General features: G+C 44.5%; 1 long non-coding RNA gene across 1 annotated transcript; it reads right to left on the reverse strand.

Annotated features, from left to right (window-relative positions):
* Nucleotides 1-18,670: 18,670 nt before the first annotated feature.
* Nucleotides 18,671-59,036, reverse strand: LOC311236902. Its single transcript, XR_014620259.1, has 2 exons — nucleotides 58,913-59,036; nucleotides 18,671-23,512 (listed from the first exon to the last, which is right to left on the reverse strand). It is a non-coding gene; the product is annotated as an uncharacterized lncRNA (long non-coding RNA).
* Nucleotides 59,037-72,089: the final 13,053 nt, after the last annotated feature.

Here is a 72,089-nt window from a genome sequence, read left to right on the forward strand (position 1 = left end):
CCCCTGGGCACCTTGGGGATTCAATGACAGGTCTAAATAGTCTATTCATTGATGTGGTTGTGTCCCGATGCACGTATAGTGCTAGCTCGGGGTGTTCTGTAATCAGGCGAATGACTCGCACGCCTTGGTTGCTTGAGGTTAAAACGGCGTTTTTATAAAGCAACTGGGATGGGGGTTTTTCCTCTTCCGACGACCTGTTTTGGTTGTCGACGGATTCTCGTTCATATCTGGGGGATGATGACGGAATGGATCTGAACATATGTAGAGGGGTCTCACGCCCTGGGGGTGGGCCACCGGGCGCGGTTCGCACCGAACGCCTGGGTGGCGCCTTCTTTTCATGTTTAAGATCAACACGCATATCTGCCCCTTCTCCTGGAGTAGGCATGTCGGCGTGATTAGGGCACGGGACTGGTTCTGGTCACGCTGGTCCGGATCAGTTAAACCCGTTGTCCGCCGGGGATGCAGATCTGCTGTTCTGGTACCCTGAGGGACTTGGGCTTTTTCAGGGGGAAAATGCCAGGTCGGTCCGGGTGTCACAGGGTTAAGCGCTATGGAGACCCTGGTTGGGTACATTTTGTACTCTGCACTGTCGTAATGGCTTACGGCCATGCCAACCTGTACACGCTCGATCTCGTCAGATCTCGGCCGCTACGCAGGTTGGTCCTGGTTAGTACTTGGTTGGGAGACCGCCTGGGAATACCAAGTACGGTGTGCTTGGGGCTGGTTCTCCATTATTTTCGCTCCTCTCTCACGCATGGCGAAGAGGGGCCTGTTGGGGTGGTCTTTGACCTCCTCTGGTGACCCTGTGCTTCCCATATTGCCGGGCCCGGTCCGAAGTAATGTTACGTCGACCCGTAGGCCTGGGTTAACCCTTTTTTGAAAACTGAAACACTTGTACTGCGGTATAGCCGGTGTATACTGCCCTGTCAAGGCAGACCGCAGTAACTCAAAAAAAGTCAAAATTGAGTTATGAGTGAAATTGAACTCGTCAATAAATGTTTTATCTTGTGACCAAGTTTCAGATGTTAATGTCGCTCAGTTTTGGAGATATGGGGTTTTAAAAACTGCAGTAACTACAAAATCACACTCAAAAACCAGGCAGACCGCAGTAACTTCCAAACAGTGAAAAATGGCTTTAAAGTGTTTTGACTTGCCATCCAAAATGTGTTATAGGTAGATAGATGATAGTACTAAGATTTAACATGTATTAATGAAGTAATCTTTAGGCATACAAAAATATGACATAATTATTTTAATTAACCCCCAAAAAGCAGATACTGCACTCTGCTGCACAGTTCCCTTAAATAATTATACAGGTAATGTACAGGCAAAGTGCAGTAACTTCAAATACAATGTTGTTTTCCCTCCAGCTTTCATAACTTAACCTAGCCATTTTGAAAATGAAATTTAACACCTGAATATTGGAATGATGATGATCCAAATAAAATGGCTAGGTTAAGTTATGAAAGCTGGAGGGAAAACAACATTGTATTTGAAGTTACTGCACTTTGCCTGTACATTACCTGTATAATTATTTAAAGGGAACTGTGCAGCAGAGTGCAGTATCTGCTTTTTGGGGGTTAATTAAAATAATTGTGTCATATTTTTGTATGCCTAAAGATTACTTCATTAATACATGTTAAATCTGGGTACTATCATCTATCTACCTATAACACATTTTGGATGGCAAGACAAAAAACTTTAAAGCCATTTTTCTCAGTTTAACTTTTTTGAAGTTACTGCGGTCTGCCTTGACAGGGCCGTATACCCGCAGGTGTGTTTTGGAGTTTTTTCTTGAGGGGTTATAGGAACAACCACCGCATTGGGTAACACCAAGGTGGTTGATTCCCTGGTGTGTTGGGGCAGTGTCAACTCCCGGGTTACCCGGTTGAGGGTGCCCCTGCACGTTCATGACGTCTGCCAATCGTGTCAGCCTTCTCTGCCTCAACCCCTCTGGGTGTTTTTTTTTTTTAAATGGAGGCTTGGTCATGCAACAACGCCAGCATACGCCCCTTCCGCCGGGGCGGCTGTTTTCAGCTGACTCCTTTGGCGCCTGTCTCGTCCGCAGTGCTCCAGGCTCAGGTTACAGCCTGTTGCCTGGTTTTTCCCCGGTGCGCTGCCTGCTTCCGTTGGTTAACCTTTTTTGTGTGCTTACGGCCATGCTGACTGCCTGTTCTGCAGGGTCAGTGTGCCAGGCGGTGTACTATTGGGGGGACAGGGCCCGCTCGGCTGAGGGGCCTTTGTCCGAATACGCTGGCGATGTGGGGGGCGGGGTCACTGAGTGCCCACCTGGTGGGGTCTTGATGCTGGCATCATGGACCTCTCCGGGCCCCCGTTCCAGGGGGTCCAGTCCCTTTGGTGGGTCTGGGCCTTCCTTCGCGCTCCGCTGCTACGGCCTTGCCACAGGGTTGGGTTTGCCCTTGACCCCGTGATTCTGGGGGCAGTAACAAGGTTGTTCCCTCCGTTCGTTCTCGGGTGGCATGCGGGTTGTGCGTGTGTGTAGTCGTGGGGTCAGGCCACGGTCTGCTCACCCTGTGCGTTGAGTTGCTTGAGTGCCTCTTCGCACGGTCGGGTCCGTCGCCCTCCTGGGAAACCTCCAATAGGGGGGGTGCCCTCCATTAGGGGGGGTCGGGGGGGCTCGGCCCTCCCTGTTCTGATGGTTGTGGGGGGCCTTCAGCGGGGTGTATTTGTCGGCCGGTGGCTCCCGCTCGGCCTCCCTTGTGCATGAGTGACGCTGAGCGGAGCCACTATGTCACAGAACAATAGGTTATAACTATAACCATGTTCTGTTAATAGTGGTGACGCTCGGCGTCCGACGCCGCTGCAGCCCTTGATCTCACCTTGTGGTGAAAGCTTGGGAAGGAGGAGAGCAGGTGACCACACACCTGCTTATGAAGGTAAGCTAACGAGGGGTGTGGTCAGACGAATACTGGGATAAAGGTACATTGTGGAATTTTATTCAGTGCGCGTGCACATATGCGAGGATAGTGCATGAGTGACGCCGAGCGTCACCACTATTAACAGAACATGGTTATAGTTATAACCTATTGTTTTGAATATAAGCAGGGTTTAACTATTTGGCAACACCCCTAGACTGTCGTCATCATGGCACCCACTTTGGGAAAGCCTGCCCTAGTAAGCTGCATCACATTTTATCTCATTAAGACACGCTATTTAATTTTCTTGCTATGTTTTCCCATGTGAAGGGCAGCCGATAGGGCACGTCCTCTCATTTTCGCCACTCAATAGGGCACTTTAGCATGACGTTTTTCAACTGTGGGGGCACATGGTCAAGTTTAGACCATTGGAAGGGCACCAGTAGAGCACGTCATATCGCTTTTTAACCCGTGGGGGCGCCAGTGTACCTTGGTGTTCAAGCCAGCAGACCCAGACAGTGCTTCACTGACACAGAGGAGATTTTTAAATCAGTCCCATCTCATTTATGGAGTAATCAGTAACCATGACACCCAGTAACCATCACACCCAGTCACCATGACAACCAGTACCCATCACAAGAGCAACCATGACAGCCAGTAACCATCACACCCAGTAACCATCACAGCCAGTAACCAAGTTACGGTGACATTGCAGACGTAAGCTTATTTTCCAGACATATGCAGACTCCCTTGTACTACAAGATATGTGAAGGCCACCCTACCCTAGGTATAAATATCTGTACTATTCTCATTCAGCAGCACTCCAGGAACAGACTGCCACTGTTGTACTCTGTAACTGTGTTTGCTCTTACTGGCCAGTAACTTCAAATAAACTTCTAGTCTACCTCTGACCTCTGACCAACCAGTAGTCTCAGCCGGACTCTTGGTTTCAACTTGGCTCCATCGGCCGGCGGTTTGCCCTGTGAGCTTCACATGTGATTATCACTTATTGATGAGGAGGATAATCTTCCTGTCAGTCACCACTGGTCTCTTCACATGTAGATCTGTAGATAAAGATGATGTCATAGAAGCAGACAGCAATCTGAGTCCATTGAGCCTCCGGAACAAGAATTACAGTTTACTTTATGATCTTTAGCAGGTGTGAAAAGTAATTCAGTACCTGGCTTTCAAGTCTACCTCTTTCAGTTTCTTTATGAGCTTTAGCAGGTGTGAAAAGTAATTCAGTACCTGGCTTTCAATTCTACCTCTTTCCACTTCTTTTGACCATTTAAGATAACTACTTAGAGTCACCAGCCCTGTTACATTTGGTGCCCTAGGTGAGTTTTTATTGCATTTATTTGAATAGGGACAGTGCACATTATTCAACAGTAATGAGACAAAGTACCACCACTGTAAATGAGACGCTGAACACAAAAAATACGGTGGGACTCTCATGTCGGGGTGGGAGCACCTCGCTACAGTGTCAGCACTCTGTTGGATGTTGGGGGGAGGGATCGATCGCGATCAGTTAGGACCGCCGGCGATGAAGACAGACAGACAGCGGCCCCCAGGTTCCTGTTAGTGTTGAGGAGGGGAGGCTTAACCTCCTGGAGCCAACCATCCAATAAAGATGTATCTTTGTACCCCGGTTGTGCATTTGATTATTTAAGGGCTTTGACAAACATCACTTTCTCCTGCTTGTGGTGTAACCCACTTTTTATTACAATATTATCCAAAATCAGCTTACTGTTTCCATTTGCTTCATTGATTATGCCAATAAAAACAGATGCCTTTGCCTGTGTCTCAGTTATTTGGTCACCTTATTTCTTAGGGTTGTAAACCTACATTTGTTGTGTTCCATGTTGGACTTAAGGGCTATGTTTAGGGCATGATCTCTTTCTCTAATTTACTTTCTTATATTTTCATTTATCTAAGCTCTTTTGGACACATTTGGATTTTATTTCTAAAATCTGTCCATTGTAGATTTGATAGTGGAGAGGAACAGGTGACTGTCAGTTTCTACATCCCTACCTGATAGTATGTCACTCCAGTCAATTCCCTGTATTGCTGCTTCAACGTGACCTTGGTCAGCCTTAGGGATTCTGAGGTAGGTCTGCTTCTTGGTGGTAGTCAGATTAAATCCATTCTTAGACAGTTTTCTAGATACAAGCGTTAAGGTCAGATAGGCCAGTGACTAAATGTAATTGTAGCAGTCTGAAAATATTGTATATTATTCAGGACTGCCGACTGGTGTTTTATATTCCCTTTGTACACAAAGACATCATTGATATTCACACGAACAATGACACAAGCGTCCCCTTCCGAAGAGCACTGGAATATGGATTATAAACGACAGTACTGGATCATATTCTACAATGCTGTTCCCTTGTGACTGGCAGGCGGGACCAGCAGGGGGCGGTAGCAGGCAGAGTGGCGGAGAGAGTTGTGAGGTGATATATGGAGGAGAGAAATGTTAGACGCTCTCTTCGGCAGTGAACTTGGACAACGAGCTGTCGCAGCTAACGGGGGCTCTGGAGAGCCCTGTTGCTGAAGTTATGTCAGAGGGCCCTGTGAGATAGCAACGGGTGATAACAAGTACTGGCTAGTGGACACGATATCCTAGCAGTACCAGCGATAGTATATGAACAATTGCCGGCATTACTGGTATTTTGTGGGCTCACTCTTTTGTTTTTGTTCCTTTTCTTTGAGTGATAAAATATGTGTTTCCTAATATTTCCCATTCGGTGAACAATTCTCTTTCCTCCCTTATGTTCCCCCTTCCTTCCCCATATTACCGACCTGGAGCAGTATATGTAATCCCTTAGGGAAGGTGGATACTGTGTCCGGCCCAGACGTGGGCAGCACTTAGTCCGGGTACCGTGAGAGCACTTGATGCCTAGGTGTAATTATATAATTGATTTATGCCAGTGTAATCATTGTGTGTTGATACCCATGGTGCAATAATCACCAGACGTAGCATTGTTGTAACTAGGCCACGTTACAATAACACTCATACGGAACGGGAGCACTGTGTGTGTGTCTTTTCTTGAGTCTGATTCTAATCCTTGATGTGGGTAATATATCTGTTATTAACCCCTTCCTGGTCAACCTTCCCTTTTCCCATTGTAAGGTTTCTGGTGTTACAGAGGGAGGGTACTGCTTGCGGGGGGAACCAAGTTATCTATTTACCATTCGGTCATTAGGTGTGGGGGGGTGCTAGGGGACAATCGGGGAGAGTGAGGGCGTGTTGCGGAGTACTGCTGACTGCCCAAGAGAGAGGGAGGAAGACCAGAGTACCAGACCAGGTTTGTAAATCCTGGGCCTCACACACCCCACTGCCAGCCTCCAGTTGACGCTCCTGACCCCAAAGCCGGAGGTGCAGCTAGCCAGAGTTCTACTGTGTCTCGCTACCTATTGACCGTGTACCACAGTTCCCACGAAGCAGGGATAATCCACCCTGCTACATTTGGCGCCACGAACAGGATCTACATCCTACTCCACTCCCTCGTAAGTGACGACCAAGAGACCTAAGATGTCAGACAGCGACACCCCGAAGCCGGAGGCCAAAGCCGGGCCGTCCCGGGTGAAGCAAGGAGATGACTCGCCGTCCCCGCTCAAAGAGGAAGGAAGGGAAGCCGAGACGGTGCAGACCTTGACCGCCAAGGTGGAGTTCCTAAAGGGTCAACTCCAAGACCAGGCGGGCGTCCTGGATCACCAGCACGAACAATTAGAGCAGGCCCGACGCCAAGAGTTGCTTGCCTTGGCACAGGCCGTGCTCCAACAGCTTCCTCCCGCGCCCCTCCCGGTGGTGTACGTCCAACGAGAGCGGAAGTGCAGCGAATTTGGAGGGGAAAAGGAGAGGGGGGAACCGCCAGTAGAAGACTGGATCCAGGTGATGAGGACCAACCTCCGTGCCAGTAGAATACCTGAGGAGGAACAAGCGGAGGTCGTACAGCTTCACCTCAAAGGCGAGGCGAAACAGACGGTACGCTTCCTGACAGAGGGAACCGTCCCCGACACTGAAGCCCTGTTCTCGCTCCTTGAAGAAACCTACGGGGACAAGGTCCCGGTCAGTATTCGCCTGGGGGAGTTCTTTGACCGAAGACAGGCCGCCGGCGAGACCGTGCGCCAGTTCGCATATGACCTGCAGGAGAGGATCCGTCGCCTACGACGTCGGGCGCCTACGCTGGTCGCCGACGCCCTGCTGCAGGAGCGGTTTGTGGTGGGCCTCAGGGACGAGGCCCTGAGGAGAGAAATGCGTAAGTACATGAGGGAGGACGGGACGCGGCCGTTTCCCTAGGTACTGCAGGCGGCGATCGATTGGACGGAGGACGAGCTGATCCTCCCCGCCGACAAGGGTTTCCCCCGGGGCTTGGTCTGCGCCGCGGCCGGGAAGGGACGAGAGACCCCGCGGAGCGTTGACACGCTGCAGGAGACTATTAGGCAGCTCCAGGCAGGAATGGAGCGGCTAGGTGCGCGCCAGGAGCAACTAGTCCAGACCTTCCAACAGGAACGTGACACGCCCCGGAGAGGCGCCACCAGACGGCGACGCCGAGACGACGCGACCGCCGCCACGCGAGAGCCCCGCCGAGACGAAGACGGCAGGCTGATCTGCTATGCCTGCAATCAGCCGGGCCACATCAGCAGGGACTGCCCCCGCTCGGCCGGCGAGCCACGCCCCGACTCTACTCCCCACCCCGAAACTCCGGGCCCGTCAGGGTACCGACCCGGACCACGAAGGGCAGTCGACGCCGTCATAACCAGAGTCGCCGTGGAGAGATGCGAGCCACCTACGGAACTAGCCGCACTTCAGGAGTCCATCCGGCAGCTCTTCGCCGGCCAGGAGCAGTTGGGCGCGCGCATGGAGCAGCTATTCCAGGCGGTTCAACAGGAGCAAGATACGCCCCAGAGAGGCTTCGTCGGAAGCCGACGGAGGGAAGACGTGCCCTCTACCCCGCGCAGACTACCCCGCCGGAGCGAGGATGGGAGGCTGATCTGCTACACCTGTCAACAACCCGGCCATATCGGCCGCGAGTGCCCCCGCGCGATGGGAGAACCGCGCCCGAAGGAAGCGCTGGGCGGTGAGGTTCCTCTCCCACCAGTACAGGGCGCCACCCACACAACAGCCGGCGGGTCGCCCGACCTGGCGACTGCCAGACGAGGGGCCGGAGAGAGAAGTGTGGTGACGTGCCGGATGATACGCCGCCAAGGCGGCCGGCCCGACAGACGCGCTGGTGCCCGGGCGCCCATTCCAAGGAGACCAGGACCGGAGGTAGTGGACACAGCAAGGGACGTTCTAGCGATCCCAGCGGAAGGCGTTCGTGCCCGCCGGCGGCCCGAAGCGCGGGCCGGGCCGTCACAGGGGGGGGAGTCGGACCGATCCGGGACCCGAGGAGCACCAGAGGTCGGCTACCCATTCGGTATCGCCAGGACTACGTGCTCAAGAGTGTGTTTGTTGAACAGTGTGTCCAGCTCATGAAGGAGTGTGTGAAACTGTTAGCATAAGGTACGAGTGTCGATCGATGTGTGAAACTGTTGGTCTCAGGACCGTTTTCATGCATGCGTTGGTTGTTGTTAACTTGCAAAGGACTTAGCAAGTTCAAAGTGGGGGGAAATGTAGCAGTCTGAAAATATTGTATATTATTCAGGACTGCTGACTGGTGTTTTATATTCCCTTTGTACACAAAGACATCATTAATATTCACACGAACAATGACACAAGCGTCCCCTTCCGAAGAGCACTGGAATATGGATTATAAACGACAGTACTGGATCATATTCTACAATGCTGTTCCCTTGTGACTGGCAGGCGGGACCAGCAGGGGGCGGTAGCAGGCAGAGAGTGGCGGAGAGAGTTGGGAGGTGATATATGGAGGAGAGAAACGGAAGACGCTCTCTTCGGCAGTGAACTTGGACAACGAGCTGTTGCTGAAGTTATGCCAGAGGGCCCCGTGAGATAGCAACGGGTGATAACAAGTACTGGCTAGTGGACACGATATCCTAGCAGTACCAGCGATAGTATATGAACAATTGGTGCAGAGTCAAGCACTAGCAATCGGGTTATAATAGTTACTGTGTGCGGTATAAGTAACGTGCGGGTAACCGAGTATCCAAGTCCTTAACCATCGAGTTATAGTAGTTACTGTGTGCGGTATAGAGTGCGCGCACCAGGACGAGCGTGGGCCAACAACCAGTCTGCTCCGGCTGACTTCGACCAGACCTGCACCCGGCTGCCTGCATTCAGCCTGCTCCGGCCGACTTCAATCAGACCTGCACCAGGCTGCCTGCAGCTTACGGGAGTTCCTCCCATCCAGCAGGGGTCGTCATCGCTCAGCACACGCTCTCAGCCGGCGCTGCCTCTCTGCCCAGCTCCGCCTGCTAACATCCTCGCCGAGAGCGTTCGACGCCATCTTGCCTCCCGGACAACAGTGGAGTGGCGAGGCGGCCATTTCGGATGAGTACAAATGAGCATTGATGCTCCCGATTTATTATACAGTACACAGTGTGGTGCAGCCTGCGGGCGAAAGTAACGTTGCTACTACCATTCCATAGGGGTACCCCGAACAATATATGCCGGCATTAAGATAGGACTTTACTGGTATTTTGTGGGCTCACTCTTTTGTTTTCGTTCCTTTTCTTTGAGCGTGATAAAATATGTGTTTCCTAATATTTCCCATTCGGTGAACAATTCTCTTTCCTCCCTTATGTTCCCCCTTCTTTCCCCATATTACCGACCTGGAGCAGTATATGTAATCCCTTAGGGAAGGTTGATACTGTGTCCGGCCCAGACGTGGGCAGCACTTAGTCCGGGTACCGTGAGAGCACTTGGTGCCTAGGTGTAATTATATAATTGATTTATGCCAGTGTAATCATTGTGTGTTGATACCCATGGTGCAATAATCACCAGACGTAGCATTGTTGTAACTAGGCCACGTTACAATAACACTCATATGGAACGGGAGCACTGTGTGTGTGTCTTTTCTTGAGTCTGATTCTAATCCTTGATGTGGGTAATATATCTGTTATTAACCCCTTCCTGGTCAACCTTCCCTTTTCCCATTGTAAGGTTTCTGGTGTTAATAATAATAATAATAATGGATTCGATTTGTACCGCGCTCCACATTCGCGAGAATCTCAGAGCGCTTACAGGAGACAAATACAAAAGTTAAATGAATAAAACAATTTAAAATTAATAAAAACAATTAAAAAGACTAACAACCAGTAAAATGGAAGAACCTAAGAGTAAAATAAAATAAAAATAATAGTAAAATGAATAGAAGTAAAAAAAATAAAAGTAAAAGAAAATTCAGGCAAAAGCCTTGTTAAAAAGAAATGTTTTTAGGCCCCTTTTAAAAACCTCTACGGATTGTGGTGCTCTCAGGTGGATGGGGAGAGCATTCCACAGTCTGGGTGCGGCGGAGCAGAAGGCGCGATCACCCATGGAGTGCAGCTTAGTCCTGGGGGCTTTGAGGAGGTAGGCTGTGCCGGAGCGGAGGGAACGTGAGGAGGACTGGGGGGTGAGGAGTTCCTTGAGATAGGCAGGGGCACCACCGTGTACGCACTGGTGAGTGAGGAGGGACACCTTGAACTCAATTCTGTGTTCCACGGGGAGCCAGTGAAGGGATCTGAGGGTGGGGGTGATGTGATCATATTTGCGCACCCTCATCAGGATCCTAGCAGCGACATTCTGAATGGTTTGCAGTTTTTTAATGCTTTTGCTAGGAATCCCGATGAGGAGTGCATTGCAATAGTCCAGCCTGGAGGAAACAAAAGCGTGGACGAGTTTCTCCGAGTCTGCCAGGGTGAGTGAGGGGCGGAGTTTGGTGATGTTACGGAGGTGAAAGAAAGAGGTCTTGCAGAGGTGTTTGATGTGTGTATCATATGTGAGGTGGGGGTCCATTTTCACGCCCAAGTTGGTGACAAGGGTGGAAAGGGGAATGTCCTGACCGGAGAAGGAGATGGTGGTGATGGTGGTTGACCGGACCTGGTGTGGGGTACCGATCAGCATGGCTTGTGTTTTGGAGCTGTTGACCTGGAGAAACCTGTGGTTCATCCACGCCTTAGTCTCCTCCAGGCAAGTGGTCAGTGTGGGGGGTGATGAAGGTGATGATGGTGTGATCCGGATATATAACTGGGTGTCGTCAGCGTAGCAGTGGAAAGACACACCGTGCCGGCCGATGATGCGGCCGAGGGGGAGCATGTACAGGGTGAACAGCAGGGGGCCGAGGACGGATCCCTGGGGGACACCGCAGGTGACAGGGTGGTTGGAGGATGTTGCGCCCCCGAGGGAGACACACTCAGTCCGACCAGCCAAGAGGGACTGGAATAAGCCAAGGGCTAGGTCGCGGAGTCCGACATTGGAGTGGAGACAGTCCAGTAGAATGGGATGATCCACCGTGTCGAAGGCTGCCGATAGGTCGAGAAGGACCAGAATGGATGGGGTTCCCGCATCCGCCGCCATCAGTAGATCGTTGGTTACCCTGACCAGGGCTGTCTCTGTACTGTGCGCGGAGCGGAAACCAGACTGGAACTTCTCGAAGATGTTGTTGTCTCCGAGGTGTGCTAGGAGCTGCTTCGCAACTACCTTCTCCAGCACCTTGTAAAGGAACGGGAGGTTGGAGATGGGCCGGTAGTTGACGAGGGCCTCTGGGTCCAGGGTGGGTTTCTTCAGGAGGGGGGTGATGATGGCAGTTTTGAGGGCAGGCGGAACGTGGCCAGCCTGCAAGCAGAGGTTGATGGTGCTGGTCATGAGGGGGCCAATAGTGCGGATGTTGGCTTTCACCAGGGCTGTGGGGAGGGGATCCAGAGCACACGTGGATGACTTCATCCTCCCGATGATGGCCTCGACCTCCCGCTGCGTGGTGTCGCTGAAACAGCGGAGGAGCTGGGAGACTTCAGGCTGTAAGACAGCAGGTGGAGCAGGTGAGGAAGAGGAGCCGGGGAGGAGAGAGCGGATGCCCTCAACCTTGGATGTGAAAAATGACAAAGTCATTACATCGCTTCTCAGTGGTCTCTCTGTGTGCCTGGGTTTGGGGTTTGAGGAGGTGGTGTATGGTGGAAAAAAGCTGTTTGGAATTGCCGGGGCTATTGTTGATGATGTTGGAGTAGAACCGTGACCGAGCGTCCTTCAGGGCTTTGGAGTAGGCCTTTTGGTGCTCTCTGTAGACCTCTCTGTGCACGGTGAGTCCCGACGCAGTGAGGCGTCGCTCAAGGACACGGCCAGCCACCTTCATCTCCCTCAGCTCGCTGGTGTACCAGGGTTACAGAGGGAGGGTACTGCTTGCGGGGGGAACCAAGTTATTTATTTACCATTCGGTCATTAGGTGTGGGGGGGTGCTAGGGGACAATCGGGGAGAGTGAGGGCGTGTTGGGGAGTACTGCTGACTGCCCAAGAGAGAGGGAGGAAGACCAGAGTACCAGACCAGGTTTGTAAATCCTGGGCCTCACACACCCCACTGCCAGCCTCCAGTTGACGCTCCTGACCCCAAAGCCGGAGGTGCAGCTAGCCAGAGTTCTACTGTGTCTCGCTACCTATTGACCGTGTACCACAGTTCCCACGAAGCAGGGATAATCCACCCTGCTACATAATGATTTAGTAATCCTCTCTGGCTTGTTACTAAACACTAGGTTGATTTGGGTCTTATCCTAGTTGGCCCTTTAATCATCTGAACAAAATCTAATTTCATTGTAAAATGTTTGAGGGCTTTTCTACCACGTTTATCCTCACAGTTTATGTTGAAATCTCCCATCAAAAGTACTTCTTTGTCAAAGTTGCACTCTCTAAGTATGGTGTTCAGCTGGTCAGAAACTATAGCTTTGGAGTCTGGTGGTCGGTACAGCCCTATGAGGGTAAAGGACATTTGAGGAGACACATTCCTTATCTGAAAAGTGGATCTGGGTACAGTGGATGTTATCTTTAACATAAAACATCACACCTCCCCATCTCCCTTCAGGTCGCTCTAAATATATTATAGCCAGGTAGTCAGAGCAGCAGCTGGGGAGTTCTGTATCGTATCGCTCTCGCTCGGCATCGCTCTCTGCACTATCTCGCATACGTGCACGCGCACTGAATAAAGACCACAATGTACCTTTAATCCCAATATTTGTCTGACCACACCCCTATCAGCTTACCCATATAAGCAGGGGTGGGGCCACCCACTCTCCTCCTTCTCGCTTTCACCACAAGGAAGAAGTGCCTCGGTAGATCCCCACACTTGACACCATGATGGAAGAAAGGTTTAGGAGCAGCTTTGGGAAACAAGGATACGTTGACATCATATCTTTATTTTCTCTCTCACTATTTTCGAGAAAATACGGCGATATTGTCTTCGTACTGGAGTGTCTGGAAGATGATGATCATTCTAAAAACCCTCCACCGGTTTTCGTATTGGGAGCACGCCGCTGCATGCTTCTCAACTGCAGTTCCTTGCTGTGTTTGTTGGGGTGAAACCTGTCAGGCCACAGCTGAACTGTCGGACATGCCGCTGTTGTGAGAAGCGGTGCGTTCCAGGTTGGGTGAGTAGTGTTTGCTGGCGGGCTCCACTTGTCTGTTAGTGCTATGGGGGCTACTTGACAAAGTTTATGGAAACCGGCCCCAGGCTAGGGTCCTTTGTTTAGCCACCTAGGCGACAGAAGGCCTTGGTCTGAAGACCATTATAGTTTTAACTAGTGGGCCGCGACCATTGACACTGGTGATCCCTGTGTGTTCTGGACGAGTGGATTCTCTCTGTCACCGTGTTAAGGCCCCATCTTTCATATCCAAATGAGAGTATTCCTTCACGAGGGGATATGTGCATGTAATGTGCGATAGCGGCAGATTCATGTTCAAAGTCAGCTACACAGGCCAGTTGGTACTGTGCTGATTCCGTCGGATGTGGTAAAGTCACCGTTGTGAAGCGGTGTTGACATCTTGTTTTCTCTTTTCTCTTAAAAAGTGAGGAGAGGTTCAGAACGGCGGCCTGTCTGGGTGAGTGTTATGTCATTGTTTACATGTTCATAGCTTACGGTTAGCCAGTCAGCTGTTAACTGCTGCGTTAGTAGGGCCTACTATTAGCCAGTCAGCTGTTAGCTGCGGGGCTAGCATGTCGTGGTCGCTAGGTAACGTTAGCTTGGCTCGCTTCTGATCGCGTGCGTCGTTAGCTCGGCGTGTCGCGAGCAGAAGCAGTAGCACCCGAACGGTTGGAGCGGCCGTTAGCTTGATGCTATTCTGTTGAACGTGCTTTGATTTTAACATGTTTTACACTCTTGACCACGACGTCATCCTTGACAGGGGATGTTTTCGTCGACCCTGCCCTGAGCCAGGTCCCACGGCCTGGTATATTGGGCGTGTGCACCGCAGGAATTCCCCCGCCATAGAGTACGTCACTGTGCGCGTCTCTGTTGGTAGGACTTCCGTGTGCTGTTCAGGTCCATGTGATGGATCTGTTTTCAGGGGGGGTGGTCAGGGCTCCTCCTCACCAAGCGCCTATTCAGGCCTTCTGTGAGTTCGGACTCCTTCTTCCATGTGAGGAAGCCTCCATCAGAGTACAGAGCCTTCCTCCTCAGATTGTCAAAGTGAGTGGACCCTCTAGAAGGGTCCTTTTCTATTGTATGTATATTCGATTCAATTCGTTTATTGAGTGTGTATGGGTTCAGTGCCTCTTCCCCGGAGGCCCTAAAACCAGTTTTTTACATGGCTCAAGGTGCAATATATTCTTTTCAATCTGTACAGCTCGCGTGGGAAGTCTCTCTGGGGATCCCCGTCTCTTTCCTATGGGAGGGTGGTGGGATGTAAAAATGTGAACATTTTTTACCCCGGCTGTGTAGACTGGGATACATACTGTTGATGCTTCCTTCTTTCTATTCCAGAAGTGTTGGAGTTAGGGAGTGTCACACCCCTCTTGTCGTTCCCCTGGGCGCCTTGGGGATTCAATGACAGGTCTAAATAGCCTGTTCATTGATGGGGGTGTGTCCCGACGCACGTATAGTGCTAGCTCGCTGTAAACAGGCGATTGACTGGCACGCCTTGGTTGCTTGTGGTTGAAACAGCGTTTTTATAAAGCAACTGAGATGTTTTTTTCCCTTTTCCGACGACCACATCCCATGACCTGGGTGGGTTGTGGACGGATTCTCGTTCATGTCTGGGGGATGATGACGGAATGGATCTGAACATATGTAGAGGGGTCTCACGCCCTTGGGGTGGGCCACCAGGCGCGGTTCGCCCGAACGTCTGGGTGGCGCCTTCTTTTCATGTTAAGATCAACACGCATATCTGCCCTTCTCCTGGAGTAGGCATGTCGGCGTGGTTAGGGCACGGGACTGGTTCTGGTCACGCTGGGCCAGATCAGTTGAACCCGTTGTCCGCCGGGGATGCAGATCTGCTGTTCTGGTACCCTGAGGGACTTGGGCTTTTTTCAGGGGGAAAAATGCCAGGTCGGTCTGGGTGTCACAGGGTTAAGCGCTATGGAGACCCTGGTTGGGTATGTTTTTACTCAGCACTGTCGTAATGGCTTACAGCCATGCCATTCTGTACACGCTCGATCTTGTCGGATCTCGGCCGCTACACAGGTTGGTCCTGGTTAGTACTTGGTTGGGAGACCGCCTGGGAATACCAAGTACGGTGTGCTTAGGGGCTGGTTCTCCATTATATTTTTTGCTCCTCTCTCACGCATGGCGAAGAGGGGCCTGTGGGGGTGGTTTTTTGACCTCCTCTGGTGACCCTGTGCTTCCCGTACCGCCAGGCCCGGTCCGGAGTGATGTTTGCGACCCGTAGGCCTGGGTTAACCCTTTTTTGAAAACTGAAACGCTTGTACTGCGGTATAGCCGGTGTATGCCCGCAGGTGTGTTTTGGAGTTTTTTCTTGAGGGGTTATAGGAACAACCACCGCATTGGGTAACACCGAGGTGGTTGATTCCCTGGTGTGTTGGAGCAGTGTCAACTCCCGGGTTCACCGGTTGAGGGTGCCCCTGCACGTTCATGACGTCTGCCAATCGTGTCAGCCTTCTCTGCCTCGACCCCTCTGGGTGGGGGTTTTTAAATGGAGGCTTGGTCATGCAACACCGCCAGCTTACGCTCCTTCCGCCGGGGCGGCTGTGTTCAGCTGTCCCCTCTGGCGCCTGTCTCGTCCGCAGTCTCCAGGCTAGGGTTAACAGCCTGTTGCCTGGTTTTTCCCCGGTGCGCTGCCTGCTTCCGTTGGTTAACCTTTTTTGTGTGCTTACGGCCATGCTGACTGCCTGTTCTGCAGGGTCAGTGTGCCAGGCGGTGTACTATTGGGGGGACGGGGCCCGCTCGGCTTACGGCCATACAACCTGAACACGCCCGATCTCGTCCGATCTCGGAAGCTAAGCAGGTTCTGGCCTGGTTAGTACTTGGATGGGATTCCGCCTGGGAATACCAGGTGCAGTAACTGAGGGGCCTTTGTCCGAATACGCTGGCGATGTGGGGGGCGGGGCACTACGTGCCCACCTGGTGGGGTCTTGATGCTGGCATCATGGACTTCTCCGGGCCCCCATTCTAGGGAGTCCAGTCCTTTTGGTGGGTCTGGGTCTTCCTTCGTGCTCCGCTGCTACGGCCTTGCCACGGGGTTGGGTTTGCCCTTGACCCTGTGATTCTGGGGGCAGTAACGAGGTTGTTCCTCCGTTCGTTCCCGGGTGGCATGCGGGTTGTGCGTGTGTGTAGTCGTGGGGTCAAGCCACGGTCTGCTCACCCTGTGCGTTGAGTTGCTTGAGTGCCTCTTCGCACGGTCGGGTCCGTCGCCCTCCCGTGAAGCCCCTAATAGGGGGGGTGCCCGCCATTAGGGTGGGTCGGGGGGGCTCGGCCCTCCCTGTTCTGATGGTTTGTGGGGGGCTGTCAGCGGGGTGTATTTGTCGGCCGTTGGCTCTCGCTCGGCCTCCCTTGTGCAGAGAGCGATGCCGAGCGAGAGCGATACGATACAGAACGTTAGGTTATGACTATAACCAAGTTCTGTTAGTATAGCGACGCTCGGCATCCGACGCCGCTGCAGCCTTTGACCTCGCCTTGTGGCGAAAGCTTGGGAAGGAGGAGAGTGGGTGGCCCCACCCCTGCTTATATGGGTAAGCTGATAGGGGTGTGGTCAGACAAATATTGGGATTAAAGGTACATTGTGGTCTTTATTCAGTGCGCGTGCACGTATGCGAGATAGTGCAGAGAGCGATGCCGAGCGTCGCTATACTAACAGAACTTGGTTATAGTCATAACCTAACGTTATCATGAAGCCAGGTTTGATTCTAAGAGTAGTTGTTTAATCTGTTCACTTTTAGGGGTGATACTGCGTATGTTTAAGTGTCCCCCTGGAAGGCCTTTAGGCTTGGCATCGGGGTCCCAGACCACTCTGGCATGATTATCAGACTACATTTTTAAAGTTTTTTTAATTGCTTCTTCAGATTGACAAAACAATATAATAAAAAACAATCTGGACATCCTGCAAAAATTGGTCCCAGCTTTTACTTGTGAAAATGTCTCAGAAACCGCTCTTTATCATCAATGTATATAGATACACCATAAACTCTCTTAATGCCCCATATCTCTAGTTTCAGAGTAAAGGTTCATGAAGTCATTTTATAAATATATATATATATATATATAGCTCATGTAACTCCATTACATGAAGGTGGAGGTAGATGTGACCTAAATAACTATGGACCAAACTGTCCTGTCTATTTAATGTAATTTCTAAGATGACACTTCTAACCAGAATTCAAGGTTGAACCGTTTTAACACTATTTTCCTAATTCCCCCCTGATTTTAGATTCTACTTTTCTACTGGATTGTACTTTTGCTTCATGTATTTTTGGTCTCAACTTTTTACCTGGAGCAATCTTTTCAACTGAATGTACATGTTTGACCTTGTAAGGGATTGTTTATAAAAAATAAAAAAGGAGAAAAAAGTAATTTGATTTCTTTCTCAGCGACTCATCAAGATAAATAAACAACGACAATGAAGTTTTGAATTCTCACATTTTGCAGTTCAGTCATTTAGCTGAGGCTGAGGCGACTTACAGATTGTGAACAGCATGTCACCAGGAGGTACATCTGTGGCAGCTAAGGGTCAGTGGCATTGTTCATCAAATAATATCAAGCTTGAGTGTTACACTCTGAGTGCATAGTAGTATAGACACATTAGCAAGATGGATAGTAGTACAATATTTTATTTCTTTATCATTTCAGATATTGTTTGAAGGCGTTTCTAAACGTTCTAGTCAACAGCAGAACATTTTCTAAAAATTTTGCATTGAGAAGATGAAGCCTTTCATACAAAGTAGGTTAAAATGTAATATTTCATTTTCATACTTCGGAGTTAGTTACTTCTAAGACATCAATTCACACCTTCCCACTTATCTCGATGCTTACAATTGATCCAATTAGATAATCATACATTCTAATGAGAATGTTTCAGAGTTGGGATCAATTAACTTTTTAATTCAAGATTTTATTTAGAATATTGTACAAGTTCTGTCATGAAAAGGTTTTACTATCCAACGAACCCAATGACTAGTAAATGTGAATGGATGTTCCATCATCAGAAAGTAAACTATTTGTTTTTAGATTTGAATTGATTGAATGGGTTACACCGGGGTGGATGTGCCCCAGCGTGACACACCAGTTGTAGTGAAGGACTGAGCAAGTTAGCTCTTAGTATGAACGTGAATAAAGACAGACGCTGGTACTAAAGTGTCCATTACTTCTTCTTACTACGACATAACATCAATATACACAATAACGACAATAGTTAGTAACAAGCAGTTAGATGGTAGAAACACCACTAAAGATGATAAATTCATATAAATAAACATCCATTCAGATTCAGACAACTTTATTGATCCCACGTGGGGAAATTCATATTTGTAGCTTCACGAGTAACAAAAACAACAAACAAAAACAAAACATCTCAATGACAGCACGGCAACAACAACATTCCATGCAATACACAATCCAGTAAAAGTTAAAACAGACAACTAAGGTCTAATAGGCTACTTAAAGTGACTGTCTTTAATAGAATACAAATGAAGACAATACATGGAACATTACTCTAAAATAAACACTTCTTGTGAAAGTAAAAACCATGTCCTACTAGGAATGTTGACAATATGTGTGACATTAGTTCAATACATCACTAGTGTCCACATACAAATATAGAAGTCAACACCAGAAGCAGTTTCCCCTCCAGTGTGTACACACCACATGTTTGTTAACTAGCTTGGCTTTTGGATGGTCACCCCATACTGAGGTCAGAAAGTTCCTATGATCCCAGTATTTAAAACACTAGAAAAATAGGTCTCATTCTCGAACGTAGTTACGACAAAATATTTCGTCTTAGCCAGATTTCGGCCTATTTAAGACATATTAGGGCTGGGAGTGGGAGTCCTCAAATTTTCCTGAGATCTTATTTGAGAGCAGATCCAAGAGTGCTGAGAAGCACACTTAAATATGCTCTCAGCCCACGATCAAATCTCATGATTGATTGACTAATTTAAAACTTACAATGTATACCAATAACTAAACACATCACTCAGTAATACTCAAAGGGTGTCAGGGATGTTTATTGTGGGTGCCCCTGTAACCGGAGTTGACGCTGCTGAAAAGAACCCCCTTATAATTCTCCACTCCCGATATCAGTACCTGAATTAATGAATGGAAACTTTATTAACAGATTGCAGAATTTACAATACAGTACAGCTCAATACACACAATTTTTAAGGGGATGCAGACCAGAGGAATACGTTTGTCTTGTTTACAAGGGATCCCCACCTCCATTTCAGCATTGGTGAAATTCGTACGTCGTTGCTTAGAGGCAGGTGCGCCTCTTCCTACCGTGTCAGAACGGCGCTTTGACATTTCAGCGAGGGTTTGCACACTGCCCATTGACTGCTTTATAAGGACTGTCGGGGGCGTGGTTTGTATGCAAACGAGCTGAACGGGAACGCGCTTTGGAGTTTACGACAGAATGCCATTCTCCAAGCAGATATCAGATCATATAATTTCTACGACCGTTTCAGCCACTTAAGACATATCTCCAGCACGTTCAGGACTCAGAGTGTACTTGTCATAGATTATGTCTCAGTGGTTCCAAGATAAGTCTTCCAGAATATATCTTTGAAAAATGTTCGGGAATGAGACCCAATGTGTGTTCACTCTTATACCAATGACATATTGTCCCAGGAACATCCACACCGTCTGTCTCACTCCTCAGAGCGACAGAAACACAACGGTTGTCGTCAATGAAAACCGTGTCTATGCTACTGCTTCTCTCTCAGAGGCTTCTAGGTCAAAAGCTCAAATATTATTCTTATGATTGCTGATGGACTGATAGCTGTAATGACGTACTGAAGCGTTTTTAACACTCGGCCACACATTCATTATGAGTAGGGCTGTCACGATTCGTCGACCCAGTCGCCAAGTAAATTTCGTCGATTTGCATATTCATGATCCACGCGTCGTATTGTTAATTGTATGTGCCTTTTGCGGTGGGAATGGCAGACGTTCAAAGTCATAACATGCGCAATGTGTAATCTAACTAATGCAGTGAATCACGTTCAAAATAGAATTAACTTCTCTTCGACCACTAATGGTGATTCTGCCGAGAGCCAGGACTCGACAGTCACATAACTTCCGTGTTTCGCTCCAGCTGGAAGGGAGGGGCTGCTGAGCCTTTACAGTTTAGAAGCAGCTTGGCAGCTTTGGACATTTACAGGGGCCAGTTTCTAATTGCAGCCTCCCGTAGGTGCTCTTTGAGAGCGGTTTTGAAGGTGGGTAGGGATTCACATTATTTTACGGCTGTGGGTAGGGCGTTCCACATTGATGTGGCATAATTGCGAAACGTGTTTAGACCCTTGTTTGAGCCGAATCTGTGTTGAACATGATTTGCGGAACTCCCTCTGGTGTTGTGGTCGTGGTATTCACTGACCTTTGGGAAGTATTTCGACATGTACATGGGTACCTTAGTGGTGTAGTGTATCTTGTAGACCAGGCCCATTGCTGTACTCTGTCGTCTACTCTAAACCATCCTAGGTTGTCAAAGTGGGCAGCGGTGAGGTGGGTTTTAGGAGTAAGGTCAAGTAGTAGTCTGACCAGTTTGTTTTGTGATGTTTGTAATCTTGTTTTTAGTGCCTTTGAGGTGCTTTGGTACCATGAGGTGCAAGCATAGTCATAGTACCCTTGAATGAGTGCTCCTGCCAGAGTCTTCAGGGTATTCTTGTTTACCAGAGAGGAGATCCGGTACAAGAATCTAGTTCGTTGGTTGACTTTTTGTCACAGGAAGGATTTGCCTCTAGGATGGAACCCAGGTATGTAATTTCATCTTTACTTGTGACAATACTGTCACCCTGATAGTTGATGATAATAGATATTTCACTTCATTAGCAAAAATATTGTAACATCATTAAGCCTGCTATAAGCTATTCTCCCTCTCATGTGTGTGCATACATTTACTATATGCTACTCTTTTTCACATGGATTAGGTTAATTAGCTTCAACAATCCTGATTCCTGAGCGCCTATTTTATTCAAAAGGAGGATATTGATTTAAATATGTATATAGCCTATTTATAAAAAATACATTTTAATCGTATCTCCTATGCTGGCACAAGCACTACCATAGCACACAATACATATAATAATTCATGGAAATATACTAAAAAGCTATTTATGGCCGGTAATAATCTCTCTGGCTGGCAGTTCTTTTAATTTTTAAAGCTAAAAAGGACGAGGATACTCATTAAACATTTTGAAATATTCAATTCAAATAGATTTCTGGTAAATTAATGGTTAATGATGAATCAACTAATCGATAAAATAATCAACTGATTAATCGATAACAAAAGTCGTTAGTGACAGCCCTAATTATGATTGGAACTCTTCTAACACTGGCTACAGCTGTAGGGGTTCTCTCCTCTAAGAACGTGCAGGTGATTTTGACAGGTTTGACATTTCCCTGAATCTTCTCTAGAGCCATATGAAATCCGTTTTATTTTTTTCCAAATTCCATTTTATTTTTTCCCAAATTCAGTTTTTTCCGTTTTAATATTTCAGAATTCTGTATTTTGCTTTGTACGCTCATTTTACCATCAGAAATAGTGTCTAATAAGTGGGAATGAATAAATGTCCACAATTTAATAAGATACAACAGTCCATTTAATAGGGCTGTCTTAAATACTACGAAGCTTCGTTCGATGGGCATGGGATTCGAACATGAAAATAAAATTTGATTATTAAAAAATATAAATGATATATATATTTTTTTGCAAAATCAACTCTGCCTCTCTTTGTTAACTACAACAAGCAATGCTGTTTGTTATTTAAGATGAGGTCGGACTCGGCACTGACAGATTTGTGTTCATTGTGCTGCTTTTATAAAGCCTCAAATGATGGCTTACAATATTTCATGAAAGCAAAGTGTTTTGTTTGTCTAAGATTTAAAAAGGTTTAAACTTTACAGCACTGACAAAGTTTAACAAAGTGCTGTACAAGTCCCACAACAACAAAAAAAATTATATATTTTTTTTTTTTTTTACAGTTGATTCCATTTTTATTGCTCAATTCCGCGATTCCGTCCGCGATTCCGTGATCGCGGATTTCATATGGCTCTAATCTTCTCTCCCAAGTGAATTCTCATGTTTTTTTTAAATATGCTGAATCTCTTATCACACAACCCACAATGATGTGGCTTCTCTCCTGTGTGAATTATCTGGTGTGTTTTCAGATGAGACAGTCGACTAAAGCTCTTCTCACACTGGTCACAAAAGTAGGGCTTCCATCCTGTGTGAATTATCTGGTGTGTTTTCAGACTAGACAGTCGACTAAAGCTCTTCTCACACTGGTCACAAAAGTAGGGCTTCCATCATGTGTGAATTCTCTGGTGTTTTTTCAGAGTACTCAGATGATTAAAGCTCTTCTCACACTGGTCACATGAGTAGGGCTTCTCTCCTGTGTGAATTATCTGGTGCGATTTCAGATTACCCAGTTGACTAAAGCTCTTCTCACACTGGTCACATGAGTAGGGCTTCTCTCCTGTGTGAATTATCTGGTGTGTTTTCAGATGAGACAGTCGACTAAAGCTCTTCTCACACTGGTCACAAAAGTAGGGCTTCCATCCTGTGTGAATTATCTGGTGTGTTTTCAGACTAGACAGTCGACTAAAGCTCTTCTCACACTGGTCACAAAAGTAGGGCTTCCATCCTGTGTGAATTCTCTGGTGTCTTTTCAGATTCTGTTGCAGAGTAAAGCTCTTCTCACACTGGTCACAGGAGTAGGGCTTCTCTCCTGTGTGAATTATCTGGTGTGATTTCAGATGCTGTTGAAGACTAAAGCTCTTCCCACACTGGTCACAGGAGTAGGGCTTTTCTCCTGTGTGAATTCTCTGGTGTGATCTCAGATGATGTTGAAGACTAAAGCTCTCTCCACACTGGTCACAGGAGTGGGGCTTTTCTCCTGTGTGAATTCTCTGGTGTGATTTCAGACTACCCGGTTGACTAAAGCTCTTCCCACATTGGTCACAGGAGTAGGGCTTTTCTCCTGTGTGAATGCGTTGGTGGTTATCGAGAGACATCTTTGAACTGAAGCTTTTTCCACACTGGTCACAGCAGAGACCTTTTCTTCCATCCAAGCCTCTTGGTTTCTTCCCAGGCCTGACAGGACAGCTCTCTGGATGGAGAAGAGTGTCAGAGGAAGGAGAGATTTGGTGATTTTATTCAGCTTTAATTTCCATGTAAGAGGTTTATAATGGTACGTAGCTGGGTTTTATAGTTTAACCTCTTAAGCCAGACGGGTCCGGTACCGGTCCCAAAATGACATAATGTCAAAAATCAATCTCTAGACTGTATGACACAATGTTGCCATTTTCCCCTTCAAATGTATTCAAGAGTAAAGACCATAATCATGTCAAAACAGCAGTCAGTATATATTTTCAACAATACGTTTGTTTACCAAAGTGTTATTAGTAGAGCTGGGCCGTTAACGGCGTTAACGTGCTGCGTTAACGCTATACTAGTATCGCGCGATAATATAATTAACGCATTAATCTATATTTAGAAGAAAAAAAAAATAGCCATGTCACATAGTTCAAGTTTGAAATGATTCTTTCTGTTTTGCTCCTGAGAGTGTGCTAGATACTGTACTGTACTGGTAATATTATTTATTTGTGTTAACTTCTGAATAAAACAACTTATTAAACACAAGTACATCTTATTGAACATTATTTTGATATTTCATTACCAATTATCATAGCAAAACAGCTTTTTCAAACAGTCTGTAATGCATTTTGGAAACGGGAGATGGGCTCATGGTGTAATGGGCCACCTGGCCTGAGAAACATAAGGAGGAAAGAAAAAGTAAGGACTTACTTCTGGTCATTATTTGGGTAGAACACACATATTTTGAATGCCGTCGGCAGGTTTTTTTTTTTTTTTAGCCATTTTAATCTAGATTAATCTAGATTAAATCCAGGATTGCAGATAGATTAATCTAGATTAAAAAAAATTATCTATGCCCACCTCTAGTTATTAGTGAGATTTTAGTTTATGGAATGAGTTTATAATTTAGCGAATATCCGCCATTTTGAATTAGCTAAAACTACCGTTCCCAGCCGATTCCAGCTTCCTGCAAGGAAATTACTTATGTATGATTTTTTTTTATTTCTCTTATTTCCCTGGATTCTCCATCACAGGACTGAACGTTATTGGCATAGATTGGAGCGCAGTTAGTGTGTCTACCTTCTGTGAACGTTTAGCAACAATCCCTGTTGCCATCCGATCCAAAATGGCGGAGCCATATATTATAAGAATGGAACTGTACATACAGTAGATTTCATTCTCGGTTCTTCCTGGACGCCTGGTGATACTAAATCCAAATTGAACTCTGGCATTGGAAAGAGTAGATTTGGCCCAATCCATAGATGTGCAAGTTGGCTATAATAAGGTAATTTATAGGCCTGATATTCTATAAAACTCTGTACTGAGCTCTGTTAAGGAAGGACAGGACACACTCACTGAGAAACATTGCTTTATACTGAAAACTAGGGTAAGCCATTTTAAGTTTATTAGTGAATCTTAAAAGTGAGGAACCAGCTGACTTGATTAAATGGGCGTGTTTAAAACGGCCATTTTGTTTAGTTAAGTGCCCCCATTAAGGGACTGTTTCCTGTTTACTAGTAGCAACTGATTTGCTGAGTGAGCCATTAAGAGCCTGCCCTGTTTAAAAGCAGAGGTCCAGACTGTGTTGAAATCACTCTGTACTGAGCTCTGTTAAGGAAGGACAGGACACACTCACTGAGAAACATTGCTTTATACTGAAAACTAGGGTAAGCCATTTTAAGTTTATTAGTGAATCTTAAAAGTGAGGAACCAGCTGACTTGATTAAAGGGGCGTGTTTAAAACGGCCATTTTGTTTAGTTAAGTGCCCCCATTAAGGGACTGTTTCCTGTTTACTAGTAGCAACTGATTTGCTGAGTGAGCCATTAAGAGTCTGCCCTGTTTAAAAGCAGAGGTCCAGACTGTGTTGAAATCACTCTGTACGGAGCTCTGTTAAGGAAGGACAGGACACACTCACTGAGAAACATTGCTTTATACTGAAAACTAGGGTAAGCCATTTTAAGTTTATTAGTGAATCTTAAAAGTGAGGAACCAGCCGACTTGATTAAAGGGGCGTGTTTAAAACGGCCATTTTGTTTAGTTAAGTGCCCCCATTAAGGGACTGTTTCCTGTTTACTAGTAGCAACTGATTTGCTGAGTGAGCCATTAAGAGTCTGCCCTGTTTAAAAGCAGAGGTCCAGACTGTGTTGAAATCACTCTGTACTGAGCTCTGTTAAGGAAGGACAGGACACACTCACTGAGAAACATTGCTTTATACTGAAAACTAGGGTAAGCCATTTTAAGTTTATTAGTGAATCTTAAAAGTGAGGAACCAGCTGACTTGATTAAAGGGGCGTGTTTAAAATGGCCATTTTGTTTTGTTAAGTGCCCCCATTAAGGGCCAGGTGTTAAGACAGCACTAATTAGTGATAGAGATTTAAAGGCTTGCTGGTGTAGCGTCAGCGAAGCGTCGAGAAACGAAGAGGGACAAAGAGGAGGAGTTTTCCTGGAGTTTTCGCAGAGGGATCCACCGATCCACCTAGTGCTAAGTACACCCTAGTCCTATCTTACACTCTCCCTTTCCCTCCCACTCTGCTATTTCTCTACTTCCTCCCTGCCACTCTTGACAAGACAATGTGTCTCATACCTATATCCACAATCTGCTCCTCTAGAACAGATTTAACCCACCCACGGCAGTTTGCTAGCAACCCGGCTAATCTCTCCTACCCTCCTACAGCCACTAATACACCCGTCACAGTACGGGGAGGCTTATGGAATTGTCAATCAGCAGTCAAGAAAGCTGACTTCATTACTGCCTACGCCCATAGTCTAAATCTGCAGCTCCTGGCTCTAACTGAGACCTGGATAACCCCCAATAACTCATCAACACCTGCAGCATTATCTACAAACTATAACTTCACTCACACACCTCGACCTTCCAGACGGGGTGGAGGCACTGGCCTCATGACATCTCCTTCATGGGCTACAAACGTAACACCACTCCCAGAACTGTCACTCTCCTCTCTCGAATATCATGCAGTATCTGTCTCTAATCCTTTCAATCTCACCATTGTTACACTCTACCGCCCTCCAGGTACACTCGATCACTTCACAGATGAGCTGGACATGCTTCTTAGCTCCTTACCGGAAGATGGTACCCCTCTCCTTCTATTGGGCGACTTCAACCTGCCCGACTCATCTCAATCAGTCATAGTAGTCTCCCTCCTACAATCGTTTGACCCGACTCCCACTGCCATGCCTCCCACCCACAAAGCAGGCAACTCCTTGGATCTCATATTTTCCCGTAACTCCAGCATCATTAACACCACGGTAACTCCCCTACATGTATCTGACCATTCCTTCATATCCTTCTCACTAACTCTCATGCTTAACCGAAAGGTCTTCACCCCAACTCAAACAGTCTCACTCAGACGCAACCTGCCCTCCCTATCCCCCTCCACCCTCTCCTCTGACATACTATCCGCTCTACCTTTGAGTGACACCTTCTCTGCTCTCTCCACAGAGATGGCAACCTCCACCCTCCTTTCAGCCCTTGCAACCTCCTTCAACAAGCTCTGTCCCCTCGTTGAGAAACCTGCCCGCCGTTCCCCACCCAGTCCATGGCTGACAGATCCAGTGAGAGAACAAAGACAGGTCCTGAGAGCAGCTGAAAGGAAGTATAGAAAGTCACGCCTCACTGCTGACATCGACACATATCACAACCTCTTGTTAACATTCTCCAAAACCATCACTAATGCCAAAGCTTCTTTCTTCCACCATAGGATCGAGGCCTCTGCCAAGAATCTTCGCAAACTGCATGCTACCATGTCCTCCCTCCTCACTCCCCCCCACCCCCCCCTCCCTCATCTTTCTCTGCCGAAGACTTTGCGATCTTCTTTGAGGAAAAAGTGGAGAACATCCGCAGCTCCTTCTCCCAACCCCCACCCATTCCAAATCGAGAACCTCATCCTTCACTCTGTCATCTTTCTCTCCCATTACAGAAGCCGAGACCCTGACACTGGTAACGTCGAATCGTCCGACTACTTGCCAGCTGGACCAGCTACCCTCCCCACTCCTCCAGACCATAGCACCAGACATCCTCCCATTCCTAACTGCAACCATCAACTCCTCACTCAACTCGGGGGTGGTCCCCACCTCCCTAAAACAAGCCAGAGTCACGCCGCTCATAAAAAAACCAACCCTGAACCCTACCGTCATAGGCAACTACCGTCCTGTCTCTCTTCTCTCCTTCCTTTCTAAAACACTTGAACGTGCTGTATCCAACCAACTTACTGCTTATCTCTTACAGAATGACCTCCTAGACCCTAATCAGTCAGGCTTCAGGACTGGTCACTCCACAGAGACAGCCCTCATTGCGGTCACAGAGGCACTTCACTTAGCAAAAGCGAAAGGCCTCTCCTCTGTCCTGATTCTCCTAGATCTATCTGCAGCCTTCGACACAGTCAACCACCAGATCCTCCTTGCGGCCCTCGCAGGAATGGGAGTGGCTGGCTCTGCGCTGACATGGCTGTCATCATACCTCAATGACCGCTCCTACCAAGTGTCATGGAGAGGGACCCTGTCGGCCCCCTTCTCTTCTCCCTCTACACTAAATCACTGGGTAACATTATCACGTCTCATGGCTTCTCCTACCATTGTTATGCCGACGATACTCAACTCTTCCTCTCCTTCCCTCCCTCAGATATCCACGTCTCTGAGCGGATCTCGGCCTGTCTGTCCGACATCTCAGCCTGGATGACGTCCAACCTCCTCAAACTGAACCTAAGCAAAACAGAATTGCTCCACCTGCCGGCCAAATCCTCCCCCCTAACCGACCTTTCAATCACAGTCGAGAATGCAGCTGTGACTGCGTCCCCGACCGCCAAGAACCTTGGTGTTGTCCTCGACGACCGGTTGAACTTCTCTGCTCACATCGCAGCGACGACCAGAACCTGCCGATTCCTCCTGAGCAACGTCAGAAGGATCCGCCCCTTCCTGACAAAAGAAGCCACCCAACTCCTCGTCCAATCAACAGTCATCTCCCGCCTCGACTACTGCAATGCACTGCTCGCTGGCCTCCCGGCCACTGCCACTAAGCCTCTTCAACTCATTCAGAACGCAGCGGCCCGCCTGATCTCAAACCTACCGAAGTCGGCCCATGTCACCCCACTTCTTAGTGACCTGCACTGGCTCCCCATTGCTGCACGAATCCGCTTCAAGGCCCTCGACCTAGCATACCGTGCGGCAAAGGGAACCGCTCCCGCCTACCTCCGGTCAATGGTCTCTAACTACACACCCTCAAGACCCCTACGCTCTGCATCTTCTGGCCGCCTCAGACCTACTCCTATCCAAGCTCCGGGAGGGTCATCAAAGAGAAGTCGCCTATTCTCAGTCCTTGCCCCACAATGGTGGAATGAACTACCCACCCCAGTTAGGACAGCCGAATCACGTCCAATCTTTCGCCGTCGACTAAAGACGCACTTCAACCATTATCTGAATTAAAAAAAAAAAAAAATCTAACCCTAACTAACCGTACTGTCATGCACTTGTCCTAATAAACTAACCTACACTGTAGCACTCAACACTTTGATGAACATTGTTGCTCAGCTGATAAGAGTTGTGCCCTTCCTGATGGCTTGTCGTACAGAACTTGAATTCAGTACTGTATCTACAAAACCTTCTGTTTAATCATATTCCCTTTATTAATTTCCTTATGATTTTTTGTACACGTGATCTCAAGAAGGTGCTGAACGAGCTCAGTGGCAGTTTTTCATGTCTGGTCATTTTTAGCATAGTGTTATTCACTGTCAAAGACGCAAAGAAAAATCATAATTTATATTCTCCTTCGTTTCATCACAATTTACTGAAGCCTAGTAACAGACACAATATTTCTGACACTGGGAATACATTCCCTGAGATCCATAGATGTCCCTAGAAGAACATGCGAATGGACCTTGTAGAAGTGGAGCAATCTTCCATTTACTTAGGTATGTATTTTCAGAAAATAGGGCTCAACAGGTTAAGAACACAGTGTAGTCCAGAGTCGTCTACAGTTCTAGACTTAAACCACTTTGTTTAAAGCACCAGTTAGTCAACAGTTTCTGGAGAAGGAGTGGTTACATCATGGCTATGGTTAAGGTCCGTTTAAATTTAGTCCGGGACTAAAGCCCCTTTAGTCTCAGGTTATGACAGATTTAAGTGTCACCTTATGGATCAAACCTTATATCACACTATGGGTGGGAATCACCAGTCTCATCACAATACGATTCTTTGGACAACGATACGATATTTGCAGATATCACAACGTCTGCCACGATACGATACGATTCGATTTAGGTGCCTGCGATCGATATGAGACGATATTATATGCCCATTTAACACAATCAGTAACATTTAGATCAACTCAAAAAAGGCAACGGAAATATAATTTTATTTTTATTTTTGAGCTGTTCGACATTTAAATGAAAAACAATCTATTGTTTTTAATACAAATACCTCCTGTTCACTGTAAAGTGCCACGTTTTGATATATTGAGCTTTAAACTTTAAGTAAACATTTTTGGAACTCGCAACACACAACCTAAAACCCCTCCTTCTCCCAAACCGTTCCTACAATTGTTTTATGTTGCATGATGATCATGAATACATTTATTATGTATTGTATGTTATATCACGCTATGGGAAATGTCATATATCTGTAACGATATATCTCACTATATAATATGTTTTCTGTAAATTAGATGAAACATATTTACAAAATGACCACATAATCCATGACTACTTTTTAATAATTCTGAGTGTAAACTAAATAAAAATTAAAGGCACTTAAGTCTCTTAATATGGCTAGGGCTCAACAGGTCAAGTGTCACCTTATGGATACAATCTTATATCAAGCTATAGGACTTTTCATATCTCAGTAACAATATCACGATATAGTACAATTTCTGTAAATTGGATGAAACATTTGTCTACAAGATAACCACATAATCCATGACTACTTTTTAATAATTCCGAGTGTAAACTAAATAAAAATTAAGGCACTTTGTCTTTTCTCCTTTTATTTGGAAGAAACGTATGTCAGAACCTATGCTGAATACCTCTTCACCTACGACTGAACTCCTGTACATGGCACCGACACTAGGGATGCAACTAAAGATTATTTTGTTATTGATTCATCTAAACTATTGTTTTACCAGAAAAACAACAATCGATTCTATTTGCAATTCAATATTTCAAAATGTTTTACTAGTATCCTTAGGTCACATGGGTAGTTGCCTCTTTGACACCACCTACTGAATACCCAGAGTAGGAGATGAGCCATGAGGCTTATGTCTGTAAATGCAGATGCAGCGGATAGTGTGGATTCCTACTAGGGATCGGTACTGAACCCGGTACTTTTAAGGGTTACAGACCGAATTACGTCGGTACTACCGAGTACCAATTCAAGACCAGATGAGGTCAGAGTAGGGCCCTATGGAATCCGCAATTGCGGATTCGCGGAAATAAGATAACCTCTTCCACCTGTGCGGTCCGGTACCGGACCGTAGACGACATCGTCATAAATCAATCTGTCTAGAGACTGTATGACATAATGTTAGTTTTTTTCCCCCCAAATGTACCCAACAGTAAACATCCTAACCATGTCAGAACAGCAGTCAGTGTATATCTTCAGCAATACGTTTGTTTACCAATAGGTTAAAGTGTTATTAAAGAAATGTGAGTTTAGGAATTGTATTCAATAGATCGCGAATTTCGACCGGAAGTGAATCCGAGCGGCCATTTTGCTGTAGTCATTATGATGAAGGAAAGACAGGGCTTTCAATGAGCGTTGTAATTTCGAAATACTACATCTCCTAGGGTTCTCCAGCTTTCAGGAATCAAATGACTTCCTGATTATTATTTCTCTTATTTCTCTGGATTATATACCACAAAACTGAACGTTATTGGCATAGTTTGGAGCGCAGTTGGTGTGTCTACCTTCTGTGAACATTTAGCAACAATGGGCATTGCAAACAGATTCAAAATGGCGGACCTGTCGCAAAAATAAAAAGCTGACTGTATTTACAGTAGATTTCATTCTCTGTTCTTCATGCACGCCTGGCGATACTAAATACAAATTGAACTCTGCCATTGGAAAGAGTAGATTTGGCCCGATCCATAGATGTGCAAGTTGGCTATAATAAGGTAATTTATAGGCCTCATATTCTATAATAATATTTCAAATTGCATGGGTCCGGATGGCATAATTCAGTACTGTATCTACAAAACCTTCCGTTTAATAGTCTTCCCTTTATTCATTTCCTTCAAGTTTTTGTACATGCGATCTCAAGAAGGTACTGAACGAGCTCAGTGGCAGTTTTTTATGTCTGGACATTTTTAGCATGGTAGCACTGTCAAAGATGCAAAGACAAATCATAATTCTCCTTTGTTACATCACAATTTAAGCAAGCCTAGTAATGTAGACACAATATTTCTGACACTGGGAATACATTCACTGAGGTCCATATATGTCCCTAGATACCAAGAATATGTAAATGGGCTTGTAGAAGTGGAGCAATGTTCCATTTACTTTAGGTATTTTAGGCGGATTTACAGAAAATAGGGCTCCGGGCTTAACCCTTTGGGTGCCGTTAACGTAGAACTATGTTTTTCTCACTGTATTTCTTTTATTCGCTATTGCCATTCATAATTCAGCAGGGCATCTTGTGCATGCTGTACTGAATGTGTCTGAGCTGGCAGATGGTCTTATACCGCCCTCTAACGCCTTCGGCCGCTATTGCACTCCATTAGAAACTATGTAGTTTCTTTTCTCTACCGAGCTGCGGCGTGGGGGCGGGTCCTAAACACTCCGGCAAAACATGCGCTTGTAGGGATGGCTTGGACAACTGGCCCCACCCGCCCATTCATGTGCAATGCCCAATAACGTCCGAGACAGGATCGCTGTGCATAACTGGAATGGCGATCAGATAATTGCATTAGAGCTGATCGTGGATTTTAGGAGAACACCGCAGGGGACACACACACCACTGAGGATAAACGGGGCTACCGTGGACAGGGTGAGCAGCTAATGCCCAATAACGTCTGAGACAGGATCGCTGTGGATAACTGGAATGGCGATCAGATAATTGCATTATTTTGTTTTCATTACATCAGAGACCAGGTAAGGACTCTATATATCCAATCTTGCGCTGATCTGATATTATTTTCTCCCGCGATTGAAGGGCCCATTTCATGTATGTATGAGGAGACATAATGATAATCTAGCGATTATTTCAGGAAAATTCGATAATCAACGTGATAAGTGGATTCCACTAAAACGCTATTTTCGCATATTTTTCCTGAAATTAGTCAGAAGCCTAACCCAAACTATATTCATATTCAAAACGGTATAAAGGGGAAATGTACGGATGAAAAAATAATCTGTTTTTTGCACGTTGACCAGAAGCAACTCAGACAATTATTAGTGTCATTAGATCCATAGCTATTAGGGGTGTAACGGTACACAAAATCCACGGTTCGGTACGTACCTCGGTTTTGAAGTCACGGTTCGGTATTTTTTCGGTACAGTGAGGGGGGATACAAAAAAATTGCTTTTCATTTATCTATTTATTTAACTGTATTAAACAATATAAAACAAATTGGCCATAATTGACTGAGCAAACTAATGCTTACTGCTGTAACCTACTGATAACACTTAAGTAAATCTGAAGATTATTATATAGCAGACAGATGCCTTGGAGGATAAGTCGTGGACAACTGAAGCGTGTGCTTGTTTATACATAACCCCTTTCATGACTGTGATGCTTGAATACAGGGGCAGGGCTTGCATCACAGCCATGAAAGGGGCTAGTTTATAGAGCTGGTGGTATGACTTGCTGGCTGAAATACGGACGAGGGAATGAATGAATGAATGAATGAATGAATGAATGAATGAATGAATGAATGAATGAATGAATGAATGAATGAAAACTTTAGTAACATATTGCAGAATGGGTACAGTACGGCTCAATACACACAATTGTTAAGGGGATGCAGACCAGAGAAAGAAGTTTGTCTTGTTTACATCAGGGTCCCCCATTTTCAATTCATAGTGCTAGGTAGCGGGGCTATATTACTTTTAACATGTGCTTAAACCCAGTGTTCTCGACAACGGAGTACGGTCGCAGATCTGCTGCTATAAAAACACATATGGCGTTTGTTATTGCGTTGGCCCGGTCTGAATTAATAGCGAGATGCTTGAATGCAGCGGGGAGCTGGGTTTGCACTAGGATCTGTTTCTTCCTTGTACTAGTGATATTCACATTCGGGTGATGCCGTTTCAAATGCGTGATAAAGTTTGCAATCAAGTTGAACAATGACATGGCTCTGGCTTGTCAGTTAGTATTGACTCGCCATACTAAGGCTAATATGCTATGCTGAATTACAGCTCTCGTTCAGTGTAGCTGTGAGCTGCGTGGAATGAACAAACATCCGGTTAGTTGTGCACGTTATATTAGGGCCGGGGGGATTTAAGTTCCGCAAAAAAAGTTTCCATACCATTGCAATCGCTCGGTGCACAGCGCGTACTGTACCGGAGGACCACATTGAGGCGGTACAGTACGTATCCGTGTACCGTTACACCCCTAATAGCTATAATATAAAATATAGGTTTAGCTCTACAAACAAGGTGAGCGTTTTTTTTTCTGATCTGCAACAGGTCAGTTTTAAAACCAGAGACAGTGGACAGACTTGTCTTTCTTGCCTGCAACTTAAGGTAATGGCTTTGCTTGTCCAAATGACAATACTGACCAAATTGAGATATATTTCTCTTTTATTTTGTTTGCTTTCTAATTTAAAATACAGTTTGAAACCGTCTGTACACAGTAGGCTATGTGTGCTAGCAGAGCTAGTCTCCAGTCATGAGTCACGGTGCACACGTGCAGTGGTTTGTCCGCCAAAAGATAGAAAAGAAACTAGCAGAGCCAGAACTGTTCAACTCCCCTGGAGCCACAGCCAGCAGAGAAGCCGGTTTACTTTAGCTTTCAAACCAGCTGCAGCCTGAGAACTGGAGTGTGAGGGGATGCAACACTAAAGATGGCGGCAACGACAAAGAATTGCTGCAAAATAAACATTAATCTGTTATATATATATATATAAAAAAATTAAATTAACATTCGCTTTTTTTTATCGTTTTTTTTATAGTTATCGATATCGTTATAGCGTTATCATTTTTGGCCATATGGCCCAGCCCCTACACCAAAGTCACTGGCCCACTGTGCGTACATGTGTGTGTATGCTAACTTGGCTAGCATTATAAACAGCAGAGGTGGGTGAAAGCGGTGTGACGTAATTGGCAGAATCGACTGTCAATCAATGGTCTACCTGACACGGAAACTCAAACAAAGTTTCTGTACTGGAGGTGTACAGTATTTCAATAGGCAACCCTGAAAGGATTATTTTTCTAGAAGAGCAACACTAGCCAAAACATAGGCATTGTATGCATAAAAGGGGCAAAAGCTAAAGTTAAGTGACTGTTACTTTTGTAGCAGTAGTTTGATTTGATAGTTTATTTGATAGGGACAGCACATCAAGTACAAAATACAAAATGTAAACATGCAGGGTTGTAAGAGCTAATTTACACCAGGAGACAGCAAAACTCTTTCAATAAATAAATAGCCTGATTAGGGTAAAAGCATTGTGACAATCAATGATAAAAACAATAAAAACAAGAAACAAGTTACATAAACTAAATCAGATTAAAAATGATCACAGTTCTGGTTTGCCTTAAGATGCAGTTTAAGATGGGTCTTGAACATGGAGTATGTGGGGCACTCTCTAATCACAACTGGTAGGCTATTCCAGTAGTTACCACCTTTAACAGAGAACAGTTTTAGCAAAGGTAGTATACCGAAAGGGCACCTTACAGTCCCCTCTACTGAGGGCCCTGGTGGTAATGCCAGTGTCTCATTTTTGTTTAATGTCACTGCCTTTTTTTATTAGGCCTAGTTGTTGGCTACAACTTTGCCACAGTAGGCATTAATCACTTAATAGTTCAAATGTCTGTGTCCCATTCCCGTTTGCACACGCAGATACACACACACGCACACAGTGGGCCAGTGACTTTGGTGGTATGTACTATTGCACAGATGTGTGTCCCGTTCCCGTTTGCACATGCACGCACAGTGCAAATAAATATAAATGTATTAAAAAAAAATTACAATAAATCTGTTACTTGAAATATTTTCACTGTGCTCCTAAATATTTTTGTGTGCTCCTAAATGTTTTCATTCAGCGCTCCTTGGGGGAAAAGGTTAGCGTAGAGCCCTGGGGGGGGGGGGGTCGTTTCTGATTATTGATTACCAATAATGGCATTCGTTATTGCAACATCATACGCCGACCAGAGGCTTGGCTATGAAAGCAAGGCCCGATCGGGCTGTAATTGACGTCAAATCGCTCTTACCTGTGGCCGGTTGGATTCCAAAAAAGATTACCCAGTTATTGATCGCCATCTGGTAGATCGATATGTCCATTGGCTGATGCTATATTCCTTTACTGCATACTGCAGGGAACAAAATAACTACACGCCATTCGCCAAATGCGTGTAGATTTACCGTCTGGCGACTAAAAATAATAGCTCTGCCCGCCAGCTGGCGTGTAGTTCATATCGATACTCTTATTTTGAAAATCCTGTGCGGGTCTCATTGCCGCCCCAAGCGCAGTTCCAGTCATAGTATCTGGGTTCCGGCAGCTAGCAACATTCAGGTTCATATGATACTCTTATTTTGAAAAACCCTTAGCAACTCCGCGAGTCATATGATATCCGCCCACTCCGTGTTGTTTCTTGAAAACAGAGCAGCAGCGTTAAACACAGCAGCGTTAACACAGCAGTGCGCCTACAGACTCAAAATAAGTCTGATGTTTTTTTTCTTCTCACGAGTCCAATGCAGCTACATGCTTTGCACCATCGCGATTCCTTTATGCCCACATTGCCCGAAATTAACGTTTATGTACCAATCACTACAACGTTAACGTAAGCTAACAAGCTAATCCTGATGATCAGACGAGGCAGAGCCATAGTGAACAGCACCACTGAGGAAAGGGAAATGGGGGGGGGGGGGCACTCTCCCCTTCCTTGTGTGTGTGTGTGTGCGTGCGTGCGTGCGTGCGTTTGGAAAGACGACGGAGGCACTAGTCAGGACTCAGGACAGGAGTATATTATAGTAAACTGAGGATTACTGAGGATGGACAGATAATGTTGATATTCAAATATAAAAAAGTTTCAAGAGGAGTGGAAGTTTGAAGACAGACTACAATATGATGCGGGGGTGGTGAGTTGAAACACAGTGTGTGTGTGTGTAATAATACTAAATGTTTGACTAAGATTTCTATGAAACTTTATTCAAAAAAAAAAGAAAAAAATCGAAACCAACCATTATTTTTGTTAGGCCTAGTGAAGTTTGCGGACGACACGTGGTGGTGGGGCTGATCTCTGACGACGACGAGAAGGCCTACCGGGAGGAGGTTGAGGTACTGGAACGCTGGTGCCAGGACAACAGCCTGCTCGTGAACATTGGTAAAACCAAGGAGCTGATCGTGGATTTTAGGAGAACACCGCAGGGGACACACACACCACTGAGGATAAACGGGGCTACCGTGGACAGGGTGAGCAGCTTCAAGTACCTGGGGGGTCCACATCTCAGAAGACCTGACATGGACAACACACAGACTCAGTCGTAAAGAAGGTGAAGCAGCGCCTCTACCATCTGAGTTAAGGAAGTATCGGGAAAGATACTCCAGTCCTTCTACTCTGGAGTTGTAGAGAGCATCTTGACTGGAAACATCACTGCCTGGTATGGAAACAGCAAGGCACAGGACAAGAAGGCCCTACAGAGAGTGGTGCACTCAGCTGAGTGTACTACGGGTATTGCACTACCACCCCTGCAGGTCTTCTATAACAAGAGGTGCAAATCCAGAGCCTGCAGAATAATGAAAGACCCTCACCACCCCAACAACAGCCTGTTCAAGCTGCTGCGGTCAGGCAAACGCCTGCAAACACCAGCAACTAGGACATAGAGACTTCGGCTCAGCTTCTTCCCCCAGGCCATCAGAGTCTTGAACACCGAACTCTCCACACACAAGCACACACACTGTATACGCTCAACTCACGGTCACTTTACACAATGGAAAGGTCACTTAAAAAAAGAAAAAAAACAGGAGTGCTCCTTGTATAGTAAATACATGGATATAACAAGTTAGCATAAGGACACATAGTATAACTGTAGATTGTATAGTATAGCATTGTACAGTAGTGTACATAAGACCCAGTGCCTCATCCGTAGCTAACATTGTATTGCACTATCGCAGGACCTTAGCATGTCTTACCATGCTGTTCGTAAAATGCATGTACATTATACCCGTTATGTCTATTCTTATTACTTGTATTATTGTTGTATTATTGCACACATTTCTTATTCTCATTCCTTTCTTATTACTTGTATTATTGCACAATCGTTGCGGGCATGACCACCCGCATTTCACTGTATGCTTGTATGCCGTGACAAATAAAAAACTATTGACTTGACTTGATAAGCTATCACTGAATCTGAAAAAAACGAAATTTATTATTTTTGGCAATCGAAAACTAGATGAAAATATAGTACTGTCCATAGATGCAGTTGATATGGTTACTGAATTTCGTTTTCTTGGTGTAATTATGGATGATAAACTAACATGGAAATCTCACATAGCACATGTTAAAAAAAAGATGTCCAAGAGTATTTTTGTTATGAATAAAGTAAAGGATGCGTTAGAGTATGAGGCAATGAGAACACTCTACTGTTCACTCATCTCACCTCAGTTATTGTGTTGAAGTATGGGGGAATACTTATGGAACCAATATAAAACCATTATACTACAGAAGAGGGCTGTAAGAATCACAGAGTGAATTATTGAGAACACAAACATATTATTTATTAAATCTAGAATAATTAAACTTGAAGACATGGTTAAGTTTCAAACAATGTCAATTATGTTTAGGGTAAGAAATAAGACACTGCCAGAAAAAGGACAAAATCTTTTTCATTTAGAAAGTGAGTTTAGTAGGAGGAAATACAATTTTAAACATCAGTTTGCACGTACCACACTTAAATAGATGTCCTTCAGTTATTGGTGTAAAGTTGTGGAATTCTCTCCATAGCGAGCTTAACACATGCCCATCTGTGTGCCCAGTCTGCCAGCGCTGTAAGCCTATGGAGATGTTTACCTTCTTTGGAGGGCTATAACTTTTTAAATATTATAGCTATATCGGCATTACTATGGCCCATTCAACATCGGGTATCTATCGTTCCGGATGTGGGAATGTTATGTTTTCATTCATACATTGTTGTGTTAATACCGTCGTTTTTAAGGTTTTCTGCAGTAATTCCTAAAATGAGTTATAGGCCCCGACGCATATGTAACAGAGCGGCTTTAACCTGCCTGGTAAAAGTGCGCCTGTCCCTTTATGTCTGTCAATTACGGATGCGCTCATCTGGGATCTGATAGCGGATAAGAGGTGAGACGTCAGACGGTGGGGGGTTGGCCTGGTGAGACGTGAGACAGGAGACGTGCGAAGTCATGACGCGGAAGTGAGAGCGGCGAGTTTGAATGTTGTTTACCTGAAAGAAGACGTGCAGCCGATGTGAGGAGCAGGAGAACGTGAACCGGAGTTAGAGAAGTTGAAAACGCGCCAGTAAACGTTACCTAACACGGGATGGATGAGAAACGGGGATAGTCCGGACGTCTACGACCTGGTCATCTTCACCCAACGCGGACTTCGGTGCGGTAAAGTACACGCTGCACTGTTGGTTGCGCTCCTGTTCCGAGGCTGTGACGCAAGCGTCTCCGACTCAAACATTCCCCTCTCCAAGCTTCCTAACGACGGCGACACATAGCCGAGGCCAAACGCGCCTCTATCTCTCTCTCTCTACCCCTTCAGCCCAAGCCAAACATCTCTCTCTACCCCTCCAGCCCCAACCAAACATCTCTCTCTCTACCCCGCCAGCCCAAGTCCAACGCCCCTCTTTTTCCCCTACACTCGCATCACACACCCACACACACACACACACGCACACACACACACACACACACACACGCACACACATATTCTCGTTAGAGACTTTCTATTTTTTCGTTCATTCACACAGTTGCGTGGCGGTCATCACGAACTCTTTGACATTTGGAACTATTGGCAAATGCCTATACCTGTTCACCCAATGCACTGAACTGCGTGAACGAACTGGTCTGTAAATGAATTGTTTTGTGTTCTAAGAGTTTTTCTTATGATTTTGACTAATATCCAATACATGGACATTTTGACTGAATTGGGCATGACTCCTGAGTGTTTCTTTGTTATCAAACTCACCTAGTAATTATCTTGGCCATTAGTCCAGACCTATAAATCAAATTATTATATTATTTGTCTAATGAAAATTATTATATTATTTGTCTAATGAAAATTATTATTATTATTTGTCTTATGTGGTACAGTCTTATGCCGGAGCTATAGGCCTAATTAACCAAATCAAAAAGGTATTTTTATCTTCATTGGCAGGGGTTATACCTGTCTGGCGCCCAACGGTAAAGGTTATAGGCACTATAAGTGGACACCGCTACATAAAATGGCGCCCAACGTGGGGCTGAGGGCCTAACTGAACCAAGGTTTAAAGGTACTGTGTTAAAGAAAAAATATACATATATGTTACTTGTTGTTTTCTTTAAAGGTGCATTCTGCTATTTTGGTTATAGGTGCATGGCACTATTTTCTTTGAAGGTACATTACCCTATTTTTGTTTAAAGGTGCATGGCATTATCTTCTTTAAAGGTGCATTATGCTATTTTGGTTATAGGTGCATGGCACTATTTTCTTTAAAGGTTCATTATGCTATTTTGTTTAAAGGTGCATGGCACTATCTTCTTTAAAGGTGCATTATGCTATTTTGGTTATAGGTGCATGGCACTATTTTCTTTAAAGGTACATTGCCCTATTTTCGTTTAAAGGTGCATGGCACTATCTCCCTTGAAGGTGCATTACGCTGTTTTGTTTAAAGGTGCATGGCACTATTTTCTTTAAAGGGGCATTATGTTTTTTTGTTTAAAGGTACAGTTGACAACTTTTGAAAGGTGAAACAAATTATATTGTGAAGGTTTGAAGCATTGCTCGACTATGTGGGTTCATTATTGTGCTGTGTGCTGCTCGAAATAATTGATTTTGGGTTTATAACCTTACATAAAGCACATTCCACCCACTGATTTCACAATGTCTAAGGGCGCAGAGGCTGCACCTGCACCAAGCAGCCCGCCTCCAAACCCACCAGACCTAGACACAAAAACAGAGGGTCTAGGGTGGGATCTAAAGGGACCAGACCCTCCTGATGTTGATACCCCCTTAAGGTCTGATACGGAGAGACCTGACCAAAGGGGTATTATACAAATGAGATTTGAGAATTTTCAGCGTCGAAAGGGGGAGGAGTCTCCAATGCATTTCCCGGCGACAAAGCCTAAAGAAGGTGTGCATTTTCAGGAACCACTAATCGACCTCCAAACGGACCCTGCTTTGCTAACAGAGGAAACCAATGTTCTTCTGCAACCTGGAAAAATCTCAATTGACTCTGGAGAACACAAGGCTGCCTCTTCAGACTCCATATCTTCCCCAACCTCCGACACCTTGTCCCCAATTGACTTACCAGGAGTCATGGCTACCCTGGCAAGGGATTTGAACCAACTGGCTTACCAAACTCAGGGAAATTGGTTACAGTTGTGTCAGACAATGGATCAGCAGAAATTGAGAATGCAACAATTGACCAAATATGTGCAGGACTTCAATACCCGCTCTGACCTAAGAATCCAAGCTATTGGAAATCAGTCGGTGGCCAACTACACTCATCTCAAGACATGCATCGTCACCCTCCAAGATAATGTGTTAAAAGAAATGGATAATCTGGCCAAAACCACCAAAATCATAATGGCTGATGAGAATCAGGCATCTGAACAAACTCTTACCCAGCAGATTAATTTCATGGTGGTACAGTCCCAAGTAGAAGTTCAGAAGGAAATCAAAGAGGTGAAACAAGTCACCCAGGAAGGAGTGGATATGATATCCAAAGGAGTGGAATACTGTATTACACAGGTGACTCGGGTAAACAGCCAACTGGAGGAGATGAAAGTAAAGATGAAGGAGCAATCGGATAACCACGAGAATAAAGTTCTCTCTATGGAAAAGAAACTGGATGCTCTCGATCTAAAACTCACTAACATTCCTCCCACCTCACTGTTTCATCCCGCAACTTTGCCTATAGGCTCTATTTTCACACAACCTTCAACATTCAGTACAGGTTCTCCGCTGGCAACGGCCAGCTCAAGAACTGTACCAACCACTGCTCCAACCACATTATCTACAAGATCAGTCATCACCAAGAGTATCAAGCTGACTTTTCCAACCTATGGAAAGCTGGATGATGACCCTGATCCACTGAATTATCTGACCAAATGCCATGATTTTCTGGCGCTACAGCCCTTATCCGACTGGGACCTCCTGGCAACGTTCAGAACCGTGCTTCATGGTACAGCTCGTGACTGGTGGGAGATTGCCAGATCCTCTGTAACTACATGGAGCCAATTTGAAACTGCTTTTATGTCTGCTTATCTAACTGATGATTATGAAGACGAGTTAGCAGACCGAATCAGAACAAAAATCCAAGGAGAGAAGGAAACTATAAGAGACTTCGCTTTCTCTTATAGGGCTCTTTGTAAAAAGTGGAAACCCTCTCTCACTGAAGAGCCCATAGTAAAAATGATTTTGAAAAACATCAAACCGTATCTTGCAAGTCAACTCCGAGGGCGAGTTCAGACCACCGAGGAGTTGGTGCGTCTGGGAATCCAACTTGAAAGGGATCACAAGCTCCAACTTGAGTATGACAAGAGGACCAACTTAAGAGCTCCTCAAACTCAGAATAGGACGCCCAGCGTTCCAAATAGAGTCCAGGATGGACCGCATGTGATGTGTTGGAGATGTAAGGGACAACATCCTCCTGGATCTTGTCCCCAATATACACCTCCTGACCACTCCAAATCTTTCAATCGACAACAGAAAACCTATTCTGCGCCGAAAGGTCAACACCCAAGTAACAGCTTGGTGTCCACAGCTGTCACCTCAAAACGACGTGACAAGTCAGCACAACCTTCCGTGGAGAACCTCTCTCCGAGTACTTCAAAACAAAGTTCTCCTTGTGGCCCACCTACCCTATTGGTGGTACCCATCACTCTGGGAGCCTGGCGGGGAAAGGCTGTCTTGGATACAGGTGCAAGTTACACCCTTCTCCATGAGTATCTATGGGCGGAGCTCAACAGAACCAAAGAAGAGCTTACTCCCTGGGAAGATGGACCTTTGTATCTTGCTAATGGACAGGCACAAGTTCCACTTGGTTGGGGGAAGCTGGAAATCGACCTTCACGGGAAACTCTTCACCTTACCAGTAGTCGTGCTGGATCAGAGAGGCCTGGCTTTTGGAGTTGTCCTGGGGTTGGACTTCATTTCTCTCAGTGGGCTACAAATCAACGTGGCAGACGGGGAATATAGTTTCAAATCTAACCCTGCCGAAATGTTTCCATTTCAACCAGGTAGTGCAAATGGTCCTAGGAAGGAGAAACGACACTATCCCAGGAAATTATGCCTGATAAGTGCTCTTCCTCCTCCTGTGTTGACACTGGAACCTGTACGCCTGGATGCGAAGGAGTATATCCACAATGCTGTCACACAAGCGCAACTGCAAGATGATGAAAAGGAGCAGTTAAGAGGAATTCTTGAGTCGTACCCCAAAGTGTGCACAAATGAGGCGGGGAGAACAGATGTGCTACTTCACAAGATATACCCCACCACCAATGTGCCGATCAAACAAAGGCCATACAGGATGGCTCCGGGAAAGCAAGCCATTGTGGAGGAGCAACTGAAAGATATGCTAAGTGCGGGGATCATCGAACCATCATATTCAGGATGGGCCTCCCCAGTGGTGCTGCCTCCAAAGAAGGATGGAGGTCACCGTTTTTGTGTGGACTTCAGACGGGTCAATGCGGTGACCGAAACTGATGCGTATCCGCTACCCAACATCAACGAGATCCTGGAATCACTCTCTGGATCAGTGATCTTCTCTACGATTGATCTCAACAGTGGCTATTGGCAAGTGCCCATGGATCCAGAGAGTAAGTCAAAAACTGCATTCATCACATCTCGTGGGTTGTACCACTTCAACGTAATGCCTTTTGGACTGAAAAATGCTCCTGCGACATTCCAAAGACTAATGGAGACTGTCTTGAGAGATCTCCGTGGTCATATCTGTCTCGTCTACCTCGATGATATCATTGTTTATTCTACGTCTGTGACCGAACATTTCCAGCATCTACAGCAAGTCATAGAGAGGCTTGCAAAAGCAAATCTGACCATCAACCTGAAGAAGTCCAAGTTCTGCCTCCAGGAAATAAAGTTTCTTGGACACATCGTCAGTGCCAAAGGAATTTGTGCAGACCCTGACAAGGTTGAGGCCATCCGAACCTATCCAGTTCCGAAGAATATCAAAGAGGTTCAGCGGTTCCTGGGGTTTGCCGGATGGTACCACAGATTCGTTCCAGGATTCTCCAAGATTGCTGAGCCGATCAATGACCTAAAAAAGAAAGGACGACCATTCATATGGAGTCCTGAGTGCCAGAATGCATTCAACAGACTGAGGGAATGTTTGTCATCTCCTCCTATCTTGGGTCATCCCAACCCAGATCATCCTTTTCTTGTGTACACTGACGCAAGTGATACTGGTCTTGGAGCCATACTGACACAGAAGAAGGAAGGTGGTACTGAAGAAGTGCTGGCGTACGCAAGTCGGACATTAAACCGAGCAGAAAGCAACTATTCTGCAACAGAGAAAGAGTGCCTTGCAATCATTTGGGCTCTGGAGAAATGGCAGCACTATCTGGAACCACGACTCTTCACTGTCATCACTGATCACTCTGCCTTACAGTGGGTCCTGAGATCCACGAAGACTACAAGTCGTCTGATCAGGTGGGCTCTGCGACTTCAGCGATTCGACTTCATCATTGAATATCGAAAAGGAAAACTGAATAGTGCTCCAGATGCACTTTCCAGGATTCCAACAGGTGCTGGATGCAACCTGTATTCCGGCAAGAAGGATTCTGGAACACTTCCGATATCCCTTGCACAGATATGGGAGGAACAACACAAGGATGCCAAAATTGAGACCATCTTTAAGGCTCTGGCAGAGGAAGGAAGTTCTGTGAAAAATGACTACTCAGTCCTGGAGGATAAGGTGTACCGAAAAACACAAGGACAAGATGGACAGTGTCATTATCGGGTCTATGTCCCAGCAACCCTGATTCCGCAAGTCCTCCAGGCTTATCATGAGAACCCGCTATGTGGACATGGGGGTATCTTCAAAACCTACAAGAGGCTTCAGGAAGTGGCATTCTGGCCAGGAATGTGGACCGATGTCAAGGCACATGTCAAATGCTGTGTGAAGTGTCAGAGCCTGAAGTCCGACAACAGGAAGCCTGCAGGAATGATTCAGCAACATTCAGTAAAGGGACCAAATGAGTTGCTAGGAGTAGATATAATGGGACCCCTTCCACGCAGTCCAGAACAAAATGAGTATCTTCTTGTCCTAGTGGACTATTTCACAAAATGGGTGGAATTCTTCCCCATGCAACAAGCAAACTCACAGACAATCGCCCGCATACTGAAGAAAGAAATCTTTACGAGATGGGGTGTGCCAGATTTTATATTGTCAGACAGAGGATCACAGTTTGTGTCGTCTTTATTCAAAGAGCTCTGCGAGAAATGGACAGTGACACCCAAGCTTACGACAGCCTATCACCCACAGACGAACATGACAGAACGGGTGAATCGCACTCTGAAGTGTATGATCTCCTCCTACGTGGAAGACAACCACCGGAAGTGGGATCAGTACTTACCAGAGTTCAGATTTGCCTTGAATTCGGCAGTTCAAGAAACCACAGGAGTTACCCCTGCAGAGTTACAGCTTGGAAGGAAACTGAACAGTCCAATGGACAAAGTCCTGAGAGGCAAGTCTCTTCCTCCTGATGCTCAGGCGTATGATGTGGTTCATCAGCTGAAGACTCTCCACGCCAAAGCCGAGGAAAGTAGTAAGAAGGCTCGTGTGAGACAGCTACGGAACTATAACAAGAACAGGAGGGATGTCAGTTTCAGGTTCCAAGAAAGGGTGTGGGTAAGGAATTTTCCACAGTCCAGTGCAGCCAAGAACTTTACTGCCAAACTGGCCAGCAAGTGGAAAGGACCCTATCGTGTCATAAGACAAACTGGTCCCGTCAACTACCAAGTTGTACGAGAGGACACTGGTGGAGATGTGAGAACAGTACATGTCTGTAACCTCAAACCTTTCTACCCTACAGCGGAGGATTTGGACGAACAGGAAAGGAAGGAGGTCCTGGAGATATTAAATGAAGATAGCTCAGAGGACGAGTTCCTGGGTTTCGAGTGACTGGTATTCACCACCAAAGGTGGTCTTTCACAATGGGGGGAGAGTGTAACAGAGCGGCTTTAACCTGCCTGGTAAAAGTGCGCCTGTCCCTTTATGTCTGTCAATTACGGATGCGCTCATCTGGGATCTGATAGCGGATAAGAGGTGAGACGTCAGACGGTGGGGGGTTGGCCTGGTGAGACGTGAGACAGGAGACGTGCGAAGTCATGACGCGGAAGTGAGAGCGGCGAGTTTGAATGTTGTTTACCTGAAAGAAGACGTGCAGCCGATGTGAGGAGCAGGAGAACGTGAACCGGAGTTAGAGAAGTTGAAAACGCGCCAGTAAACGTTACCTAACACGGGATGGATGAGAAACGGGGATAGTCCGGACGTCTACGACCTGGTCATCTTCACCCAACGCGGACTTCGGTGCGGTAAAGTACACGCTGCACTGTTGGTTGCGCTCCTGTTCCGAGGCTGTGACGCAAGCGTCTCCGACTCAAACATTCCCCTCTCCAAGCTTCCTAACGACGGCGACACATAGCCGAGGCCAAACGCGCCTCTATCTCTCTCTCTACCCCTTCAGCCCAAGCCAAACATCTCTCTCTACCCCTCCAGCCCCAACCAAACATCTCTCTCTCTACCCCGCCAGCCCAAGTCCAACGCCCCTCTTTTTCCCCTACACTCGCATCACACACCCACACACACACACACGCACACACACACACACACACACACACACGCACACACATATTCTCGTTAGAGACTTTCTATTTTTTCGTTCATTCACACAGTTGCGTGGCGGTCATCACGAACTCTTTGACATTTGGAACTATTGGCAAATGCCTATACCTGTTCACCCAATGCACTGAACTGCGTGAACGAACTGGTCTGTAAATGAATTGTTTTGTGTTCTAAGAGTTTTTCTTATGATTTTGACTAATATCCAATACATGGACATTTTGACTGAATTGGGCATGACTCCTGAGTGTTTCTTTGTTATCAAACTCACCTAGTAAGTATCTTGGCCATTAGTCCAGACCTATAAATCAAATTATTATATTATTTGTCTAATGAAAATTATTATATTATTTGTCTAATGAAAATTATTATTATTATTTGTCTTATGTGGTACAGTCTTATGCCGGAGCTATAGGCCTAATTAACCAAATCAAAAAGGTATTTTTATCTTCATTGGCAGGGGTTATACCTGTCTGGCGCCCAACGGTAAAGGTTATAGGCACTATAAGTGGACACCGCTACAGATTATATAGATTATCGATTGGCGTTTCTTTCCTATACACGCTATATTAAAAAATTCAAATGTATATGATCGGTATACATTATGCTTCATCATGCGTTAAGGAAAGGGGGGGGGGGGTCGTTTATAATTCCTTGATAGGCTTTATTTAGTATGGGTTAATACGTTGATCAGACTGATTGCAAACAAGGAAATGGACAATCAAGCTGAAAATAATGTTAGATTCCTCTTACCGTTCGCCGATGAGACGGAGGAAAAATATTCCAATTATTTGACGTTGATCTGCTAGATCCATTTCCCGTTTGTATGACGCAATAAACGCCCAATGCACTCGATTGTGTATCTAGACCCACGTTACAATATATCTCTGGCGGAGGAATTTCCCTGATGCACCGAGCGCCACTTCCGGTTTGGCGTGGAGTGCAACTCGCCCGAAATCCACCAGGCGGCGGTATTGAGGCGTTGCAATATCAGAACAGGGTCCAGCTGCGTCCCAGAGGGAGGCTGGATGAATTATGAATGCCATGGAGAAAAAATTTTATATTGATCCCAAAAACAGTTACCTCGTTGTTGGCGCACAACGCATGGCGGGCAATAACGAGTCAGTATGAGAGTCAAATGTGATCTGAATAGTGAGATCTTTTCTTTTCTTTATTATTATTTATATAAATTATTATTTTGTGTAAATTAGGTTGTACGCCGACCATCAAGTAAAACTACTAGTTTAGGAATAGGGGGCAGGTAACTATAAGAATTCTTCTTCCCGGTATGGTATTTATGATTTTGTATGAAAACTCTATGATTGTATTGCTTCCATGTGGCAAATAAAACTCTGAATCTGAAATTAATTTCAGATTATTCTGATTATTAACCTCTTAAGCCCGGAGCCCTATTTTCTGAAAATCCACCTAAAATACATACCTAAGTAAATGGAATATTGCTCCACTTCTACAAGGTCCATTTGCATGTACCTGGTATCTAGGGACATCTATGGACCTCAGGGAAATATTGTGTCTATTACTAGGCTTGCTTAAATTGTGATGAAACAAGAGAATATGAATTATGATTTTTCTTTGCATCTTTGACAGTGAATAACACCATGCTAAAAATGACCAGACATGAAGAACTGCCACTGAGCTTGTTCAGTACCTTCTTGAGATCATGTGTACAAAAGATTTAAGGAAATGAATAAAGGGAATATGATTAAACAGAAGGTTTTGTAGATACACTACTGAATTCTTAAAACAAAGCGGCACTCGCAACTCACTTTTGATGCTCCAAGGTGTTTTTAATTGTGACAAATAATAGCAGCAGATACAACATTTAGACCCTTCCGGTCTTTTTCAAGTATGCGTTGCGAGCCCCGCTTTGTTTTATGTACTACTGTTTTTACAGTTTGGCTCAGCACCAAGGAACGGAGGCTGTGCGTTTTCTGGACAGTACTGAATTCTCAAATCCGGACCAATGCAATTTGAAATATCATTATACAATATAGAATAGCAGGCTTATAAATTACCTTATTATAGCCAATTTGCACATTCATGGATTGTGCCAAATCTTATCTTTCAAATGCCCAAGTTCAATTTGGATTTAGTATCACCAGGCGTGCATAAGAGCAGATAATGAAATCTACTGTATGTACAGTAGCTTTCTTATTTTTGCCAGGGCCGCCATTTTGAAACTGATTATTGCTCAATGCTAAAAATAGGGAAGAGAAACTAACTGCACTCCAATATATGCCAATAACGTTAAGTTTTGTGGTATATTATGCCGAGTAATAAGAGATATTAAAGAAATTCATACAGAAGTAATTTGCTTGAAGCCCCATAGAGGCCTTTGGGAAGTGTCGTTCTGAAAAATTCTAACGCTCATTGAAAGCTCTCAATGTCCTATTCAAAATGGCGTCAAAACCACTAAAATTCCTGACGTAAAGTTTTTCAAAATGGCCGACTTTCACGATAAAAACGAATACTAAAATCGCACTAATAACACTTTAACCTATTGGTAAACTAACGTATTGATGATAATATACATTATAACTGCTGTTGTGACATGGTTATGATGTTTGTACTTGAATACGTTTGACAAAAACGATAATTTTATAAACTCAATGTACCTGGGGGCCGCTGGAGGTAGAGTCTGGGTGAGGGGCTGCATCAAATATTCCACAAAAAAAGGGTTTCAAGTATTCAAAAAAAAAGTACAACTGATCCAATCTTCTCAATCTTTAGCAATACCATTTCAGAACATAAACAGTTCTTCAGAACATGAACGGTTCATCAGAACATAGGCTCCTCAGTGGTGTCAGTGGACTCATCCACATACAGCTATGGAAATGCACTGTGCATATTTTTTTTTCTATCACAAAGCTGTTTTAATCAAATCACCAGCCAGTATTTCAGTTATTCTGGTTGCTGTGCGATCTGAGGGGGATTTGCTTTTGTTTGCCTTCAAACATGGTCTCCATCACTTCAGTCATACATTATTTTATTATGTATGCATCAGAGAGCAAGCTATAACACTGAAGAAGGAATACATATTTCCGAAACATGTTTGTTTCAGGCTGCCATTAAATTTTGAACCTGAGAGTGCTGGTCTGTCTTCACCGCTTCTTTTATATAATACTTAATGGGATTTCAGCACCCAGTGTCGTATCTTGAGAGCGCGGTCTAACTTGACATTTGCATCAGAGAGAGAGAATGGCTTCTTGTGTTTAGCCAACACCCATGCCACCGAGTGAGGACTTGGTTTCTTTTTCTCGTTGTGACATAGATTTAACAATAATTCTGCTTGCAGCTTGATATGATGATTTCATTCCATTTATTTGTGTGGTTCTTAGCACTGAATTTTGAGGAAAGGTTGCATAAAAATAACCGTTTTGTTTCGTAGTGGCGTTTCAAATTGCCACTCTTCACAAGAGCTACCGTTTCTTGGCATATTAGTCACATTGGTTTGGTGCTGGGACTCAGGATGAACACATATTTTTCAGTCCATTTACCTTTGAATTGCAGTCAACTTTTCTTTTACTGCCCATCTTTGAACATGCCATATTTTCTGCTGGCTGCCTGCTGGCGAAACTAGGCTACTAGCTACATTTATCTCACGGAGAACAAGGTTACTGTAGATGCGCTGTCAACTCTCTGCTCTGACTCGGACTGAAAGAGACGACACGCATTCCATGAAGACCCGCCCTACTCCGCATTTGATTCGCATACTGTGGGTGGGGGGGGGGGGGGGGGGGAGCGCTGACGGGACGCTGAATGTGATTGGACCAGAGCAGAGTACACAGACAGAGTGGCAGTGGAGCCGGACATGCAGAGCACTGCTTGCAGAGGAGATAGCGAGGATGCATTTGCCTTCCACTTTATCACTCCGGAATCACGTTTCAACCAAGTCACTAACGTAACGTTGCTGTCATGAGCCTGCGCTATGGTAGCCTACAAGTGATAAAATAAATAAAACGTCCAACTCGGCAAAAAGTTGTGAGCGGGCCGCACTAACTCTAAACTTTGATGTCAAGTAGGGGGCCGCAAAATATCATCCAGCGGGTACCAAAAGAGTGACTAATGTTATGATATGTGTTGTCCGCTAACGTATCTATGTCTTTCTCTAGAATGTGCATTTCGCTTAGCAGAGCCACGTCCACCTGTTCTTTTTTCATCAGTGTGAGCACGCTTTTGCGTTTGTGTTGGTTATTTATTCCCCCAGTGTTCCAGATCATTATATTCAAACTAGCCATAATCTATACATGTTGTGTAGTTGTTGGTAATGCTTCTGGAGTGCGAGGCTACAATAGATATACATCCAACTAGTGAGGTCCCGTTGAGAGCCGAGCTTAAAAACATACATATATACAAATAAAAATCCCCTTTCCCCCCCCTCCCACCGAGAGTCGTACAGGATCGTGTCCCATAGACACATCATACGCGTATGACTCCCTCCCTTAGGCCACCGGATTACCCAAATTGAGCTTTGTAATCCTACTCTTCCTATGCTAATTGCCATAGGATCTAAAACGTTCATTCTAATTAAATAGAATGTCGCTTTTGGTCTTGCGCCTTCCCATTAATGTACTAACAATAGTGTGAAAAATGAAAAATATACCTTCATTGATATATTCATTTGAACCTTCTACTAACTTATGTAGGAAACATCAGAAAAAAGGAAAAGAGTGGAGATAAATACTAACACCTTAAAATGAAAAAAAAATAACATTGAAAGATGAAAATAAAAAGAAGGAGTGAGAACTAAAATAAAACAGATAAAATAAAATTGAGTAAAGAGAAAGAGAAAAACAGACTTTTAGAGCTACATTGTGCAAATCTCTAAATCAGTGGAGTAATTATTTAAAATTAGAATAACCTTGTCGTGCTTATACATTTAGATGTGGCTAATGTCTTTTTTCTTCTTTTTTTTTTAAAGCCTTATTAAAGCCTAATTAAACTTCAGTCCTTAGATCATATGCTTATTCACACCGGATGTTAATGTTAAATTTACAGGCCTTCGTTGAAGGGGTGCATTATATTCTAGAAGGTTGTAGAATGCCCTGGTAAATATGTAAACACTGCTGTTATGTTCCAGAATGATCTTCCTACCCAGGGGTCATGACCTACTAGTATTTTCCGGGATATTCCTTTGTGTCCCTGAACAGTCGAGAGAGCCCAGAATGTTCCAGAATGTTCATAATGTCAATGTTGGATTATTGTCTCCACAGAGACCAGAAGACTGTAAATATAATGCCTTACGAGCCATATTAAACATCTTGTGCCTTATTGTTGTCAGCGTGCATATCACCCGTTACTTTTGTTGAGCCGTGGTAAAGTCATTCTAATAAAATTACTAAAATACAAAGAGAAAGAGATGAATAGGCTTATCTGTTCTGAGCCAGTGTTGCGTCCTGCCCGGGGGGACCAGATCCATGTTGCTTCATGTAATCTTTGGCTACGTTTAGACGAGCGTTTTGGGATGGAAGTCTGAACAGAAACCGCAAAAGTCGTCTTGCGGTTTCACTTTTAATTTTGCGTTTAGACGAGCGTTTTGGGGTGGAATTCTCCGTGCAGACGAGGCTGTAACAACTCGAGACAACGGAGCGCCGCTGTCACACGATTGGCGCATATGTCACATGACGTGCTGTGAAGACCCGCCCTACTCTGCCTCTGATTCGCAGAGTGTGGGTGGGGAATGTGATTGGACCAAAGCAGAGTCACTCGCAGACAGTGGGTCCAGTCATAATAGTTGCGATAGCCGCGGGACAGATTCTTGTGTATTTAAAAGTACTGCCAATGTAGCCTTCAGGTGATCGCCATGGATAGAATCAGACATGCTTTGTTTACGCTTCTAGGCTACTGGCGCATGCCTGTGATGTAAGCAGTAGGCGCGACGAGAGCCTTGACGACCCTTTCGTCATCGTTTTATGCGGTTTGACAGTTTAGAAGAGCACAAAGGTTTACCGTTTCTAGGAATTCCACCCTGGAAGGTGGTCCCACTTTTTTACGGTTTCACCCCGTAAAAACGCCGTTTCCGTATAAACGAAAGGCACATCTGAAAAAATATTTTTGCGGATTCACCTGCTAGCGTTTCCGCCTAAACGGGGCCTTTCATGTAATCTTCGGCGGCTTTAGGCGTGCGTATTCCCTGCCTAATACAGTCTTTTCCCAAGATCGATAATAGTGCCGGGTAGTTAAGGATTGGCCTGAGATCACTCTTAAAGATTCTCTGCATCACATCCTTGTAGGGGAAACGCTGAGCGATGGCCTCCTTGCATAGATCTTCGTAGATAGATATTGAATTTTCACCATATTTCAGTTTCCCCCTTTGATTGCGCGCTCCTCTAATGATGGCGTCTCTTATTACCGTCTTGCGCAGGGTAACAATGATAACTCTCGGACCGTTAACTCTTTGGCCTCGTGTACCGACTCTAACATTGGTCCACTGTCGGCGCTGTGGGAAGGATGTTGTTACCTAAAATATCTACTAACACTGTTGGAAAGCTGTCGTCTGTGCAATTGACTGATTCATCCAGACCCACAATGCGGATATTATTTCGCCTGTAGTAACGTTGGGTCTCGAGCTGCCTCTCCCTTGCTTCCTCTTCGACTTCTTGTATTTTCTTCCGACACTCTTCTTCCACCTGTTTTATCTCCTTCGATAACTCTGTTAATACATCGTTGACGTTCTTCTCGTTCTCTTGGACCATCTGTGTAATTTCTATCACCGTATTCTCCACTGCAGTGATTCGCCCGGCCTGAGCAGCGGCTGCTTCCATAGCCTCTTCGAATTTAGCATCGACGTGTGCTTTGAATTCATCTTTGAGTTCCTCGATGTGTAATTTGAAAGCGACCATCTGTTCCTTCATCAGGATAGTCAGAGAGTTGAAGTCGGGTTGTGAAATTGCACTGCTTGTGTCAGTTGATGTTGTGGGAGCAATGATGGACCCGATGGGTTTATTGGAGATTATCTTCTCAAATTCCCCTGCTTTATCTCTTACGGTATTTTTACACGTCGTTACCGTTGTGTTGTCAACTGCTGTCTCCCTCTCGGGGCCAGTCGTCGTTGGTCCCGGTATATTCTCCACTATAGTCCCCCCATCGGGGCTAGTCGACAACGGTGCCGCCGCTGCCTCGCCTGTTGTATTCTTTGACAGTGTTAAAATCAGCGCCGTTGGAGTATCTGTGCCGAATCTCTTTCCACCCTTTTTCTTATCCTTAATATCCATGTCGAGTCTTTATGTCTTTTGATATAGTTAGTAGAAGGTCTTATCAATACATACGATGTGGTTTAATCTCTTTTGGTATTGTTCAAATAAGGTTTTTAAACGAAATTAACGTTGACGGGAGCGGAGCTGTAACAAAACGCGTATCGCTTCACATTGCTTTCAAACCGGAAGCCCGGTTTACATCCACTGGATGTACTACTGTTTTTACAGTTTGGCTCAGCACCAAGGAACGGAGGATGTGCGTTTTCTGGACAGTACTGAATTCTCCCATCCGGACCAATGCAATTTGAAATATCATTATACAATATAGAATAGCAGGCTTATAAATGACCTTATTATAGCCAATTTGCACATTCATGGATTGTGCCAAATCTTATCTTTCAAATGCCCAAGTTCAATTTGGATTTAGCATCACCAGGCGTGCATAAGAGCAGATAATGAAATCTACTGTATGTACAGTAGCTTTCTTATTTTTGCCAGGGCCGCCATTTTGAAACTGATTATTGCTCAATGCTAAAAATAGGGGAGAAACTAACTGCACTCCAATATATGCCAATAACGTTAAGTTTTGTGGTATATTATCCCGAGTAATAAGAGATATTAAAGAAATTCATACAGAAGTAATTTGCTTGAAGCCCCATAGAGGCCTTTGGGAAGTGTCGTTCTGAAAAATTCCAACGCTCATTGAAAGCTCTCGATGTCCTATTCAAAATGACGTAAACTTTTTCAAAATGGCCGACTTTCACGATAAAAACTGAAAAACGAATACTAAAATCGCACTAATAACACTTTAACCTATTGGTAAACTAACGTATTGATGATAATATACATTATAACTGCTGTTGTGACATGGTTATGATGTTTATACTTGAATACGTTTGACAAAAACGATAATTTTATAAACTCAATGTACCTGGGGGCCGCTGGAGGTAGAGTCTGGGTGAGGGGCCGCATCAAATATTCCACAAAAAAAGGGTCTCAAGTATTCAAAAAAAAAAGTACAACTGATCCAATCTTCTCAATCTTTAGCAATACCATTTCAGAACATAAACAGTTCTTCAGAACATGAACGGTTCATCAGAACATAGGCTTCTCAGTGGTGTCAGTGGACTCATCCACATGCAGCTATGGAAATGCACTGTGCATTTTTTTTATTCTATCACAAAGCTGTTTAATCAAATCACCAGCCAGTATTTCAGTTATTCTGGTTGCTGTGCGATCTGAGGGGGATTTGCTTTTGTTTGCCTTCAAACATGGTCTCCATCACTTCAGTCATACATTATTTTATTATGTATGCATCAGAGAGAGAGAATGGCTTCTTGTGTTTAGCCAACACCCATGCCACCGAGTGAGGACTTGGTTGCTTTTTCTCGTTGTGACATAGATTTAACAATAATTCTGCTTGCAGCTTGATATGATGATTTCATTCCATTTATTTGTGTGGTTCTTAGCACTGAATTTTGAGGAAAGGTTGCATAAAAATAACTGTTGTTTCGTAGTGCCGTTTCAAATTGCCACTCTTCACAAGAGCTACCGTTTCTTGGCATATTAGTCACATTGGTTTGGTGCTGGGACTCAGGATGGGACTCAGGATGAACACATATTTTTCAGTCCATTTACCTTTGAATTGCAGACTTTTCTTTTACTGCCCATCTTTGAACATGCCATATTTTCTGCTGGCGAAACTAGGCTACTAGCGACATTTATCTCACGGAGAACAAGGTTACTGTAGATGCGCTGTCAACTCTCTGCTCTGACTCGGACTGAAAGAGACGACACGCATTCCGTGAAGACCCGCCCTACTCCGCATCCGATTCGCAGACTGTGGGTGGGGGGGGGGGGGGAACGCTGACGGGACGCTGAATGTGATTGGACCAGAGCAGAGTACACAGACACAGAGTGGCAGTGCAGCTGGACATGCAGAGCACTGCTTGCAGAGGAGATAGCGAGGATGCATTTGCCTTCCACTTTATCACTCCGGAATCACGTTTCAACCAAGTTGCTGTCATGAGCCTGCGCTATGGTAGCCTACAAGTGATAAAATAAATAAAACTTCCAACTCGCGCAACGACTCGGCAAAAAGTTGTGAGCGGGCCGCACTAACTCTAAACTTTGATGTCAAGTAGGGCCGCAAAATATCATCCAGTGGGCCGCAATTGGAGAGTTTGAGACCCCTGGTCTAGTCCGATTGATTTATGATGTGGTTGTAATTTGCGGTCCGCACGGGTGGAAGAGGTTAATCTGATATTCAATATACATTATTCATTCATTTCCAATGAATACAATCCGTGAATTAACCTCTTAAGCCGTAGCCATATTTTCAGAAAATCTGCCTAAAAGTACATACCCAAGTAAATGGAAGATTGCTCCACTTCTACAAGGTCTATTTGCATGTTCCTGGTATCTAGGGACATCTATGGACCTGAGGGAATGTATTCCCAGTGTCAAAAATATTGTGTCCGTTACTATGCTTGAGTGAATTGTAATGAATCAAAGGAGAATATACATTCTTTTATACAAATTTTGTATTCACTTTGAAGGTGAATAACACCATGCTAACATTGACCAGCCATGAAAAATCCAGGTGCTTATTCAGCACCTTCTTGAGATCATGTGTACAAAAGATAAATAAAAAAATAAATGAATAAAGGGAAGATGATTTACAGGGTTTTTTGTAGATACTGAATTGTGCATGCAATTTGGAATATGAATATAGAATATCAGGCCAGAGTTCAATCTGGATTTAGTACCACCAGGCGCCCTTTACAGGGCAGCAAAGACTGTGAATGAAATCTACTGTAAGTCCAGTTACTTTTTTGTAATGAAAAATGCTCCTCCATCTTTCAAGACGTTCACAGACCTGGTATTCTATATTCATATTTCAAATAGCATGTGTCCGGATGGGAAAATCCAGTACTGCATCTACAAAAACCCCTGTAAATCATCTGCCCTTTATTAATTTGCTTAGATTTGTTGTACACTTGATCTCAAGAAGGTGCTGAATGAGCTCAGTGAATTACATTTTTTTATAAAATGTGGGAGGCTGAGTGGCGCAGTGGGCAAGGCGCTCGCCACTAATGCAGGAGATGCTGGTATTGAGCCCAGCTCTCTGCGTTGCTACCGGCTTGGCCGGTCGTTCATACTAACACAATTGGCAGTGTTAGGGGTGGGAAAGCCGGTGGGTGGGGACTGGACGTTGTGGACAGCGACTCCTACAGGTCGGTTGGTGCGCCTGTACAGCAGAATCAGGAAGTATCGGGGGCAGCGTGAGCCTCCCACGCGCTACTCCTCGCGCTGTTCAGGTGAAAAGATGCGACAGCTGCCTCCTCGTGTACCGGAGGGGACACGTGATGCAAGGCTTGGTCCTCACTGCAGCCGACCAGTGGGAGGCATAGTCTAGCAACGTTCGAGACAGGGGAGGGGAGAATTGAAGGGAGAATTGGCAAGGCGAAATTGGGATGGGAGAAAAATTGAAAAATGAGGAGAAAAGGTGAATAAAATAAATAATAAAATAATGTATATTCTCCTTTGGTTCATTACAATTTACTCAAGCATAGTAACAGACACTGAGAATACATTCCCTGAGGTCCATAGATGTCCCTAGATACCAAGAACATGCAAATGGACCTTGTAGAAGCGGAGCAATCTTCCTTTTAGGCAAATTTAGAGAGTCTGGCTTAAAGGAACACTCCAACATTTTGGGAAATTTGCTTATTTGCCATCTACCCTAGAGTTAGACAAGAAGATGCATACCTTTTTCTTCTCTGTGCATGCAGTAGGAGTAGGAAGACGTTGGGAACTAGGCTAATGGAGGAACCTACTTCAAACCAAGTCACTAGACTAGACTGGCGCTAAGCTAGGCTAACGGTGCACGTCTTCCTACTCCTACTGCATGCATAGAGAAGAAAAAGTTATGCATCTTCTTGTCTAACTCCAGGGTAGATGGCAAATAAGCTAATTTCCCAAACAGTTGGAGCGTTCCTTTAACACTTCCTGCACCAAAAACGTCGTACAACGGGTTTCAAGTTCATGCTAATTCTGCCAGATCACGGCGTACAACGTTTTTTTTATCATATTTTCGCCATGGTATTCATATTTCCCTCACAGAGGCTGGTCTGATGCTGTGGGACTCGGTACAACTCTGCAACGCTTCAATACTGCCACCTGGTGGATGATCGGCGAGTTGCCAAACCGGAAATGCCGGTTGGATATCGGTGCGTCTCCTAAATACGTCTGGCCACTCGCTTATCGTTGCGGGACTCAAGACACACGTCCATGTGTAGCGATCGCTGCCATAACTCAATAATCGACATGATTTGGGCTGTTATTATTATTATACAAACCGGAAATGGATCGCCTCGATCCCCATCAAATAACTGGGATCTTTTTGCTCCAGTGTCATCGCCCAACGGTAAGAGGAGGCTGCCGTGACTTTCAGCGTGAGTGTTTATTATTATCCATACAAACTGCTCTGATCTATATATCACCCATACTACATGAAGCATTTAACGACGATCACGGAATTATAAACGACCCCCCCCCCCGTTCACCCGCGCATGATCAGTCATAACGTTTAGGACCATGTACAGTTAAAATGTTTAATATAGCGTGGATCGGAACCAAACGGCATTTGATAATCTATATATGCATTTATGCCTATATCTCACGTTCTAGGAATTACTGCAGAAAACGATAAAAACAAATTTATACTCTAGACGGTATTTTCGTATGAATGAAAAAATAAAACGTTCCTACATCCTGAACGATAGATAATCGATGTTGAATGGGCCATAGTAATGTCAATTTAGCAATACAATTTAAAAAGTTATAGCCCTGCAAAGAAGGTGAACATCTCCATAGACTTACAGTGCTGGCAGAGAATGGTATAAGCTGATCAAACTCTGTGGCAGTTAATGTGTTAAGAGGTTAAAGTCGACACTTATAAAGTCATAATGTTTACAGATTAAAGTCAACATTTCCATACTTGTTTCCATGCAGTCCAAACAGCTCTTCTCCTGGTCCACTTGTGACGGTTTCATGCAGTCCACCAAACAGACAGACAGTTCTCTCAATCCAAGGTGTGAGAGGCTACGAGGGGTGGTCATATTCAGACCAATCTTGGGGGAAAGTAAGGAAAGAAATATCAGTACATTTTACATTCATCCTAACAAACAAAGGTCTAACTTTTCAGTTGGAATTCATCAGGAACACAGAAAGCCAAGCAAGAACCACCAGTCCTTAACCAGCTATAAATAGGTAGTTCTCTTTTCCTAGGATAACAAATTGGAAAGGAAGGAAAATCCTGACAGGAAGATTTTCATAAGAACTGAAAAACACATGGGTGTATATATAGACAGAATGGCCTGACAGGACAACAGCTATCTGGAGGGAGATAGTGATAGAGAAGAGTGTCAGTGGAAGGAGAGAATGAGAATTGGTGATTTAGTTTTATGTAAGAGGGTTACAGATTTAACTATGGTATTATAATAGAGGAGATTCTGGCCTTTCAAATGATGCCTCACTTGGCCCTATAAACCCATTTCTACATTCATATTGCATGTGTACTGTCCGGATGGCAAAATTCTGTACTGCATGTACAAAAGCCCCTGTAAATTATCTGCCCATTGTTCATTTGTTTAGATATAGACAATACTTGATCTTACGAAGTAGCTGAATGAACTCAGTGGCATCTTTTAGCTTTTGGTCATGTGAGCATGGTTATTCACTGTCAAAGATGGGGGGAAAAAATATTTATATTCTCCTTTGGTTCATTACAATTTATTAGGGCTGTCATGATTCATCAACCATGTCGACGATGAAATTTCATCGACTATGAAATTTCGTCGACTTGTATGCCTTTTGCGGTGGAAATGGCAGACGTTCAAAGTCATAACATTCGCAACGTGTAATCTAACTCGGGGGTTCCCAAACTTTTCAGGCCGCGACCCCCAAATAACGGTGTCAGAGAGCCGCGGCCCCCACTATTATAGGAGGTAAAAGACATTTAAAAAAAAATTACAATATATATATATTTTTTTTTTTATAAATGGAAATGTATGGTTAAAACATGCAAACATTCAAACGCACACACACTAATAAGCATTGGAGGCTTTTAACCAGGGCCGGACTGGGGAAATCATTCAGGCCAGGAAATATAGTGCAAAATATAGCCCCAGTCAGGCCACTTTTTAAGCAGGGGGTCTCTGGGGGTCCCCCACCAGGATTTTTTTTTGTTACAAAGACTTCATTTCCTGCATTCTGGTGCAGGATTTTTTTTATTTGTACCCTTTAAATGCCAGTGTTTGTGATGGCATCACAAATTATTGTTAAAAAACAGGCTAGCATATATGATTAGCAACCACACTGATTTTGATGGATTTTCTGTTTTTTTGTAATGTCAGATTGAAAAAAATACAATCTTTCATTCAACTTCAGCCCTGATCATAACACCACATATTAATTTTATAATTCTAACCCTTTAAATGCCAGTGTGTGTGATGGCATATATTTGCAATATATCAAATGCAAAGTAGATTTTTCTGGGGGGATTATTACAGGTTAGCATGAGTCAACATGCACCTCCGAGGCCTTGGATCAGTTATTCACCGCCGTCTGTCCGTGGTCCTGTCAACTGATTCACAGACTGTTAACAGATTAACAGTCAACGCGGTTTCATTGCTGGGTTAAGTACTTCTATTCTATTCACATAATACGCTTACTTCATATATCTACTCCATTCACATATATGCCTACCACTTGTATCTATTGCTATGTCCGCCTACTACAATCTCATGAGCTGTCTAACGCCTGTCCCGTCTCCCTGTCCCCCTATGACTTGCTGTCCTGGAGTGTTGACCGGAGTGTTGGACGTCCCGTGACGAAGGCCGGGAGATTGCGACCCCCTCTGCGTGCCCCCCTGTCTCCGGAGGTCTCGTAGTGGTGACCGGAGTGCCGGATGTCCCGCGATGATGTCGGGGAGTTCGCGACCCTCTCTGCGCCACCCCCTATCTCCCTGTCTCCGGCTGTCCCTGAGCAACGACCGGAGTGTTGAATGTCCCGTGACTAAGACGGGGAGGACGTGACCCTCTTTGCGCCGCCCCTGTGCCTCAAATAGATCCGCTATCAACTCTATCTTTAATCTTTCAAAATGTTCAGTTGCTATCGCTATTAGCTCCATCTTTAATTTTTCAAAATGTACAGTTGCTATTGCATGCACTCATCTGTGTTTCACCACACACGAGTGCATGCTTACCAACTGTCCGTCTGCAACACTACTATCACCAACATCTAAGAAGGGAGATCCCCCCTTGAATGGCCCTTCTAAGGTTTCTCTCCTCCACACTGCCTGTGGAGCTTTTTTCCCTATTGTTAGGTTTTAGTGAGTTTTTCCTTACCTTCGCGTGGGGTATGTCTGGGAGTGCTTGCATTCTTTCATTTATTTGCATTCATCTAAAAAATGTTTGGACCTTATGGTGTTCTTGTTCTGTTCTTGACTTATTGTTATGTTGTCTTCTTGACTTGTTTAAAGAAGACCTGTACGGCCCATGGGGACATTAACGTGTGTTGTCGGGCCCTATAAATAAATTTGATTTGATTTGATTAGCAACAACACTGATTTTGAAGGATTTTTTGTTTTTGTAAGGGTCCCGCCAAGCACATGCGGCTCCATTTGTGTGTGTGAGAGCAAAAGAGAAAGAGAGATAGTTCTCCAACTTGTGTGAGTTGCAGTGATCTCCTGGTTGTTCACCATCTAGTAGGGATGGGTACAGAATTCGGTACTTTTAAAAAGGTACTTACCGAAACACGTCGGTACTATAGAGTATCGATTCATTTAACCTTTTTTCTTTTCATGTCAACGTTCACACGTACAATATACGCTTACATAGGATTTGACTTGATTCAACAACAAAGCAGTCAGGGCAATGGCAAGCCGAAAACGGTCGAAAGTGTAGTTATTTGAAGTTTGGATTTTTTTTCACGACTGAGGTAGGTAGATTACATTTTTAGAGACTAAAGTACAGAAAAAAGGTACCGTTTCACAGGTACCGGATCGGTTCAAATGTGAACCCATCCCTACCATCTAGGTTATCTAACTATTGCGCTGCTGCAACTAGAAACACTGGCCTGACCTGCTTCTAAGTTAGGTAGCCCGACTGCAAAAAATAAATAAAAATTGTTTGAAATCTGGCGACCCACCCTGATCTAACTAGTGCGCAATAAATCACGTTTGAAATATAAATAACTTCTCTTAAACCACTATTCGTGATTCTGCCTAGAGCCAGGACTCTACAGTGGGCGTTCGCTCGCATTTGATGTTTCATGTCAACTCCAGCTGGAAGGGAGGGGCTGAGCCCGATACCACCACCTTCAATTTTAAAAGCTATGACAGCCTGTGACAACTCTGTGAGTTGCGCTGTTTCTATGTAAACTCTGTGAGCAACGGTTTTAATAAATGCGTCTAACATGCTTTATATCCTCGCCATTCCATTCATGTATGACCACGTCGCGGTAAAAACCTTAACTAAAGTTAGCTGCTAAGTGCTAACTAAGCTAAGCTAAATAGCTCACAGACCCAGGAGAAATTCGTTTCGTGGAGTTCCAATATTGAGGAATGGGGCTGAGCCTGTCTCTCTCTCTTTACGTTCAATGAAGTAGCCAAACGGTACACTATAAAAACGAACTGGATAGTTAAATTATATAATAAATATTGTAAAATCATTAAGTCTGCTATAAGCTATTCTCCCTCTCTCGTGTATGTGATTTACTATAGGCTACTCTTTTTTACATGGATTAGGCCAATTCGCTTTAACAAGCCTGATTCCTGAGCCTATTTTATTCAAAAGAAAGATATTGATTTAAATATGTACATAGCCTATATATAAAAAAATACATTGTAATTAGGGATGCCCCGATCATGTTTTTTGCCACCGATACCGATCACAGATAGTCTATGAGCGATATCGGCCGATACCGATCGTTTTTGGTTTCGTTATATCAGCTGGCAGTATTATACTGTAGGTCTAGCACAGGCATTCTAAAAGTCTGGACTCGGGTCCAGATCGGGACGAACCACAACTGTCTCTGGAATCTGCGAGACAATGCAACGAGTCAAAATTCTCCGCTATCAATAATGCAAGCAGCATCTGTGCATGTCCGACTCCACTGTGTGTGTGTGTGTCAGCGTTTCCGTTAGAACATATTCGTGCCGGTCTGTTTGTCCTGCAAGATTTCTATCCCCGGACATATTCGAGAAATGCCGGTCAGCCTGGTTTTCCTTTTTACCAGCTGAATGCCACCATCGGCGCCAATGTTAACGTTAATATCGCCTAATCTATGTTTTAAATTATGGCTATGTGTCTAATCTGCCCATCGCATTATCAAAGACTATTTTCCAGTCAGTGCTGTCAAGGCTGTTTATCGCGTCGTTTCCGTTTCAGAGCAGTTAGAAAAGCCCCCGTTTTGATATAAAAAACAGCTCATTCTGGAGCATTCTATGAAAATCGTCTTTTAGTGGAATATTCCACAACGTTGATATTCGTCGGCCTTTTTATGAATCGTTTTCAAATAAACGCTGATCAATATTTTTATATTATACGTGCACGCAAGCACATTACGGCCGCGCACGGATAATCGCCTCGTTGATTTCCTCTCGGACTTTTAGTGAAAACGAAAGAAGACATTTCACAAAACAGCTTATAACTTCATCAAACTTACTCTGATTATCCTAACACTGATAACATAGAGTCCTTACCTGACATCAGATGGTATCCAACTGGTATATTCCAATTCCTGATCACCATTCGAAAAAATCGATACGTGTATGGATCCAACGCGATACTGTAGAACTCCATGAGAATGAACTGTGTCACTGGTAACCCTGGCTGGATCAGTGAACTGGAAAATGTGGATATAATGTCGCACCTCAGCCAGGATAATTAAACTTTCCACTCGGGCCTGATATACCCGTTTGTCGTTATGGTGGCCAGACAGGCTCAAAAAAGGAAGAAAAAAAGATTCACATCCGAGCGGCGCCATCCGCGCTTTATCAGCGTGAAGCAACATGTAATGATTGTTTCGTTCATCGCATAGGCTATTTAATTTGAGCCTATTTTAATACAATTCAAATAATAAAATTGTGCTTAGAGAAATTATTTTCACCGGACATTATGACCGGAGATATTTAAATATTCGGACTTCAACATATTTTGCCAGTCAAATACCGGTAATTACCGGCTAACGGAAACGCTGGTGTGTGTGTGTGTTAAGGCTGTCCCCGAACCCTGTTTTTAGGGTTCAAACGTTCGCCAGGGTTTATCGAACGAACGTTCGAACGTTCGTTTTTTTTAAATTGTTTAATAAAAATATTTTTTAATAAAATTATTTTTTACATTTTTTTAATAATTTTTTTTTTATTGTATTATTATAGATCCTACAGAGGGCGGCATTGCATAGTCTATTGGTGAAAAACAGGTTGTTTACAGTGGTGGCTGTTCATGTAAACATGTAATTAAACAAAGCACTCAGAAGAAAATAAACAAGCTACTGCATCAAAGTTACTACTTATGATAAACAATAGCCCTTGCACACCGCAGTCACGTAAGGGGCTAGATAAACAAAGGCATTCGTTTTGTGGCATTAACGTTATATAGTTAGTGTTACACGTTCAATAACAGGTATTCACTCTTGGTCGACGGGGAGGGGAGAGAGGCGCGCGCCTCGGCTCCTCAACAGACCCGTCCACCGTCTACCTCGGAACGGCAGAGAGACAGAGACACCGGCGGGGTCCCGCCGGGCTCCCAACACGCCTGCCGCCCGTCCGCCCTCGGCCAGAGTTGTTTCCAACGCAACTACCTCCCGCCATGAAGCTCGCGCTCCGTGGCCGAAAAAGGCTGGTATTCATTAATGATCCTTCCTCAGGTTTTACTTCCTCGGCGGGGAGCTAACGTATGCTTCTCGCAAGCAGATCAATGGCGGCATTGCCGGTAGGGCTGGGCAATATGGCCTAAATATGATATCACGATATTTTCTGACCTTTCGGCGATACACGATACACATCACGATGTTTTTCTTTTTTACCCCAAACAATTCATTATGAGGCTTACCAAGACAGTATTTGAGTTTGCAAGCCAACATTAAAGACAAAATAAAATACCCATGCATTTAGCATTTTTATATTATATATTAGATTTAGATTAGATTATATATTGCATATATTTAGCAATGAGATATTATATGATTTAGATATGAAATATGATGAATTGAAAATGGGGGACCCTGATGTAAACAAGACTAAAGTCTTTCTCTGGTCTGCATCCCCTTAACAATTGTATGTATTGAGCTGTACTGTACCCATTCTGCAATATGTTAATAAAGTTTTAAATCAATCAACCAATCAACCAATAGCATTTTAGCATTTTTATGAAACTACTGTATATATGTACGTCTCTAAATGTTTTGATGAATTGAAAATGGAGGACCCTTATGTAAAAAAGCCGAAAGTCTTTTTCTGGTCTTCATCCTCCTGTACTGTATTGTACCCATTCTGCAACCTTTTAATAAAGTTTTCATTCATTCATTCTGACGGAAACATAATCATTTTGATTGACAGTCGAGTCTGCCAATTACGTCACACCGCTTGCCCCCGCCCTGCTGTTCTTAGCACCAATCGGCAAGCGCTATTTTTTTGACTTCCTGAATGTCCTGTGTGCTGAACAACAACAAAGCTACTAACATTAGCTCCCCGCGGCCGTCGAGTAGGAGACCAGTGCTCCACAGGATGACTAAATGAGGCATAATGATTTTACTACAACGAATGTTATAATAAAAGCCTTTCCATACATCTGTCTGATTGAAAACTTTATTAACAGACCGCGGAATGGGCATATCTCAGCACGGGCTGAGATATGAACGAGTAACGTGTGGACAGATTGACGCGACACAATCCTCTTGGGCAAATATCCTCTTGGGATATCCACGATACGTTGAAAAAGTGTATCGTTAATGAACTGTACCCGATATTTATATAATATCGTCATATCGCCCAGCCCTAATTGCCGGAAGTAAAATAAATAATAAACGCTTGCCGATTGGTGGTAACAGCAGAGGCGGGTGCAAGCGGTGTGACGTAATTGGCAGAATCGTCAATCAAAATTTTTCTATTGCATTGGGTGAGAGCTCTGGTTGAGACAATTTATCCAGCTACAGCCCGGCAGAGACCATACTGGTTGAGCCGAGCGCCTCGGGGGACGTGCCGCTTCACATCGCCTCAACGTCGTGCGCCTGCTTTATTTTTTTTTACCGACCGTTTGAACCCATTAATTAAAGTCAGAATGTCAGCGTAACGAACGAACGTTCGGGCTCAGCCTTAGTGTGTGTCCGTCTACCAGGGCTCGAGACTAACGATGTCCCGTCGTCCCGGGGACGATCAAATATTGATTTGGGACGAACAGAAATCTTTGCTGGGACGCAACCGGGACGGACAGGATTTTTTTTTTCACAGGAAATGTCAATTGGCCGACTGTCAGTGCGCGCATATATTGCTGTCAAATGGTGAATGTCTCGTGCTGACTAAGTTCACTGAAGTCTAAACGTAGCGTGATTTGCCAAATCCAATGACTACCGCCTCCCAACGCAGCGATACACTAATCCAGCATCAAGTTCCTACCCACCTCTCCTCAGCCAGTCGCGCTGCAGCAGCGTCACACCCCAAATGAATCTTGCAGGTGAGGGAAATCTCTCTTACCTAGGCTTTCTCCACTGGTATTTAACCCTGGTTGACACAGTGAATGACAGCTGGTAATTGACAGTCGCACGGCACGAGACCACTGTACAAGAACCGCGGAAAGATCAGAATGTTATAAAAAAAATTAGCTTGGCTGGCCGTCTGCACTGATACAATTGGCTGTATCAGAGGGTGGGAGAAGCTGGCGGGGTGGGTCCGGGTCGTTGTAAACAGCGACTCCTACAGTTCGGTCGGGGCGCCTGCTAAGCGCGGATTGGACGTGAGGGGGATAGTGTGGTCCTCCCACACGCTACGCCCTCTCAATGAGAATCCGCGCTGCCAGGTGAAAAGAAGCGGTGATTGGCTGGACGTGTGTCGGAGGAAGCACATGGTAGCCTCCACTCTCCCAGATGATCTGACTGTGGGGGGTAAGTGCGCAGCGACCAGGAAGGGACTGGGAATTGGCATACGACTAACATTGGGATGGGAGAAAAATCGGCGGAAAATGGAGGGGGAAAAAGACCAAAAAAAAAAAAAAAAATTATAAAAAAATTTAAAAAAAATGCGCGCTATACTGTGGCATCCTCTCAGTGAAGAGAGCACCGCAAACATGCTGCGCTATTTGAAGAGGATAAACAGACCCAAAATGACCAACAGGGAACTGCATCCAGCAATACTACCCCTGAGTCTAAGGTGAGGACACATTTAAATCACAGAAGTGTAATGTCTATTGGAACTGTATACAGCAGGGAGCTAAATTAACTTTTTGACTCACCGGCCAGTGGCGGGTAGATGGGAAGAGTCTACCCGCCAAGCATATTTCTTACCTGCCAATGTATATTTTATATATAAAAAATTTTTTTAAATAAAATATATATTATATAATCATACTTGTAGTTGTATTATCTGCGAGACATCGCCACCACGCAATAAGTCAAAATGCTTGCTATCTGCAAACAGCTCCACTGTCTGTTTTGGCTGTGTTGCTCTTCTAGAAAAATAATCCTTTCAGGGTTGCCTATTGAAATACTGTACACTTTCCTACTGTACACTTTCCTGATTAATTGAAATGGGGGACCCTGATGTAAACAAGACGAAAGTCTTTCTCTGGTCTGCATCCCCTTAACAATTGTGTGTATTGAGCTGTACTGTATTGTACCCATTCTGCAATCTGTTAATAAAGTGTTCAATCAATCAATCAATCAATCACACCTCCAGTACAGAAACATTGTTTGAGTTTGCGTGTCAGGTAGACCATTGATTGACAGTCGAGTCTGCCAATTACATCACATCGCTTGCACTCCGGTGCTGCAGCTGGACCCATTGCCCACCTCTGCTGTTGATAACGCTAGCCAAGTTATTATACACACAGATACACAGTGGGCCAGTGACTTTGGTGTAGGGGTGTAACAATGCATCGATCCTAAGGGGGAAATTCAACTGCATCGATTTGAAAATGTTAGAATAGATTATCGCAATTTTAATGTGTACACGTTATGTTATTGTCATGTCCGTTACAACCAACACACCGACATACGCTACTGCATCAACGTTATGATTAACAAAGCAAGGCATTCGTTTTGTTGCATTAACGTTATATTACTATTGCTATCGATAAATCTAGGTGTTCTAAAATCTATTGCTATTGGTAAGAGAGACTATAATAAGTTGGTGTCTCGGAAAACGAGAGCCCTGATCGCGGAGTTTCAGGAAGTAAACAAGAAAAATGAGAGCTTCCGATTGGTCATTTGCTTTATTTCCCATGAAACCAGTCACTTCACTCTACTGTGATTGGACCGTTGGCTTGAGTGCAATGTGGGACTTGTAGTTTTTTAACGATCTCGCAGCGGAGGAAAAAAAGACGAGAGAGGCTATAATCTGTATTCGCACAGCGTGCGCGTAATTGATTTTTACCGTTCGCATACAAATATTTTTAGGGGCCTGCTTATGAACTACACGTCTACACGCCACACGGCGGGCAGCCCTCTAAGTGTCATGCGCCAAAGGTAAAAACAGACCGCCCCTGGCGGGCGGCGGGCTTTAGTTTCGGTCCCTGGTATACAGTTATCGACGCGTTCTAGTTATAGCTGCTTATTGCTAGCTAACGTTACTGACTAACGTATCAGACTGCCACTGATTAATCCATAGTTCACACTATTTTATTCTTATTTTTAATATTATTATATTGTTATTCCTATTTGTCATATTGACCTAAATGTTTATCGTTGTTCAATGTGAGCGATACATAGTCTGCTCTGTAGTGCCGAATTTCCCTCGGGATTATTAAAGGATTTCTATTAGATTCTATACTAACACGTAATGTTACTAGCATTGCGAGTTAATTGGCATAACGTTACATTTATCTAAACGAACGCGGAGAAATAGACAGGCTATAGGCAAACTTCACTTCAGCTACACAATGAATCCATATTCAGTGAGGAGGGCCCGCTGGAATTTAGCAGCAATTATCAATATCGACCAGGAGGACAGCGCGATCTAAGGGACATGTTTCATTACTAGTCAAGTGTCATTACTTTAGTTATCAAAGGTGGAATCTCTGGACGCAATGACATTATGTAGTTTAAAGCTAAACTACGTTTTTCTCTCTTGTTAGAAGAGGGATAACTTATTCAGTTAGATTTGATTTGATCTTTATTTATCTCTAACATTTTCAACCATAAACACACATTTGTAATAACAAAAAAAACTAAAACGAAATAAAATACATTTAAATATATTTTCCTATGGAAGGAATAATCAACATGGCTCCAATTGGTTGACTATAAGAGCACCGTGACCAAATATCCCTATACTAGCACCTTGTTAAACACTTTTTTTTATATTTATTTTTAATCATAATTATTCTTGTGAAATCTTTCCACCATGGGAGCCTTTTGACTAAATCAATTTATTCTCCCCTTCTCTGAATGGTGTTTCTTATGGCAATAACAACTATAGACGACAAAACCAAAGTAAAGAAACTACATTTGATTTTTGGGACGGTTACATTCACTTTGGGACGGTTAAAATTGTATTTCGGGACGGTTCTGGGACGGTGGTGAAAAAAGTTAGTCTGGAGCCCTGCTGTCTACTCTGCTTTGGTCCAATCACATTCGCCCACCCAGTCTGCGAATCAGAGGCAGAGTAGGGCGGGTCTTCACGGAATGCTTGTTGTCTCTTCAGCGAGCTGGGAGTGTACCGGGGTTTGCTCAATGTGACGGAGTGGTCCGTCTCGTCCAGCCCTATGAATTTCATGACTATGTGATCGCTAGGGCTGTCTTAAATGCTTCGAACGTTCGATTCGATGGCACAAGCTTCGAACATTAAAAAAAAAAAAATATTATTTTTTTCAAAAAAAAAATCCTCTACATTTTTTTTTACTTCGATTTGTGTGTGTGTGTAGGTGTGTGTGTGTGTGTGTGTGTGTGTGTGTGTGTGTGTGTGTGTGTGTGTGTGAACTACCCATCCCAGTTAGGACAGCCGTCAACTAAAGACTCACTTCTTCAACCATTATCTGAAATGATAAAAAAATAAAAAAAAAATCTAACCGTGACTAACCTTACTGTCATGCACTTGTCCTAATAAACTAACCTACACTGTAACACGCAACACTTTGATGAACATTGTTACTCAGCTGATAGAGTTGTACCCTTCTTGCTGTCTTGTCGTACAGAACTTGTAAGTCGCTTTGGATAAAAGCGTCAGCTAAATGACTAAATGTAAGTGTGTGTGTGTGTGTGTGTGTGTGTGTGTAGGTGTGTGTGTGTGTGTGTGTGCGCGCACCTTGTAGAATTCCACACATAAGAAAGATAGATACTGGGATGAATAAACAAAATAGGAAATAAAATGTAGAAATGCATGCAATACATAAATAAATATGAATCTCCATATATGAAATATAACATTTAGATAAGGTGCTACTGAGATGTTTTGGTGAGTTCTTTGTTTTTTTGTGGAAGTTGCCCTTCTTAAAAATGCATGAACATTCACTGATAATTGGTCTGTAGTGGAGTCTACAAGGTCTACATTGCCGGACCATGTAGAATTCGGACCTTGTAGACTGACATAATTCTGTGCATAGTTTAGTCTACACAGGCCATATTTCAAATAATCAAAATCTTACTTCATTCATCTTAAACATTCTTGATTTGGGGGATTGGTAGTTCCCATGAAATCTGAAGTTGTTCAAACGACAACAGCGATCCACCTTGAATTAAATCACACAGCCGAGTGAAACCTTGTTGGATGCGTCAGTCACGAAAGGGGCTACTTAATTAATTAATCCAACCCACTTTATTTATAGAGCACATTTAAAAACAACAACGTTTACGAAAGTGCTGTACAAGTCCCACAACATAAGATAAAAAAAAAAAAAAAAAACGAAGCTTCGAATTAAAATCGAAGCTCGGCCCCGAAGCTTCGATTGCCAAAAAAAGCTTCGAAGGTCAGCCCTAGTGATCGCCTTAGCCTTCTGACTATCACGGTTATACGCACGGGTGCTCTCTAAAGTGGTTTGTGTCAGCAGCAGTTTGTTTTTAATCTGCCTTTTTCTCTTTACTCCGCGGTAAGCTTAACGAACTCTCCATGCTCCTCTGGGTGATGGAACTTCCAAGTGTCTTATTAAATTAGTTGAAACTTTTTACATTGCTTCCCCCACAAGGTATTTTATCCTGGCATACATTGCAGATGGCATTGGTTGCATCGGTCTCAGACACTTTGTAATAGTTCCACACCACAGACATGTTTTAGGATAGTTAACATGCGACAATGACACCAACTCTGCTGAGAATTGGCTCAACATATACTGTAGGAGCAACAATACATTGGACCATGTCTACACCAACATATACTGTAGGAGCAACAATACATTGGACAGGGGTGTACAGTGCGACATATATCGCACGTGCTACAGCAACAGCTGTCTGTGCGATGGATGGATTTACTTCAGTAGCACTGGTGCGATAGGGATTCGGTTCATATAGATACTCTTATTTTGAAAATCCTGTAGCGGGTCTCATTTCTGCCCATGCGCAGCTCCAGCTAGGCTCCGAAAGCTAGCAACGTTCAGGTGCATATGATACTCTTATTTTGAAAAAACTCTTGTGACAACTCGACGAGTCGTATCCGCCCTATCCGTGCTTCTGCAAGGAGCAGCGCATTGGTCGGTTGGTGTGCACTGCTGCGTTAACACAGTAGTGCGCCTACACGTCCCGAAATAAGTCCGTGGTGTTTTTTCTTTCTCGCAACGGGTCAAATGCATCTACATGCTTTGCACCGTCGCCATTCCTTTATGCGCACATCGCCCGAAATTAACGTTTATGTACCATTACAATGACTACAACGTTAGCAAGCTAACAAGCTAATCCTGATCAGAGGCGCAGAGCCAGCAGACACAGTGTGGAAAGGGAAATGGGGGGGCACTCTCTCCCCTTCCCTGTGT

The sequence above is a fragment of the Notolepis coatsorum genome (assembly GCF_963971535.1).
Source record: "Notolepis coatsorum genome assembly, chromosome: 11".
In the NCBI taxonomy this organism is placed as follows: Eukaryota; Metazoa; Chordata; class Actinopteri; order Aulopiformes; family Paralepididae; genus Notolepis; species Notolepis coatsorum.